This window comes from Neoarius graeffei, chromosome 7, assembly GCF_027579695.1.
Source record: "Neoarius graeffei isolate fNeoGra1 chromosome 7, fNeoGra1.pri, whole genome shotgun sequence".
Lineage (NCBI taxonomy): Eukaryota > Metazoa > Chordata > Actinopteri > Siluriformes > Ariidae > Neoarius > Neoarius graeffei.
This window is the reverse complement of record NC_083575.1, coordinates 43089152-43161240: the sequence shown is the minus strand read 5'-3', so window position 1 is coordinate 43161240 and position 72089 is coordinate 43089152. Positions and strand designations below refer to the sequence as shown.

Here is a 72089-nt window from a genome sequence, read left to right as displayed (position 1 = left end):
CTCATTTTGTCTTCTTTTCTTATATCTAAATCCAAGGATGAAAGTCTCTGAGGAAAACTCCTCATTAAAACAATTAAACAAGCATCTCAAAATTGTAAACAAAGGCAAGAGCCTTGTACAGTGCAAAAAAGCATGAAAAACAGTTTCCCTCTGAAGACAGAAAGGACAATCTTGACTAACAGCTGGATTTAAGACAGTGACAAAGGCATTAACAGCAACCGCCCCATGAAGGAGCCTCCACTGTAGATCTCCCACTCTTTTAGGCAATGGTGGTTTGTAAAGTGCTCTCCATTCTGGTTTTACCCTTACACTTAACTTTAAAACAGTACGCCAAGGTGTGTCAGCCCTGCACAGTAACATTTCTTATTAAATACTTTTACACAAGCATGATAAAACTGTTTCCCAGTAGAAACACTCAACCCAACTGTGGTTATGCCTGATAAAAGTAGGTTGGCACCCTCATCCAAGATGGGTGAGAGCTCCAGTCCAGGGAAGTCATTATACATATCTGGATGCACCACTCCTGAACAATAGCACCCAAGCAGCATGGATTCATCTACAGTGCAGGTGGTGCGCCACTTATCCAGCAGCTGTTTGGCCACACGAAGAGACTTTAGCCCCATGGAGACAGCAAACTTATTTGCGTTTTGAAAGTCTGACCCTGCCAGGTCTACTACATCCTTCAGTGTGATAATCCTTGACTCAAGACACCTCCTCTGGAGCGAAGGGAAATCAGGTAAGGAAATGTCCATTCTTGCACCACCAATAACAGGTTCTTATAGGAGCCAGTGTAAGGAAGTATGTGCCCCCTGCCTTTGCACATTAAACATGCTCCAAACTTTTAGAAGAGAATGATAAAAAGGAGGTAACCTTGAGCCATCGATCCTATGCGGTGCTGTCAAAAAAAGTGACTCATCAATCCCCAAACTCCCACAAGTTCTTAAAATCGTGCAGCTCAGAAGCTTCCAGGGCACAACTGTGGGCCCAGTAAGAAGTCTTTTCACAAACTGCAACCTAAAGGCAGCAGTTCTGCTTTGGAAATGTATAAGGCCATGCCCCCCCTCATCTTTAGGCAAGAACAAAACAGACTGTGATACCCAATGTAATTTATCCCAAAAAAAGTTCCCAACAACAGATTGCAGTTTATTCAAAAGGTCTGGTGGGGGATCCACACAAGCCAGGCAATGCCAAAAAGATGAGGCCACCAAATTATTTATAATAAGCACACGCCCCCTGTAAGACATTTTCGGTAGCAGCCACTTCCACCTTTCAAGCCGCCCATGAACACTTTCCACTGCACCCTCCCAATTTTTCTTCAGGACTGTGTCATTCCCCAGAAAAACACCCAAATACTTGAAACCATCTTTTTTCCACCCCAGACCATCAGGGAGTCTTGGCACCCCTTCTTCCCACTGGCCAAGCAATAGAGCCTCACTTTTAGACCAGTTAACCCTGGCTGATGAAACTGACCCAAAATCACCAAGTATATTAACAATTACCTCTATATCCCTTTTCCCTCTAACTAGCAGGACTATGTCATCAGCGTAGGCTGATAGACGAACAGGAAGGAAAAAGCCAGGTAATGACACACCACTCAAGGCCCCTCTTAACCTATGTAGGAGAGGCTCTATTGCTAGAGAATACAGCATTCCAGACAAAGAGCAACCCTGTCTTACACCCCTCCCAACTTTGAAGGGAGCACTTAAACCACCATTGACTTTGAGGATGCTCTCCACATCACTCAGTACGTTTACATGCACATCCAAATCGAGCTGCTGTCGGTAATCGAGCAAAGGGTCCCAGCAGGGGTGCCAGAGAAATCCAATCCTACATGCATACTGTGAAATCGAGCTTATTGAGTGAGGTGCATTGTGCACCCGAGCCACAGGTGGCGCTACATGCCCCATCGTGTTGGTACACATCCAGTTGTCGTCATGAAGAAGAGCTATTCAAGAGTATAAACAAAGGGACTACAGGCGGAAATTAGCATGTACTGCTATAACCTGGTACAGACATCTGTCCTTACCACAAGGATAATGTTTAATTTGTACAGTGTCCCTTTTAAAAATAAAATAAACTCTAAGAAGAGTGTTTGTAGTTTGTATGTACGAACAGAAGTGTTCCTAATAAAGTGGGCGGCTAAGGTGAAGTGTCATGCCGACCGAGGCTGTTTTTTTTTTTTTTTTTTCCGACCGAGGCTGTTGTGTTTCCCGCTTGTGGTCTCGTCACTCGTCACTTCCGGAAGGGGCAGTGCTGAAGTAAGTAGCTCGACTCCGTAGCTCGATAGGGTATACATGCACTAAGTAGCTCGGCAAAAATCGCATAATCTAGGTCGTGTAGCTCGATTACGAGAAATCAAGTTCGGTTCAATTTCAGCCTAGCTAAGGTGTTTACATGCCATTTAGAACTTCGATTTCAGACGAGCAACGGCAGAAATTCGATTTTCTCTATGTGCATGTAAACGCACTGACTGTACAAAACCCTGATCTTTTTTACAAAGCCTTCACTAAAACCGAAGGCAAGTAGAACGTCCCATAGATACCTATGCTCCACCCTGTCAAAAGCTTTTTCTTGATCTAGTGAAACCAGCCCCACATCAATTCCAAGAAGTTTGGAAACATGAATAACATCACGAATCAAAGATACAATTATTGAAAATGGATCTACTGGGAACACAATATGTTTGGTCCGGATGGATGACCTGGTCCATTACCTTGGACAGCCTATTGGCCAAGACCTTAGACAGTACCTTATAGTCACTACACAGGAGCAACACAGGTCTCCAATGCCTAATATCAGTAAGATCGCCTTTTTTAGGGAGAAGGGTGAGGACTGCCCTGCGACAGCTCACCGGCAGGTGTCCTCCAGCAAGACTATCGTTGAGCACGGCAAGCAAGTCGTCACCTATCTCCGACCAGAAACACTTATAAAAATCCACAGGAATCAGGGTTTTTTCTAGAAAAATTTAGTATGAGGGCGCTCACCATGGCGAGGGAGCGAAGCGGGGGGGGGGGGGGGAGATGGTGCCGGTTGTCCCCCCCCCCGCCGTGCAAAGCCTTTGAAAAATGCTCCAATGGGACATTCTGAGGCTATCTGAGAGGGAAATTGTAACAAATTGTCTGTCAACATTGAAAAAGAAAGAAGTAAGGCCAAAAAAAAAAAAAATAGTGTTTCCGGTAACATGAAATACTAAAATAAGGTCGGTAGGTAGGAAAGTTTTTTTTTTTCTTAATTTTTTTTTATTTTGTTCGAAAAAATTAACACAAGTAAACATCTTACAAAATAGTATTTTGGCACAGAATCCTTTATACCACACATCATAATAAAATAAGTGTTTTAAATCTTTAAACAAATAAAAAAAAATATCGCGAGAGTTCGAGTTATGATCTACGGAAGCGATATTTCATGATATTTTCATGTAATAACGTGAAAACACCTTATCAAGAAATAACGTGAAAATAACGTCCTAGGCTAGGCTACTTCCATTAAAAGCAGACGGCCTAGCCTAGCCTACTGTAGAACTTGGGTCGAGCAAAAACATGGCTGAATCCTGAATGACTCCTATTTGTATAAATAGGGGACTACATAGGCGGCAAAACGTAGTGTTTTTCCCTGCCATGGAAGTGCACTTGTATACTGAAAAGGAAGCAATTTGCATTACAGCCTTGAATGAGGATTCAAAATGACGGCTCGGCTCAGTTTATGGAGGAGGGCTGATAGAAGTGGCGAAACATTTTACTTTTTATCGTTTCTTTCACAACTTGAATGCGTTGAAACAAAAAATTATGACTAACGCCGCTTACACTAAAATATCGAGGGAAACTTGTAATAGGGCAATTCCATGTAAATGTCAACCTCACCATGCAAAAATAAAGCAACATGTAATACATCAAAACCACTCCCAGAGATATCACCTAGGCCTGTATTTTACAGATGTGAATAAGTTGAACCAATTTGTAACCAACCTAATATGTCACTGTCAGTCTTTCTTTCTTATAATGCAAACCCCAAGCTAAAATCAACTTTGATCATGTACAATTCTATATTATTGCCACAAGCCACAGAAATGTATGCTAAAATCCACAAAACAGCAAAACAATAGCCATCCTAAATATTATTTAAGAACTTTGATAGTTTTAGCTGATATTTAGAGAGTTTTTCAAAGGGTTATGGTGGTTAAATTGCTGACTTTCTAAACATATGCCATGTCTATTTCAGACGCGTCACATCCATAACGGAATTTCGTCACATCCGTAACGCTGACTTTTCCTTCCGAAACTCTGCATGAAATACAAAATATTTTAAACAAAGATTTTTTAATATTCACCTTGGACCCCTCTATCAAATGGATATCTCCATTTCGACATTAGGTTTACAATTTCACAGAGTTTGATAAAAATGTACAGTCACCCAAGAAAAGTGATACTTTTTCTGTCACATCCATAACGCATCTTTTATTGGCATTTTCTGGCATGCCCTAGATGTACTATGGGAATTGTTCTTGTTCTATCACTTCTCCAGTATGGTACAGCCTTAAAATATGCAACACCTGTTTAAATACTGGGAGACAATAAAACATGCACTGGGTCATTTGTTGCCATTTTGAGTTCAAGTGTCACGTCCATAACGCTGGAATTGCTCAATAAAAACTTTACGGTCGGCAATTTCGACGCGGAAATTCTCGATCGGTCGGGTTACCGGAAACACACTTTTTTTTTTATTTGGCCTAATCTTCTTCTGCCCCGGACAGTCTTTGGCTTTCTTCCGTTTCGTGCCGTGGGATGACATCTTTAAATGCCCAAGTGTCAACAAAAACAACTCGCGAACTACTTCTGTCAAAAGCTCCCGCGCCGGTGGGTGAAAGGTCATTCAGTCTCGAGAAATCTCGCGCTACAAGTCAGCTGACCTTGTATGTAACCCATGTCAAATCTCGCGAGAGCAGCCGCGACAAGTAAACAACTAAACAACATGGCGCCTCAGTCTGGAAAACGCCAATTCGGATTGTTTTTGCACCGTCTGGCGGTGTATCTACTATGATTGGAATATTTTTGGAGCAATTATAACGTATTTGATGATCAGACACATTGTCACGTAGTGTTGCTGGGATGTTTTCACGGAGTCGGTAAGGGGGCGCACGCCAAGAGTAAGAGGGCGCACGCCGAGAGTAAGAGGGTGCAGCGCCCCTGTTCCCCCGTTTAGACGAAAGCCTGGGAATGCATCTAGGCCTGGAGCTTTGCCACATTCCATACCCTGAAGGGCTCTCTCCAGTTCCTCCAGCGTCAGAGCAGCGTCAAGCTCGGCATAAGATTCAATTGAAATTTGAGGCAGATCACTCAGAAAAGATTTATCAGACCCTCCCTCCTTGAGTTCGCTCCTGTATAGATCCTGATAAAAATGAGTAGCTCTGTTCCGAATCTCCCAATCATCAGTCAATAAAGTTCCAGACTCAGATTTTAAAGAATGAATCAATCTTTTCTGGCCATTTTTCTTCTCTAGACTAAAAAAGAACTTTGAAGGAACATCCATCTGCTCCACGCTCCGAAAACGTGAACGGACCAAAGCACCCTTAGCATTAATCCCTAGCAACTCCGCTAATGCATTCCTTTTTACTTCCATATTTTCAATTTCAATATGACTCCCAGTAGAGTAAGCCAAATTTTGAATTTCTTTTAGCTCCTCTTCCAAAATTTCAATAGACCGGGTTCTGTCTCTTCTGATGTTTTGAGTATATTGCTTACACAACTGCTGAATTTGTATTTTACCAAAATCCCACCATTGTTGAAATAAAGCAAAAGATGCTTTGCTTCCCCTGAAACCAGCCCAAAAAGTCTTAAAAACATCACTAAAGTATTTGTCCTGAGTAAGAGCTACATTGAAGTGCCAGTAAGCACTTTTTGGCTTCACAGAGCTCAAAACAACCCCACAGATAACCAGCCCATGATCAGAGAAAGCCACAGGGGAAATTTCACAATTTCTAAAAATATTTAAATGGTGTTTGAAAGTATAAAACCTATCAAGCCTGGCCAAGGAGATCATGTTATCATAAACATGAGTCCAAGTATAGTGCCTGTGCTCCTTATGAAAAGTCCTCCACACATCACTCAGATCATGCATGTGTATACACTAAGTTTTCTACGTGAAAGCATGTGTGGCTCTATATGGTTCCTGTCTAGGTCATGTTCTGTGCAATTAAAGTCTCCACCCACAAACAAATAATCATTATTGCTACACCCAGCTATGGTAGTAGATAAAGTATCCAGGAAAGACACTCTATCCGCTGCTTTTGTGGGGGCATATATACAAATGAAAATGAAAACATGGATTTTCAAAAAGTGCCCTGACTTTAAGTAGTCTGCCTTGCACAACCTCCTCAACCTCATGGGAAATCGGAATGAAATTCTTTGCAAATAAAATTGCAACACCACCACTGACAGAAGTGTTGTGACTTAAAAGAGAGAGCCCACTCCACTCTAAAGCCCAGTCCGCTGCATTCACAGTATCGCTATGCATCTCCTGCAAGAGAACGACATCTAAGCGCTTTACACTGAACAGTTCATAAAGCTCCGCCCTCTTCAAGGGGTCTCTTGCCCCATTTATGTTCAGGGAAGCAATGCGAACCATACTCATAAATAAAAGCAAAAAAGAACACCAGGTATATTCATGGATATCGCAAATACAAAAGGCTCAATTACTGTTTTTATCTGTGTCTTCCAACAGAGCGTTTAACTTCGTAACAAACTTTTTCAGTCAGTAACCCTCTTGCTTCGTGACAAGACCTTCAGACATGAACAATTTTGCTTTAGTTATAAATTGCTCTACGTCAGGAAAATATGTATCGATCTGAAGCTTTTTAACATGCTTAGTTTGTTTCAGAAAGTTCTTAATATCTTCCACCGTATATGACTGAGCGGCAACACCACTCAAACGCAAACTGCAGCGGATACTGCAGTCAGAGTCGAACTCGCTTTCTGATTCATTTATCGTTTTACTTTGAGCTTTGCTATGGACCCTAGCAGATTTAGTTTTGTTAAAATCATGAGCCTGACTTCGTCTTCTCTTTTGTCTGGATCGAGGAACTTTAAAGGTTGGGCCTACTTCCTCTGCCTCCATTTGGGAACTTTCATCTTCGGCATCATTATCATCAGTCTGATCAGCGTCTAATGCGCTGTTTTGAGAGGTATTAGTGCTAGGTGTAACAGTGGGCTCAGTTTGAGCATCTTCCCCAGGACTATTATGAGGCAAGGTGGTCTCTGGCTGAGGCACCTTTCCCTCTCCCTCTGCTTGATCCCCTTCTGCACCCTCCCCTACACTAGTGGGATTATTACAATCAGTGGGTTGCCCAGCTTCACTATTCTGCTCGCTAACGTCACCCAACACATTAAGTCTAGCGGTAGCTGGCTCATCCCTTTTATCAGGACAGGCCCACGCCAGATGTCCAATTTGCCCACAACTAAAACATTTCATTAAGCGAGAGGAAACATTGATAGGGTAGCTAAACCCTTCCACCGTCACATTTAGAGTCAGATCCAAGTCACTATTGTTGTCCAAAACCATGTAAACAAAACGTCTAAATGACACATGTCTGAGCAGTGGGGAATTGGTAGATATAGCTATCTTCCTAATAGGTGACACCAGTTTGCCATAGCGGGACAGAGTTTCTCTGAATACCTCATCCTTAATGAACGGGGGAACATTAGAAATGATCACTTTCTTGGCAGGGGAAGATAGAGGAAAAACCTGTGGTGAAAGTCCCACAAACTACAATACCACTTTCAACAATGGCGTTTACCAGGGCCCTGTACTACGAAGCGGGTTTTCTGGCTTACCAGGGTAACTTCGAGAGTAACTTGATCACGTGCAGCGTAACTTCCCGATTAACCCATACTACGAAAGTTGGCTATGTTCAAACCGAGGTATGCTGCCATGGCAATTTACGCTGCATCTCAAACCTGCTCGTCTCAGATTATGTTCTTGGTTAACCCGAGGTTTCCGATTAACCACACCCTTTTTAAACACCACCTCTCCACCGACATTTCCTCTAGAGACAATGCCAGCGTACCTGGATGACCCGTGCGATATCGGAGCGCAGATTAGAAATGGGATTTATGGCTCTTTGATGGGATCCGCATCTTTGTGATCCGTTCTTTGAAAAGAGCCGTTCAAAAGACTGGCTCATTTGGCTCTTTTTAAATATTTATTCAGTTTTAAGAAGACAGCGTCTAAAAAATCCAGATCCCTCTGCTTAGACAGTGACATCAATATTTCTGGACATACCTTTTATATAAAGCAACCTAGACTTACATTATTGTAACCCCTAAACGCTCATAAATAACCATTAAAAAACAATGAGGGCTTCAATGAATGTCCATGCAGAACGGCTTTTCTGTTAAAAAAAAAAAAAAAAAAAAAAAAACACTCAAGAACATAGTTATCAAGAACGCAAGAATATTTTATAGAAAAACACTTGTTTTACAAAAATATTTAAGTCTGAGATACAAAATAGATACAACTACAATAAATAACAAGAACTAGTTATCACACAAGAACATTTTAATAAAAAAACACTTTCTATATTAAAAATATTGAAATTGTAACAAAAATAGATACAACTAAACAGTCAGATAAATAGATAAAGTTATAACAAGAACACGATTATTTTAATAGGAAAAAACTATTAATGCAAAAAATATATTAGAAAAAGGGGCGGCACGGTGGTGTAGTGGTTAGCGCTGTCGCCTCACAGCAAGAAGGTCCTGGGTTCGAGCCCCGGGGCCGGCGAGGGCCTTTCTGTGTGGAGTTTGCATGTTCTCCCCGTGTCCGCGTGGGTTTCCTCCGGGTGCTCCGGTTTCCCCCACAGTCCAAAGACATGCAGGTTAGGTTAACTGGTGACTCTAAATTGACCGTAGGTGTGAATGTGAGTGTGAATGGTTGTCTGTGTCTATGTGTCAGCCCTGTGATGACCTGGCGACTTGTCCAGGGTGTACCCCGCCTTTCGCCCGTAGTCAGCTGGGATAGGCTCCAGCTTGCCTGCGACCCTGTAGAAGGATAAAGCGGCTAGAGATAATGAGATGAGATGAGATATTAGAAAAATATAGAAAAATAGATACAACTAGGCAAACAGATAAATAAATAAAATACACAAAAATAGAACAAACAAAATGACGATAGAATAAATTAAATGAACGTCCGTGCAAAGTAGTTTTCCCACAATATTATCATTAATATCACACAACAACATTATAAACTATATACAAAACAATTTGAACTATTAGGCAAACAGATAAAACTTGAATAAATAAAAGGCAAATGAATGCTTGCTTGCACGCGCACACCATTATGAATGATGTTTTTATATTTCATTTTCACCTGTTGCCAGGTGCGTTTGGCACTGCTGTTGCCTCTGAAATGTTCACAGGACATACACCAACTTAGTCAAAGGGACTGAACAGTCAGTCATCCTAATTCATGTGAATCTGTGCACATATCAGCTCAAGTAGGTGCGGGGGCGTGGTCAAGCGCCGGTCTGTGACAGGAGGGCGGAGTCAGGGAAGGTAAGTGGCAGAATCACTACACCTGACTGCAATTAACTTGTTTGTGTGTGTCTTCCCAGTGACCGTGCCCTATTTAGGGAGGGAGAGCAGAGGATCTCTCCCGAACCAGACACCTGATGTGTGTGCGCGCGTGTGTCTGGCTGTGTGTGTGTTTGAGAGACCACTGAAAAGTGTAAAAATAAAACGATTGTTGAACCTGATCTCTGTCCTGCCGTCCTCTGTGCTCCACCCCTTCATAAGAACTGTTACAGTAGGCTACTCCATGAATTTACCATACCAAATTTTATTCAGGATTTTTCGGACATTAAACAAGCTATATATGACTGGGGCCACGTCGAAGGACCATTTTCTGTGACTTGTGATTGATCATGAAGCTTTCTCTCATCCTATACTTCTGTTCTGGAAGATGTAGAAGGGAGAATGTACTTACGCCATTTACCCGATCGGCAATTCGTTGCCAACATGCTTGCCGCTCCTAATAGAGATCTTGCATGTGACGTCACAGCCGATCCAGATTGTGACAGACGCCATCGTGTCGGTCAAACGCCATATTCCGCCTTCTACTTCTGCTTTTACTTCTACCTTTTCTTCTGGAAAACCCTACTATATACAATTCTACTACAACGGCTGCGGCTACAAGCTCTCCCTACCTGTGCACGGTTTTTATGTTTGTGTGCATTTTTGCGTGTTGTTCGTCTGTACCGGACTTCAATATCCACTACAACCGTATGGACTTACTGGACATTGGTTTCCAGCAGAAAATGACGGTTTGTAGCGATTTCCATCGCATGCACAACATTCCGGACGAGAAAAAAAAAAAAAAAAAAACACAACATTCCGGACGAGACGAGATTGCGAGACCAGCGGGGTCTCCGTGGATTGTTATCGGAAGCAAAGCGAAGGAGGCAGCGCCGGGAGCCGAAGCAAAAGCGAGGCTGCAGGCAGAGCCGGCCTGTTGACTAAGCTCAGAAAACAGCCACTCAAACCTCCACTGCCAAGCCTCTACCTCTCCAACGCCAGATCCATGTAAACAACACAGACGATTTGGAATTACCTTATTCTATAATCGGCTGGTCAGTGCTATACTCAATACTTAAGTGACTTACCCATCCAGTGAGGATCATTTTCTTGCTTACAAGATGCCACATCTGAGTCACTGACAAATCCTGAATTTCTGTAAAGAAAACTGTCCAGAGATTTATAAGCACGCAGTGCTTCACCACTGAACAGCGAGAGAAAGTGAATGAGGTAACCATACAAGTCCGGGTATTCCGCTGGCAGTTCAAAATCCGGTCGTGAAAACTCCGTCCGGAAAGCCATAAGGGTCACAAATCTGTAGATCGTTTATTTTAGACATATATCTAGTTATCTGTTCATTAGAAAAATGAGCCGTGTAGTCCGTCGGTTGAAATTAATCCATTCTGTACACGAGTGCAGCAGTATTCAGCGGTGTTTTTTACCGACACGATGGCGGTTGTGTACTTTCCGGTCACGTGACTGCAAGATCTCTATTGGCAGCCGCTGTGTTAGATTTTGCTCTTAATGTTGTTTTGAACTCCTCGTAGCTTTGCATTATGACAGCGCATTCTTCCTCCGTGAAGTATGGCGACCGTGCCATTGTGAACAGTGGTGATTTGCGCTGGTAACCTCCCCTTTAACGTGAACGCGCATTAACCCTGATTAGGTTAACACAGGTTCAACAAATCAACTTCATAACTGGCGTCGTAGTACCGTTTAACCCCAAACAAGATAACCAGGTTTTGTCAACCCCGGTTTAGCGGGGGAACCCTGGGTTACTTCTGGGTAGGTTGACCTCCGTTCGTAGTACAGGGCCCAGGTCAACTGAATCCAAAACCAAAACAACTGCGCTGTTCATTCGAGCAGCAGAAATAATTCTATCGTGCCCTATGACTTCACCTACAGCTAAGCTGCAGTCTTCGACACTAGCACCAGAAGTTATTTTAATGCCATGTCGCCGCGTTAAGGATTCAAACCTCTCTGTACCTGAGGCTGCCATACTACCAGCACGGCAGTGCCTCGGTAAGAGAAAAAACTAAACAAAGCACACCAAAAGTAAACCTAAACTAGCTTACACACAATAAACAATAATCCAACAACAAATCAAACATAAAAAGAGAAAGAGCAAAGGATCAGAGACGCCGGCACAGCGGCCGCACTCACTCACACGCTCAGGCCCCGCCCACTCACTCCGCATACGCACGGAGAGAAGGAGAGAGTGTAATGGCAGGCTCTGAAGGTTTGTGTTGATGCAGGACTTGGCATTTTCAAAGATGTTATCACCATGTGACAAATTGATTACTGAGGGGTATAAACATTAACACCCACCCACCCACACCAACAATTGTGACTCACTAATGATGAGACCATCCAGAAAATGCAGACAAACCCACAAACAGAAAACACAAAAAGACATCCGGTAAGTGGGTTATAAATAGTTTAATTGATTTAATCTCATAAATACAACATACAGATTATAAAAAGCATAAGTCACAGGACAAAACAGGAGTTTCAGTAGTTTTGTGCAAATACAACTCAATTATTTGAAATTTCACACACATTAGTGTATCTCTTTAACATTTTGGCAGTTTTCAAGTACAATCATTTTCACCACAAATAACAGTATGAACTCCAAACATTGCATACTCTGATGTAAAGTCATAGAAAGCCATTACTTCTGTTCCTTTATGTTCATATCCACAGTCTGGACGGAATGGGAATGTGTTCATCTTTGTGCAGGCAATAACATACTGACTGTTCCTATTTTAGACCTGGAATTCCTTACTTTAGGCTTGTTCCCTACCAAACATCTTGAGCAGCAATGTTAGCCCTTAAGTTTCTGTTTTCCTAATAAGCTCCTCTCACCACCAACTATAACCTGATTAGCATAACAAGCACAATCAAGGCTCGGTCATCTGTGATGGGAAATTCTTACATGTTGGTACAGCCAATGTAGTCCAATACCTGATAACATAAGAAAAAACTCTTAAGCAGTAACAGTCTCTCATAGCCCCTGCTGATTTTAGGAATGAACAGATTTCAAAGAGTGGTTAACAGATGGGTGTGAGATGCTTTGATCAGGAACAAGCCCTTATTACCGATAGTAAGTTTAAGATATTGCTGAATAATATTATTGTTCCAGTAAAGGCTAAACCCAAGACAACTGCCATTATAGTTTTTTTTTTTTTTTAAAGTGCTTCATTTTAAGGAATGGCCTTTTAGAACATTGATGTGACCCTTCAGCTTAAAATATATATATTTCCCTTTAACCCCTTTGGACACACGGAAAAAATGCAATGGAACTTCATGTGCACAATTGTACACATTATGTCCAAACGGGATAATCCGAACAAGTTCTCATAAATAAGCTCATTTTTCTTTTGACACCAAACTCTGTTTTAGTCCTCTAACCTCAGCTCTACAGGTATAGTGGTCAAGGAAGACCTGGCAGGCAGTTATAGGGACATTCTGGAGTGCCTCACTGGGGTCTGTCTCCAAGAGCAAACTAAAGACTGGCCCCATTGCCAAACTCGCAATCATTCATCCAACAGTTAAATATGAGGTCTTTAAAAGAACAACCAATTCACTTAATCCAGGCTTAAGCTTTGCCCTGACACTGATGTGTCTTTGTTTAAAGTTTTGTTTTGCTGCCCTCCAGTGCCCTCTTTTCAGCCAGCATCCGATCCTTCACAAATAAGACAAACACTCTACTTATCCTTTCACCAATACTGGTGCTCAACTCTGCCTGGCAATGTGCCTGTTCCTCTTGGCCAAGGCACTTCAGTCAGCCTAATACAAAGCCTCGGAAATAAGTCACAGGAGTGAAACCTACCCCTAATTTAATCAGGTTTTTTTTTCCCCCCTTGCATTTTAAATTCACAGCCTTATAAAAATACACTTTTTCATCTCTGGATAATTCAATTCTCTTTAGGTTTGCAAAATAGAGTTTTTTTCTCTCTCTCTTTGTAGTACCAGTTTAGTGAAAGGCATTTGTGTTATAAATATACCTCAGTAAGATATTAACACATGAAGAAAGTATGTGCTAAAAATGACTGCTACGCTGAACTACAGATTACAGAAGTGTTATGGAGCCCCATAGCCCCAGGACAGCTGCTCTGTGTGTCTGAGGCTACATCCACACGACAACGTCAACGAGATTTTTTTTTTTAGCGGGTAAAAAAAATATCGCGTCCACATGGGCAACGGATATCAGGTACATATGGCAACGCAACACTTGCTGAAAACGATGCAATACACATGCCACACCTCTACGTGCGCTGTAAGACGGTCCCATCGGAGACACCAGAACAATAGAAGTAGGACGCATGCGCATAAACCCCTTCTTCTACCCGGCGTGAAGCACTCACAGGAACAAACACACAACAAGAAGAAGATGGCTGCGACTACGCGAGGAAATCGTGCCTTCTGTGTGTACAAATTAGTTTTATTAGTGTGCATAGTTTTATATAACTTAATTTTCTTATTGTGTGTGAACATTTTGAAAAGCATTTTTATATAATTTATATAACTTTTTATATTGTGTGTGAACATTTTGAAAAGCAGTCTTATCCAATAAAAAAAAGAAATTCAAGAAATGGTTCAGTTACTTGTTTATTTAAAAGAAAAGCTGTATACAAAAGTGAATGCAATGCAGTGGTTCATACAAAACAGTCTGTTGAAGGGTCTTCTGACCCTTTTCCCCTCTGCCTCCATTATAGTCAGGTAACTGTTGCTTTGTGTGGAAGGCTGTACTTTCTGTTCATCAAAGCAGGTGTAAACTGTCTGTCTGGCAGGTCAGTCAGGTTAATGTGTAAACAAATCCGTTCTACTCATCCAGACGACTTCACAATGGCGCCGTTGCCAGATTTTTCCACTCTGGAACCCGTTCTCAAAAAATATCGTTTTGGGGCACCCAAAACACCGGTGCCGTGTGGACGCCAGGCCGGAACGATAATTTTTTTTTTATCAGATTCACCTGAATCCGTTGCCGTGTGGACAGGGCCTGAGATGCAACAGAAATGGTCTAAATCTCAGAGCAACTGCTCAGTGAAAAAGCTCCATCAGTCAACTTGGTGTGAGCTGGTCTGACTTCACCTTTTACAACGCAGTGGGCACACATCCACATAATAACCTGTACTTACAGAGTTTATGCTTAGACAACTGTGCTATCTTGAAGCAAACGGTGTTTGATTGCTAAAAAGGTACGAAGTGGTAAGTCTCCATGGTGACAGTGGCAAATGTGCCATATTGTAAATCTCCATGGCAACAGCAACCCACCTCTCTAGCATATTAATGACCACAGCAACTGTTATATACTCTTATACTGGATATGGTGAGAGATATGCTAGCGCGCACAGAGTGCTAATACACAAAGAATTACACTACCATACCTTTTATTCTTGCAGCACAGAGAGGAGAAGCAGTGTCTAAATTTCTTTGGAAGTGCATCCCCACCCCCTTTCACAGCAAACATTTCTTTTATATATTCACTTTAGAAGCATTATACTTTTGACTTCTTTAATACTTGTCTTACAGACACAAGGTCAAATATCGGAATGTATGTTGTATACTGCTTCTTCCCTGCTGTGTGTATTTAGTTTGAGTAAACATGCATAGAGGAGTGAGACCAGAGGTGAAGAGCTAAATCTGCCTGCAAACATGACACATTAGATTCACCGCTACAGGCTCTAACACACACACACATTAACCACACTTTAGTCAAAGAAAGTTAATAGATGACTCTCCTCAACCCCTACACGCATTAACTGGAAAATAGGCTTGACGAGAAAGCTTTCATCCCACATTAAGAGAAGGCTTTTCCTTGTTGTGACACATTACAAATTAATTCTACAGCCCAACCTCCCACTCAACTGAAAACTCCGATTCCCATCAAACTCTGTGTGACCATTGCCCCTTCCCTAACCATCCTGCTCCGACTGCATATCCCACCCCCACCCCGGTGGAATTTTCTAATTTGGCTACTTCAGTCTGATGCCACTGGTTGTCTGAACTCTGCCATAGATGAGAGATGATCACCACAGTTCCACAGCTGGAATTTACAGACTAATGGAACATCACATCTGTCTCCCCATCTGCACTCCCCTGGATGCAGACTTCTGAGGCTTCTCCTATGATTATAAGTTTGCCCCTGCTGACAAACACCATTAGCATTTAGCTATGATCCTAGCACTTACTTTTTTTGAAAATGGTACTGAGGTTACAGTGGAACTAGAACTAACCATTGTTATCTCTAGCTATAGCACTATCGACAGGAACTTCTTACTAGCAGGGTTTTTTCTAGAAAAATCTAGTATGAGGGCGCTCACCATGGCGAGGGAGCGAAGCGGGGGGGGGGGGGGGGGATGGTGCAGGTTGTCCCCCCCCGCCGTGCAAAGCCTTTGAAAAATGCTACAATGGGACATTCTGAGGCTGAGAGGGAAATTGTAACAAATTGTCTGTCAACATTGAAAAAGAAAGAAGTAATCTTCTTCTGCCCCGGACAGTCTTTGGCTTTCTTCCGCTTCGTGCCGCGGGATGACATCTTTAAATGCCCAAGTGTCAACAAAAACAACTCGCGAACTACTTCTGTCAAAAGCTCCCACGTCAGTGGATGAAAGGTCATTCAGTCTCGAGAAATCTCGCTCTACAAGTCAGCTGACCTTGTATGTAACCCATGTCAAATCTCGCGAGAGCAGCCGCGACAAGTAAACAACTAAACAACATGGCACCTCAGTCCGGAAAACGCCAATTCGGATTGTTTTTGCACCGTCTGGCGGTGTATCTACTATGATTGTAATATTTTTGGAGCAATTATAACGTATTTGATGATCAGACACATTGTCACGTGGTGTTGCTGGGATGTTTTCACGGAGTCGGTAAGGGGGCGCACGCCAAGAGTAAGAGGGCGCAGCGCCCCTGTTCCCCCGTTTAGACAAAAGCCTGTTACTAGTATATTCACATTATATACATTTTAATGACATTTACTAGAAAGAGAGAATTGAAGAGTACCTACACCTGTTATGCTTGTTATGTCCCAGCAATACTAAACCTACCTACAGAATTATAAGTATATGTGAGAACAGATTTATACATTAGTGGAGCTTGATTTAAAGAGATCATCGCAAGATGGTGAAGATGATCCTAGGAATATACTACCACCATTATGAATCTAGCTTAAGGCTTACTTTTTTTTTCTTTTCTATTTTAATATACATATGAGCTCATGCCAGTGGCATGGTAGTGTAGTGGTTAGCACTGTCGCCTCACAGCAAGAAAGTTCTGGGTTCGAGCCCAGCGGCCGATGGGGGCCTTTCTGTGTGGCGTTTGCACGTTCTCGCCGTGTCTGCATGGGTTTCCTCCAGGTGCTCTGGTTTCGCCCAAAGACATGCAGGTTAGGCTAGTTGGTGGCTCTAAATTGACCGTAGGTGTGAATGTGAGTGGTTGTGTGTCTATATGTGTCAGCCCTGCAATGACCTGAAGACTTGTCCAGGGTGTAGTCAAGTCAAGTTTATTTGTACAGCGCTTTTAACAATAAACATTGTCACAAAGCAGCTTTACAGAATTTGAACAACTTAAAACATGAGCTAATTTTATCCCTAATCTATCCCCAATGAGCAAGCCTGTGGCGATGGTGGCAAGGAAAAACTCCCTCAGACGACATAAGGAAGAAACCTCGAGAGGAACCAGACTCAAAAGGGAACCCATCCTCATTTGGGCAACAACAGACAGCATGACTATAACATTAACAATTTTAACATGAAGACAGTTTCGTTGATGTTATAACTCTTCATTGATGGAAACTTGAGTGCAAAACTGTTCATGATAACTGCAGTCCTAAAGTTAGCAAGTCAACTGTAGTCCTCAGCCATAAAATCATTACTGTAAGAGTCCAGAGCATCCTCCAGGTATAACCCTCAACTGTCCTCATGGGGCCGTCCTTCACAGGAGCGATGCGATAAAACTCCAACCAGACACAGGGCACCACCAGGATGGATCAAGCAGGTCCGAGGGGCAGAAGAGGCCAGCATCTCAATCCCAGGACCAACATGTAACTCAGAGGCACGGGCGCAGATAGAGGGGGGGACTGGGGGGATTCGTCCCACCCAGATTTAAATTCACCTCGTTCGGTCCCCCCCACTTATAGGGAGGAAAAAATGTCTATTCTGTCTTTCTTTGCATAAGGCAAACCTCACGGAAAAATCAAAAGACTAATTACCATTCGGTTTATTGAGGTGCACAGCAGTATAGTTGCAACTGCGCAGACTGCACAGGTTGCGAGCTCGAGCTTGGTTGCTATGGTTACCCACAATGACTTTGACAGGCATATCGGGGACAGCGCCTCCTAGTTCAGGACCCCAACACGGCATGATGAAGGATGCCAAAAGGCAGAAAACGATTGCATCGTTTAAAAAAAAAAAAACACGACTAAGTAAACTGTGCCTTACTTTATCATATCACCTTGCAATTTTTTGATAGTCTGTTCAAAGTAATGTCGTAGTGAAAGTAAAATCGTACGGAGTAGAGATGCCTTTCTGGTAGCCTCCTTCTTTCGGTGGTAGCCTGTAGATACAGTGCTCAGAAGGCAGTTTTAATGTTTAATCTGGCGTTCCCTGCCATAATTTCAGCGAGCATATTGTTTCATAAGGAAACTTTGCGAAGAGTTGTTGACTGATTGCCGCTCACGCAACACACAGGCATAGTTAGAAAGTCAGGATGCACTGGTTTACACTTTACACACACACACACACACACACACACACACGTAGCCCAGCCTCTCGCTATGTTTAACAGTTGGAACTTAGCGGTTTTAAAACTAGTTTTGCAGTTTTGCAATTTCTGTGCGTGATGATAATGTGTAAACTTTGGATTTCCATAGGCTATGTTAAAATGTTATCATTGTCCTGGCCTGCAGGTAGTTCCTGGTGATGGCAGTGAGGGAGGTGAAATAACATGTATACACACTACCGTTCAAAAGTTTGGGGTCACCCAGACAATTTTGTGGTTTCTATGAAAAGTCACACTTTTATTTCCCACCATAAGTTGTAAAATGAATAGAAAATATAGTCAAGGCATTTTTCTGGCCATTTTGAGCATTTAATCGACCCCACAAATGTGATGCTTCAGAAACTCAATCTCCTCAAAGGAAGGTCAGTTTTATAGCTTCTCTAAAGAGCTAAACTGTTTTCAGCTGTGCTAACATGATTGTACAAGGGTTTTCTAATCATCCATTAGCCTTCTGAGGCAATGAGCAAACACATTGTACCATTAGAACACTGGAGTGACAGTTGCTGGAAATGGGCCTCTGTACACCTATGGAGATATTGCACCAAAAACCAGACATTTGCAGCTAGAATAGTCATTTACCACATTAGCAATGTATAGAGTGCATTTCTGATTAGTTTAAAGTGATCTTCATTGAAAAGAACAGTGCTTTTCTTTCAAAAATAAGGACATTTCAAAGTGACCCCAAACTTTTGAACAGTAGTGTATGTGTGTATATATGCACACACACACATATATACACAAAATGGAATCATTTGCTGACAGCTCAGTCCCCCCCAGTTCAAAAATCCTATCTGCGCCCCTGCTCAGAGGGACAGATTGGGGGGAAGAGAGAGAGAAAGAAAACACATTTTGTTAGGTATGCCCTAAAAATGACAAGTACTAAATCTGTGTGGTAAGCTCGCAGAGACGAGAGTCTTGACATCAGGCATAACACACAAGAATGGCATGTTAATATGGTTAAAAAAAAAAAAAATTATATATATATATATATATATATATATATATATATATATATATATATATATATATATATATATATATCTCATGACCTGCTCTGGCTGGATGCTTGATTGGGTGATGGGAGCACACTCCTCAGCAATGATGAGATGCAGATGGGACCCTTAGGGCTGGCCAAGACAATTCAGCTACATTTCACCGGGTCTGGGACATGCGACAGAACGTCCGACGGCCGATTCCCTGCAGGCTACGATAGCCAGTCGAGGTCTCCACCCTCTCCACCAAAAGATTTCCTGTTGACTCCATGTAACTCAGAGGGACAGATTTGGGGGGGGGGAGAAAACGCAGGTTGTTAGGTATGCCCAATGTCACCTGAATAAGTAGGAACAGTATACATATTGCACTGAGTACAAGCAGGGACTCCGGCAAATAACTACGACAGCATAACTAAAAGGGGAGAGCCAGAAGGTAACACAGGCATGAGGGAGCCCCGGGACATAAAGCAGCCAGCCACTACACCGTCAACAAACTCGAGTGAGCAAGCGAGTGGGGACTGACAGCATCCATACATCCCAGTTTACTGAAACACTATGTCTGAGGACCTTCCAGATCTACACCTTTACCTCATAAACACCATTAACAAAAGGCTTGACTAAACAGATATGTTTTCAGCCTAGACTTAAATGCTGAGACTGTGTCTGATTCCCGAACATTACTTGGAAGGCTGTTCCATAACTGTGGGGCTTTGTAAGAAAAGGCTCTGCCCCCTGATGTAGCCTTCACTATACGAGGTACCAGCAGATAGCCTGCACCTTTTGATCCAAGTAGGCATGGCGGGTCATAGAGGAGCAGAAGTTCACTCAGGTACTGTGGTGCGAGACCATTTAGTGCTTTAAAGGTCAATAGTAGTATTTTATAATCAATACGAATTTTGATTGGGAGCCAATGCAGTGTGGATAAGACAGGGGTGATGTGGTCATATTTTCTAGTTCTAGTAAGGACTCTTGTTGCTGCATTTTGAACTAACTGGAGCTTATTTATGCACTTATTGGAACATCCAGACAGTAAGGCATTACAATAATCCAACCTGGAGGTAACGAAAGCATGGATTAGTTTTTCCGCGTCACGTAGTGACATTAAATTTCTTATCTTTGCAATATTTCTGAGATGAAAGAAAGCTATCCGGGTGATGTTATCAATGTGAGTTTCGAATGAAAGACTGGGGTCAATAATCACTCCGAGGTCTTTTACTGCTGTACATGAAGAAACAGAAAGGCCATCCAGAGTCACTGTGTAATCAGAAAACTTACTTCTAGCTGTATGTGGTCCTAGCACAAGTACTTCAGTCTTGTCAGAGTTAAGCAGAAGGAAATTAATAAGCATCCAGTGTCTAATGTCCTTAACACATTCCTCAATTCTATTAAGCTGGTGTCTCTCATCAGGTTTTGCAGAGACATACAACTGTGTGTCATCAGCATAACAGTGGAAACTAATACAATGTTTACGAATAATATCACCCAGAGGTAACATATATAGAGAAAATAGCAGTGGACCCAAGACAGAACCTTGTGGAACACCAAACTTTACCTCGGTACGTCTAGAAATATCACCATTTATATCAACATACTGATAACGATCAGTTAGATAAGACCTGAGCCAGGAGAGGGCCGTTCCCTTAACTCCCACAACATTTCCTAGTCTATCCAGAAGAATGGAACGATCAGTGGTATCAAATGCTGCACTAAGGTCAAGCAACACAAGTAGCGAGACACAGCCCTGATCAGACGCCAACAGTAGGTTGTTTACTACTTTAACCAGTGCTGTCTCTGTGCTATGATGAGGTCTAAATCCTGACTGATACATTTCATGGATGTTATTCCTATGTAAATATGAGCATAACTGTTGTGCCACAGCTTTTTCAAGGATCTTGGAGATAAAGGGGAGGTTTGATATTGGCCGATAATTGGACAGCTGACAGGGATCAAGGTCAGGTTTTTTAATCAGGGGTTTGATAACTGCTAGTTTAAAGGATTTGGGTACATAGCCAATCGTAAGAGAAGAATTTATTATTTTTAGAAGCGGTTCAATTACTTCAGGTATTATCTATTTGAATAGACGTGTAGGTAAGGGATCTAGTACGCAAGTTGAGGCTTTTGATGTAGAGATTAATGAAAGTAATTCAGTTTCTTTAAGGGGAGTAAAACATTCTAACTGATGATCTGATACAGTTATATAGTTAACTACAAGGTCACTATCATTGTCTGACCTTAAATTAGTAGTTTGAATTTTTTGTCGGATATTCTCAATTTTGTCATTAAAAAAATTCATGAAATCGTTACTATTACATACTGCAGGTGTGCATGTGTCAATAGTGGACTTATTCCTGGTTAATTTTGCTACAGTATTAAATAGGAATCTAGGATTATTTTTGTTATCTTCTATTAGGGAGGAGAAATATGTTGATCTCGCAGCACTAAGAGCTTTTCTATACTTCAGGAAGCTCTCCTTCCACGCTAATTTGAACACTACCAATTTTGTTTGACGCCATTTACATTCCAATTTTTGAGTGGTCTGTTTTAATGTGCGAGTGTCATCATTATACCAGGGTGCTAATTTTTTGTCTCTGACCATTTTCCTTTTTAGAGGGGCTACATTATCTAAAGTATGGCGGAATGTTGACTCTAAGCATTCAGTTGCCTGATCAAGTTCTGCAGGGGCTGACAGTGACCCAATCAAAGTTGACAACTCTGGGAGAACATTTATAAAGCTCTGTGCGGTAGTTGACGTGAAAGTACGTTTAATACAGTAGCGTGGTGAGGTGCATATATTATTACTCAGACATAGTTTGAATGAGATGAGATAATGATCTGAGATAACTTCAGACTGTGGAAGTATGACTATATTGTCTACCTTTAATCTGAATGTTAGTATTACAGTAGATCAAGGGTGTGACCACCATTATGGGTCAGTCCTATGACATTCTGCTTAATCCCTACTGAATCTAAGATGGACACAAACACTGTTTTTAAAGGGTCTTCTGGGTTATCGAAGTGAATATTAAAATCTGACAACTAAAGCTTTGTCTAAGGAAATAACCAGATCTGAGATAAAATCTGCAAATTCAGAAAGAAACTCAGAATATGGCCCCGGGGGCCTGTAAATAATAAGCAATGGAATTAACTGGGTAGACTTATTTTTCGAGGCTACATACATTATATGAGTATGAAGAACTTCAAATGTATTAAATTTATAACCAGGTTTGTGTGTTAAACCTAGATAATCGTTATAAATAACCGCAACACCTCCTCCTCTGCCAGTTAGACGAGGCTGGTGTATATAACTGTATCCAGGAGGACTCGCTTCATTTAATGTTATATATTCATTTGGCTTAATCCATGTTTCAGTTAAACAAAGTACATTAAACTCCTGATCAGTAATGAGTTCATTAACCATTAGCGCTTTAGATGTAAGAGATCTAATATTTTGTACCCCGCCTCTCACCCACAGTCAGCTGGGATAGGCTCCAGCTTGCCTGCGACCCTGTACAGGATAAGCAGCTACAGATAATGGATGGATGGATGGATGGATGAGCTCATGCCACATCTTAATATGCACTCTGCTTCTTCCCATTGTATGCTAAATGTGCTATTTACAGAAGGAATGTCCCACAGGGAATAGTACAGAGTGGTAGTGAGCTGGGTGAAGATCTCTCATCATTTTCACTTGCAGTGGTTCCCTGAAATTATAGTGTGGCTTTATGAAGTGGCCAACCCCTCCCTCCCATCTTACTATTCCCTTAACATCACGTGGACAGTAGAGTGAACAGCTGATTGGAGACATCATTTATCTTGAAGTGAAACCCCATCCTGGTGTGAACAGGACCAGAGGAAGAACTCTAGTCAAAGAGATCCCTGGGAGCATACAGGTCCACTTCACTGTTAAAGCGCTCAATCTCCTTATTGGCCTCCTGCAGATATTCCTCTACAAATTGGTCCATTACTGAATGCACACATATAAGGAAGCACAACGCACAGAGTGACAAATCAGTATATATGTGAAAACAAAGAAAGGCTCTACAGAGAGTAGTGTTTTCATTGAAGGATACAAGGATGGAAGTTCTGCTTGTCTCCAAAGAAACTGACAAACTGATGGCCGTTATAGAAGTAACCAGAAGGGAGTGGCTCCAGGTGCCTCTTCATCTATAAACAGATCAATATGTACAATACCAGTCAAAAGTTTGGGCAGACCTTCTAATTCAGTGGTTTTTCTTTATTTTTATTAATTATAGAACACTTTGTGTCTTAAAGTAATGATGGATGTAATTTCTCTTTACTTAGTTGAGCAGTTCTTGACAATATGGATTACTACAGCTGTGGAATAGGGCTATTTACTGTATTTATTATTTACTGTTTGATCTCAAATGCATGAAGGCAAGAAATTGCACTAATTAACTTTTGATGAGGCACCGGTTAATTGAAAAGCGTTCCAGGTGACTACCTCATGAAGCTGGTTAAGATAATGCCAATAGTGTACAAAGCGTCAAGGTAAATGGTGGCTACTTTGAAGAATCTAAAATATGAAACATATTTAGTTTAACAGTTTTTGTTTACCACATAATTCCATATATGTTCCATATGTTATTTCATAGTTTTGATGTCTTCAGTGTTGTTCTACAATGTAGAAATTAGTCACAATACATAAAAACCTATAAATGAGTAGGTGTGTCCAAACTTTTGACTGGTACTGTGTGTGTGTGTGTGTGTGTGTGATCATATATCATAGTATGTGTCTACTTCATCAACCTTGTGTTAGGTGCATTACTCACATGGATATTTCTGATCTCATGTGGCGTAAGATTACGCCTGGTCTTCATTGCTTTCTTTGGTACTTTCTGGAAGGCAATACAAGTGTGAGCTGACAAATCTAGACAATTCCAAATCTAAGTGAATGGACAGTGACCATTTTTGTATTGTCAATCTGTCAACTTTGGATCACCATTATTATGTTGCTTACAGATACATATCACCAGCAGAACACAACACCAGCAGGGTTCTAACTAGACCAAAATATCAGCGTAGTGGCACCAGTCATAACAGACAGGGGTTTGGAGGCCACCTTAAGCTCCTAAAAGTTCACAGGTTCTACGTAAATGCTCGGAGATGCATTCTAGTGCACTTCCTGGCACTTGCAGGCCTTCCTGAAAGTCACTCTTTTTTGGTAATATTAATGAAATTTGTTTTTGCCAAAATTTGCTGTGATTGTTTTTGATTGAAGACTTATTATAATTAACATTCAACTATATAAGTGACATATTTATGGAATAAGAATGGAATAAGAATAAAACAACTGTCAGGGCGCAGGCACTTACGGATGCAAATGCAGTGGAGAGCGTGTGCGTCGCAAACTGTAAACAAAGCCAAATTGGGAAATTGGAGACGTAGTCAGGGATGGGCAAGGGTCAGTTGATCGGCGAACAGAATATCAGAGATCAGGCGAGAGAACGAAGTCAGAAATAAACGTAAACAGAGTTCAATAATGGGAAGTCAGGCAGATAGTCAAACGGCTCAGTAAAGTTCAGGCACAGGGACACAGAACAATACTTCACAAAGTCAGAGCATGAGAGTTGAGCTTATATAGGGAAGGTGATTGCCAGTAAATTAGAGACAGGTGTTGAGGTTAGAACTCTGGTGACGAGGAGCACTGTGGTACTTGGGAAGTGTAGTCTGGAGTGGCCATGTTTGAAGGCTGCGCCGAACTCAGGTTTTCAGCACTCTTACTGACAACCAGTTGATGTTCACCAAGTGTCAGCTTTATTTTCAGCTTCAGCCATTCAATTGTAATACAGGGTTAGTCAAAATTATGTTAACACTTAAATGGCATAAACCATTTATTCACAAAACATAAATTATATGTGCAAGATGATTTACAGGACGGTCTCAACCTGTTCAAGCAACAGCGCCATTTAAAGCTTGGACACACTTTTCATGGTCACGGTGCACCATACATTCAGGAGAAAAATAATCCATTTGTGTTAACATAATTTTGACTAACCCTGTATATGACTATCCAGGGCTAACTCATATTATACCTTCCCCTACTGACTGTTACTTCTATGGTTTCAATGCACCGTGTTGCGTCATAAAAAAATTGCTGGGGACTGACACGTAAAATGTGCATGGCGCGTAAGCGCCTCTTAACGTGGATGGCACTTTACCATGAACACAGCATAAGGAAGGAGGTAAACCAGACTTGCATAATCAGTGACAATCTCCACACGGAACTACTCAGGCAGCTATGCACTGAACGCTTACGTGGATGGGGAGTGGAATATGTCCAACAGTTGAACATTCACATGGCAAAGTGCCATCACCACAGCGTGGGGATAACAAGAGAAAATTAAACAAAAGACCACATTTTCAAGATTGACAAGTCTTTTTATTAGTATAGCAGCAACTTTTACAGGCGTGTCGGCAATACTGTGGGCGTAGCGGTCAGAAAACATTGCGTATCGATCCAATACGCTGAAAAGACCTAGTCAGAACCCTGCACGAGGTCAGAAGCACTTAACAATATGACAGCTCATTAAAAATACACCTAATATTTTACTCGCTAATGTTTTTATCTATTATTTTTTCTTGGCAGATTTATTCTAGATGTTTGGCCTTTTAATTGGTTGGCTTGGCAGAGCTGACACTGACAAGACAAGAAACAAGTGGTTTAGCTAACTGTACAGTTCCTTTTGTTCCCCAAAATCAGGAGGATTATGTATAAAAGAGCTGAGAATAGTTTATATTCTTATATGTTGCTGGCATTTGACATTCAAATAAATACAAAACCAAAACTGGCCAAAAGAGTACCTGTTTAGCACACTGTCTGAGCCAGTCCTTCAGGCTGTTCTGGGTGAGTCCTACCCCATGGATCACCAGGTAACTAGTTTGTGCGATTTGGGGTCTATGGGTTGAGACCTGATCAAGAGCCACAGTCACACTCTCACTGATGGAGTTACAGCTCACATCCCACAACCTGTCACTGTCTGTTTGCAACCAAATGCATGGGCAAACGTTCACACACACACACACACACACACACACACACACACACACACACACACACACACACACACACACACAATTAAAATCACACACTTTGCAGAGATTAAAGTCAGTGTCAATGTGTAACAAAAACATAATTAGCCAAAAGCAAACTAGAAAATATGAAAAAAGCAACAAAGTAATACAAACTGTACTTTTATTAAACATACCATTAGTGAAAAGGTTGTAAGAAACAACCAAACAGACAACTGCTACCCATCTATTGCCAAAGCAGCAATAGAGAATTGGTAGAGTATCACGCAAAACCTTTCCATGCCTGCCACGTGCATCTATTTTGAATTGTGTCTATGAAAGCAAAGCAGTGAGGGTTTATGCGAAAGCCACTAATTAATAAATAAATAAATAAACAAACACACACCCTGGTTGGACCTGTGGTGACTTATCCCCTAGCCCCATCCTTGTTTATACAACATTTTGGATCTAAAACTGCTCTAGACAAGTAGGATGGAAATCTGTTGTGGTTGAAGAATTTTAGTCTATGAATTTGCATGCCTAATACAGTGACATGCTTTGCAAAAATGACATAAAATGTCTAACACAGCATGCTAATAATCACTCATCTGACTTCAACACAATATAAAATTATATTTAAAATATTTCAAATAACTGAATATAATGCATTTGAATTCAAATTAAATGTGTTCCATGTGTTTGGAAAACAATGTACTAAATTAAAAACAACATTAAAGACCAGCAAAGAATAAAGAAGTATTTAATACAAAGCACAGATGATTTATGGTGAAAACAGAGCATCGCAGAGGGCAGGACCTTATGACATCTTGCCAAGTGAATAAAAATACACTATGCTTCCCAGGGTGCTTTTTATGTTGTGAAAACAAGCTCCTAAATCAACTCTTACCAACCATTCAAAACTCTGCATTCTACTCACTCTCTCCATGCAACTACACCTCAGAAAAGGTACAGGAATGGATAGACCCTTGCAAATAAACAGCGGAGAAAAGGAAGTAAAGGAGATGAGTGGAGCAGGCCACACTACTCTGAGGATTTGAGGCAAAAGTCCTACCGTCTAGAAGTAGCCCAGAGGGCCCCTGTCTATCACTTCCCAAAGGCAAGTCACACATTTATTTCAAACACACACACACACACACACACACACTCAAAACAGAGAAAGCCACAGCAAGAGACATCCTGGGGTTGAATAAGATGAAGAAATGTGCAACACTGGGCATTAGGAATATTATTTATAAGTTGAACGAGATATTTTAGTCAGTAAAGAAACTGTAAAACATTAACAACCTACCAGAGAAAAACACTTTCCCACTAATGTGATAGATGTTTCCTGTGGGCTGCCGCTGAGGGCTGACTTTAATCCTGAGATATAGACGTGTGTGTGTGTGTGTGAGTGAGTGAAAGAGAGGGAGAGAGAGTTACACCACAGAGGCATGTCAGCTTTCATCACTAGACTTGGTATCTTAACACACTGATAGCACCTTCAGATTACATCATTTTCATTGTCTGTTCCCAAACCTGGATGAAAGAATTGCTTTTGTTCTTTCACAAACACAAGCGTACATGCGTGCGTGCGCACACACACACACACACACACACACACACACACACACACTTACCTTTGCAGTAATGCAGAAATAAGGATCTTTCGAGAGGACGGCTGAACTGTACACAGTGTTGAGACATTGATATAGATCCGCAACTAGACACTAACCTGCCCTCCCACCTACAGCACAACAAAATACAGGCATGTTTATATGCTCCGTACATTCACATGGCAAACACACACACACACACACACACACACACGTTTGTCTCACTATCCTTGTGAGGACCTTCCATTGACATAATTGTTACTGCAGTTAATTAATGCTGTGCCTGCACCTCAACCTAAACTTACCCTCAGTCGTGAAAAGGAAACTTTTTGGCTCTTTTTTTTAATGTCTGTTAAAAACACACACACACACACACACACACACACACACACACACACACACACACACACCAGCAATTTCTTTGTGGGGACCATCCAAATGTCCCCACAATTTGAAATTGTCAGATTAAGTAGACTGTCAGGAAAATTAAGTAGGATGTTCACCAGCCAGGGTAGAGCAGGTATCTGGCTCTGATAATCTGAGACTGATAAAAACTGCTGTCGCTCAGAATCAGCCGCATATCCTCTGTTCTGTAATGCAAACAATACAAGTGTACAAAAGCATGCATTTCTACAGCATCTTTAATCTCTAATGCTACTTTAATTTCCAAGCTATAACACAAAGATTAATGCTTGTGCTTGCCAACCTGGTCACAGCTCCTCTCTCGGCCAGGATAAATGATGCATTGGGATTCGCTGAACGGATGAGCTGCTGCACGTATTTCAAGAGAGGGGGCTTCTGCTCAGCAGTCAAACCCGTAAACACCACATTATTCACTAAACCTGTATTAGACACACAAAACAAACAGATCTTATTGCATCAAACAAACAAGGACATGCATGGATGTGTACACACACACACACACACACACACACACACACACACACACACACACACAGAGTTGCTTAGATAAACAAAAAAATATTCCCATGGGTCTTACCCTGACTGCACTGCTCCAGGAGTTTGGGGAAGAAAAGCCTGGGGAAATAAAGCAGGCTAGGTTGAGTTAAAATACACTTCAATACTGTATGAATTCTTTAAGGAGGTGACAGTGGTATATTACGCTTTAATAACATTATTTTTCTCTTGCGATACAGCACTGGGGGCGGGTAAAGGATGTGCACTGTTTGTTCTGTCTTAACATTGTTGTTCTGTGCAGTGTGTGCTTGAGTGTGATGGCTGTACTTCTGCAGATAAATGTAATGACAGGAAACCTTTAGGAAGAAGGTACAAGACCTGTGTTCCATGAAGGATAGAGGGTTGACACAGGCTGTTGCAGCACCCACACACACACTGCTCTGAATCAGTGGGTCTGGATGACATATGACAGCTTGAACCATATCCAACACATCTGTCTACCTGTAACACATAACATCTTAACAAAATGATGGGGTGCTTTTCATACATGCAGTATTTCTTTTTGACCCAAACTCTATTGTGTTTACCTCCTTACTAGGGCTGTAACGATACACCCAACTCACGATTCGCATCGCGATTTTTGACTCACGATTCGATACGCCCACGATTTTTTTAAAAATGTTTTTTTAAGTAGTAAATTTGACTTATTAACATTTACTTACTTACATTAACTATTTAATAACAAATAATTCAGACCACTGCAGAGAATGAGTAATATGTATGCAAAAATGAACAAATGTATATCCAAAGATTGTTTTATTTCTCAAAATAATACTGTTGAGCCGGAAGCTCTGTTTTTTTCGGTTCTGAAAAAGTCATTTTTCCAAATCGTGTAAATCCGTTAAGATTTTTTTTTTTTTTTTTTGGGGGGGGGCCTCTCTCACTGTCTCACTCTCATAGGGCCAATGATTTTCTGTGATCGCGGAAAACAGATGGAAATTACGGAATTTTTATGGTGAAACATTGCTCGCGTGTCAAAATGCAACTGCCGCAGAAGGCTTCCGCCCAAGCAGACTTGGCTTGCTTGCTTATTTAGGCGGAGTAATGAAACCTTACATGCGTCGGTTCGCCCCCTAATGGTTTGGCGGAGTATTGGTCAAAAAGTGCTTGATCAGATATACAGCAGAGCTCGCATTTTAAATGGAAATAAATCGCGATTTTCATTTAATTTAATCGTGGCAGCCAAAATCGCGATTTTCGATTAAATTCGATTAATTGTGCATCCCTACTCGGGATAACAAGGTGAATAAAAAAAAAAGGATTATATGAAGGGCCTCTCTCAGCTTCCGTAGTATATATTCTCAAATCACTTGTCTCTTTTTTGTTTCTGTTTAACGTACCATTCTGACAGCAATATGACAACTGTGTTGAACAGCTTGTTGCACCTTCCATTAAAGTGTTCACTTTTGTACACATCTTGCTTTATTCATTCAGTTGTGGGGAATGGTTAGTAAGGTTGATTCTGACCTAGGCTATGCTGAGGTCACATATCTACTTTTAAGTTCATGCTATAGTATAGTGCATACAATTTTAGAGATATAGCCTACATGTGCATATGCGTTCTTCTTGGTGTTCTCACAAACAGGTGAAATAAATCAGTTTAAATTTGGCCTATGGACATAGCCTGGCCTATTCTCAGCCATTACAAAATCTGTTGTCTGACCATAATTTAACTGATCTGTATACCACTATGCTACTAGATAACAAAATGCCTGTTTGTTTTATTTCATGTGAGATGTTGATAAATGTGAGCTTCAACAAAATGATAAGAGCACCTCTCTGAGTGTCACGTTTACGTAAAAAAAAAGGTGTGCGTGCACGAGCATGGTCGCGTGCAAAAGTGTCCCGGTTTCAGACTAGGGAAATCTGGTCACCCTAGCCCTTCACCAAGGCTGCAGCCATAGCTGGCCTTAACCTGCACATTAATATTAGCTTCAGCATTTCAAGCAATGCAGTACACACACAACTGATTTTCACACAGTACAGTAATAGCCCACAAATGCCCAATTCAAATAATGTGCCGCACACATACTGATTTTCACACATACAGTAATAACCCACAAATGCCCAGGAGCAGGGCCGTAACTACCATTGAGGACACTGAGGTCATGTCCTCGGCATTTTTTTCCCACGGTATTTTTTTTTTTCACTCAGAAATGTGAAATTAATATATGATGAAAATCGTTCTGACTTTGATCAGTGGAAAATTCTAAATTCAGCTTGCATCCCCCTGTTCTCATTTGTTTGTCTAAAAATAAAGTCCACATAATCATTTTTAAACGAAGCTGAAATATCCGACATTGGAAACATTTCATATTAGGCAGCCTCGCGATAGTCAGCTAAGCACCACGGGATATACCGTATTGGCCCGAATATAAGACGACCCCGAATATAAGATGACCCCCCCTTTCCAGGCTCATGTTTTGGGAAAAAAAATGACACCAAATTTCATATAGAAAACTTATTTATTTGAAAATCAATCAGTTTTGTCTGTTTATAATTCATTGAGGTAGAGGATTTATTTTTCACATTTACCACAAGATATTGCACAGTAGCCATAGTATGAACACTTTGCTTAAATGCCAAAAAACACTTTGAGGCTGAACTACAGCAAGCTTTAATTAAAACAGAATATTGCTACCATCTCCTATTCAATTCATCAGATTTAGGCCTAAATGGATCCCATGCCAATGGAGCAAAACATTGCCCAAGAAAGCAGCAAAAAATACAAAGAAGAATGAACTATTGCTTAAAACAGCAAAACATGAAAACAAACAGCCACTAAGCACAAAGATCTTCTGCATCACTATCACTCTCACTATCGTCGTCACTTTGATGTTGCTGCACCAGTCCCTCCCACAGGATGTCGTCATCGGATCCATCTAATGCATTCGATATGCAGCACTTCTTGAACCCATGAGCGATGCTCTCTGGCGAAATGGCATGCCATGCCTGCAGGATCCACTCACAAAGCAGGCGCACCGCAGGCTTCTGAATTTTCCCCGTTGGTGTGAGTGCATGGTTACCTGACAGGAGCCACTCCGTGTACTTCTTGCGTAGATTATCTTTAAAGGGCTTGTTGACGACAACATCCAGCACCTGCAGTTGGCTCGTCATTCCGCCTGGGATGATCACAAGATCCCCGTTCATTTTCTGCACTTGCGCTTTCACTTTAGGTGGCCACGGAAAGCATCCAGAACGAGCATGTTCCGCTTTTTTGAAAGCGCACCAGGTCGCCTACCCCACACAACTTTCAGCCAGTCTACCACCAGCTCAGTGTCCATCCAGCCCCTCTCCTGTGCACGCACAATAATGCCAGCTGGCATGGCCTCCTTAGGGATAGTCTTTCGCTTCAAAATCAGGTAGGGAGGAAGTTTAGTGCCGTCCGCAAGACATGTCAACATGACAGTGACCCTGCTTTTTTCATTTCCCGTCGAGCGCACAAGGACTGATTTGTCACCTCGCTTTGCCACGGTCACCGAAGATGGCATATAAAAAAAACCAGGGGTCTGATCGGCATTGCCGATTTGGTCGAGGGGATAGGAGTGCGTTTTCCTTAATTTAATGATATGCCGCTGAAAACTCAGCAGCTTGTCCTCGAAGTCTGAGGGCAGGCGCTGGGCCAGGCTTGTTCGGCGCCTCAGTGATAGTCCGTTGCGCCTCATCATTCTTTTGACCCACCCCAGGCTCGCCTTGAACTCAGCTGGGGGGATATTCAGCTCCTTGGCTATCTCCAAAGCCTTAAGCTGTATTATTGCTCGGGTTACGGGCATTCCGTCTTGACGTTTTTCCGTCACATATTGACAGACTCGTCTGTCAATTTCCTCGAAACAACCGCTTTGAGGTCCACGGAAAGCTTTTCTTTGACTGTTAGCATTCTGAAGACGGTCTTTTTGTGCTCGCCACCGACGAACATTGCACTCCGTGACCCCAAATTTTCTGGCAGCCTGACAATTATTGGACGATTCCGCCACATTCACTACCATCATTTTAAAATTGGTGTCATAATTCCGTCTAAGCATTTGATTAATTTGTCCTGACTTTGAACCACTTTGTTCAAGACAGTCTCGTGTCTTCTCCATTTTTATTTTTTGTTGTGATAATGCGTGAGGGACGGTGGTCGATTCATTGTGTGTTGTTATTACAAGTCAAAACACTCGTTGTAAAATGTTGTTTTCGATGGCATTTTGTCTAGTCCGCGAATGTAAGACGACCCCCCCCCCCCCTTTTTAGATCTATTTTTAGAGCAAAAAACCTCGTCTTATATTCGGGCCAATACGGTACAAGAGTTGAGAAGTGTTCTCATCAAGGTCCGACTCCGCAGCCAGTCAGTTTGTCAATTAGTCATGGAATCTGAAAATTGACATAAGATGAAGTCTACTACACTGAAACAAACCAAACTCAGCTTTGGAAAGTCAACAAGTGAGAGAAAAAGAAAGAGGGAAGAAGGTGAGTTAATTTTGCCAGTCCGGAATGCTTATGATCATTAACAGTGCAATTTTAATTAGCATTTCAAGCAACAATAGTCGAAGCCACTTAGCTAGATAGGATTTTCGTTTTCCAGGCGGCACAAACTCTTTTATTCTGTCTCTCTCGATTTGATTTGGTGCGTTTCAGATCAGAAAAGGCTGGACAGTCGTGACCTGTTGTTTATGAAGTTATTGGGTACTGACGAGACTTGAGCTATTTTGCTAACTTACCAGACTATTGAGGTATTTCACCCACGTGACCAAGTCATGTGATGCTGCCATTTTGGACGGCATGGCTCGAATCAGTTTGAATGCGAGGAAGGCGACAAACGAAAAACATAAAAGAAAAAGGAGCGAGATGCAGAAAACACCTTCACTATCCAGCGACGTAGGGCATTTACAGGGTGAGCAGAGGGAGAGGTATTTGCAAAAATTGAGGTTAGCAGGCTTAGAGAACGACGTTTACCTGCTTCCACCAGGATTGTTCACTGACGTACGGAAGTACACGAAGCCCTCGTCTTTACCTGACTTCGGCCCACATGATCTGTATACCTATGTCGTTAAAAACCCATCGCCATACACAGGTATTGATCTGAAAGCGTACAAGAGTTTGGATACCTACAAATATTTTGTGTCAGGCTGGGTAACATGCCTACATCAGCGGGTCGTCCCTGGAGCCGGTGGTCGCCATCTTATTACAGCTAAGGTTTGTTCACATTTTCATTTACTTTCGGTCCTCAGGATAAACAAAATGTTATTAAATGTCATTGAAATAACTTCTTAGTCTGTTTAGACATGGCCCGTTATAAATTTGCTGTTACCAGGCAATGACTAAGAACTGTATTATTAGGGTCGGTGTAGTTGTAGCAGTGTATTAGCAACTAGCTGTTAGCACTAACTAATGTCAACAACAGTAGCTGGTATGTTACTGTAGCAATGTTTACGTTCAGTCATTTGGATGACTGTTCAAACCTTTCAGTCTCAAGTTTTTCCTTTACTGGATTTACTAGTTTACTGAGCTAGCGCGCTCGGGCAAGCTGGGAGCCGGCGCGCGCTAGCCTGTCGCTGGGAGCCGGCGCGCGCTAGCCTGCCGGCAGCCGGCGCGCGCTAGCTCAGTAAACTAGTAAATCCAGTAAAGGAAAAACTTGAGACTGAAAGGTTTTAACAGTCATCCAAATGACTGAACGTAAACATTGCTACAGTAACATACCAGCTACTGTTGTTGACATTAGCTAGCTTGACGTTCAAAATGGCGGACACCGGGGCGTCACGTGACCCTGTGACGTCAGGTGAAATACCTCACACTATTGTTTTGATTATTGGTTTTATTTTCGAACGGAAATGAAAACGGGTAGCAAACTTATTATGTTCACATTTTATTTACAACATGATGTACCACCTGGGTAGCACGGTGGTGTAGTGGTTAGCGCTGTCGCCTCACAGCAAGAAAGTCCGGGGTCGAGCCCCGGGGCCGGCGAAGGCTTTTCTGTGCGGAGTTTGCATGTTCTCCCCGTGTCCGCGTCGGTTTCCTCCGGGTGCTCCGGTTTCCTCCACAGTCCAAAGACATGCAGGTTAGGTTAACTGGTGACTCTAAATTGACCGTAGGTGTGAATGTGAGTGTGAATGGTTGTCTGTGTCTATGTGTCAGCCCTGTGATGACCTGGCGACTTGTCCAGGGTGTACCCCGCCTTTTGCCCGTAGTCAGCTGGGATAGGCTCCAGCTTGCCTGCGACCCTGTAGAACAGGATAAAGCGGCTACAGATAATGAGATGAGATGTACCACCTCTGACTGCTTTCTGTCAATCATGAACAGCCCAGCCGCGTTCACAGCTCCTCCTCCGATCACCAGCTGGAGATGAGCCTCCTCTCGGGAAGTCTTGTCCCGCCCCTCTTATTGACTCCCATCTCCAGTGAGGCTCAGTCTCCGAATGTAGCGTTTTAGTCGGTTTTGTCCAATAACCATCTAGAACTTGGGTGGCCAACCCGCGGCTCGCGAGCAGCATGCAGCTCTTTGCCCAGTGTCATGCGGCTCTGACGTTCATATCGATGTTTGTGTATGTGTTGTTTTTTTTTTTTTTAATGTGCGTGTGCGCTTTGCTTGAGTTCAGTATGGTATTTTCGTCAAATGCATCTTCGCTTTGCTTGGGTATATTACGGTATTTTCAGGTAATGTCAAATGCGCATGTGCGTGAGATAATCGCTAAGTTTTTGGGCAAGGTGTATCTTGTGTCAAGTAGCCTCTCAAAATGGCAATGAAAAAATGCACAGCAAAACGAAAATATGAAGACGAACATAAGACATTTTTAACAGAGTGGGAGAGTTTATACTTTTTTGTTGAACGTAATGGCAAGCCATTCTGCCTTATATGTCAGTCGTCATAAGCTCATTTCAAAGCTTCCAATCTTCAGCACCAGATATGCCACACTAATTGAAAACCTGCACGAAAGCTTTGTAACCCGGTTCCGTGATATACAACTGAAAAGGCCACAGGTTACGTTCCTCGTCGACCCATTCAATGCGGAGATGGACTGTTTGAAAGCCCCGCTTGTCACAGATGAGGCTGCGGCTGAGTTGGAGACGATCGATCTTCGTGAGGAAGACCAACTGAAACCTGTTTTGAGGGAAGGCACCATTGAGTTTTGGAAAAGTGTGCCATTGGAAAAATACCCGAACGTGAAACGGGCTGCGCTTAAGATACTGTCAATGTTTGGGTCAACATACGTCTGCAAGTCTGTGTTCTCTACCATGAAACACGTGAAGTCAAAGCATCGTTCTGTTCTGACTGACACCCATGTGAAAGAACTGTTTCGAGTGGCAACGACGGAATACAAGGCAGATTTGAAGAGGATTGTTCAAGGCAAGGAATGTCAGAAGTCCCACTAAGCAACATGCATAGTAAGTGCACACAATATTGATTGCTGTACCGTAAATGACTGGCCTGTGATATTAGTACTGACTGAAGGAGTAAATTTCTCTCATGTTGGCGTGTGACATTTACTATTAATCTGGCTGAGCAGAGGTGCGTGCTTGAGCGTGAGCGTGTGTGTCTGTGAGGGAGAGAGAGAGCGAGGGGGGGGGCGATGTTCATGTGCGGTCATGTGTATGGTGTGGCTTTTTTTTGGTAATGCCATGAGTCCCACTAAGCAGCATGCATAGTAAGTGCACACAATGTTCATTGTTAAAAATGACTGGCCTCAGCCTGTGGTCTTAGTACTGTAGGAGTAAATATGTTGGTGTGTGACATTTACTATTAATCTGGCTGAGCAGAGGTGTGTGTGTGAGAGAGAGAGAGGAAGGGATGGATGATGTTAAGGCCCGGTCCCACTGGCCGATGGACACAAAACGTATGCAAAAAGGACACAGCGGACGAGCAAAATTTCGGGGGTGGCACTATCCGTTTTCATCCGCTCCAGAAATGGACAAAATTGGTGAAAATTTGCAAAAACAGAACAGAAAAGAACGGACGTGGGTAGTATATAGCGGGGACGTTAAACGCATGTTCATAGGAAGCCTAGCGGATGAAAGCGGATGGAAGTGGATGACAGCTCCGAAGGGGTTACCGGTGATAACTGAGAAGCGGACGCATAGCAGAAAGAGCGGATGCATAGCGGATGAAGGAGATGCATCACGTACGCCTAACGGAAACAAAGGGGATGTTGCGCGGATGTATATCGGATGCAGACCGTTCACTGCGCATGCGGGGGGTATGAATTGCGTCTGCTCCGCGAATATAAAGGGATGCAGCACGCACGCCGTCAGCATAAAGCGGAAAGACGTGCTGGCGGCTACATCGATACATCTCTACTACTAGATGATTTTCTCCCCCTTTTTATACAAAATATCGATTGTCCGCTAGGTGTCCTTCTACATACTCTAGACATACTCCAGACATCCTAAATATACGAGATACATCCCAGATATAAACGCTTTGTCCGTTTTGAATACTTTATATACGAGATGCATACGCTTACATCCTTTCTATTTCCGTGCTACTAACGATGAATAGACGTTTCATGTACCTTATCTTTCCTCCCTCTTTCCGTTTTCAGCTGCAGCGGATGTGAGTTGCGAGGATGCCCAGAGGATGCAGAGAGGATACAGCAGACGTTTAACGGATGATGATGGACATAGAACGTTTGTTGCTCGTATATGTCACGGATTTACATCGTACACGGCGGAAAGTTCATCCGTTCTAAAAGTTTTGTGCAGCTCAAAACTTTTTGCGCGGATGAAATCACAGTGGACGGATGCTCGATGGATAGAGCGTATGAAGCACGTATGCAATGAGTACACAACGGATGCATAGCGTTTTCCAACGGATGGCAAAGATTTTTTTTACGTTTTACATCCTCTTTGCATCCGTAAGTGCAGTGGGACCGGGCCTTTAGTGTGCCCATGTGTATGATGTGGCTCTTTGCGGTAACACAGTAAAAAATGTGGCTCTTGGTCTGCAACTGGTTGGCCACCCCTGATCTAGAATTTTGCTATTGAAAAGGGCATATATTTTTTAAAAAGCAATTGAAGTCCATTCAGGCTCGGCTAGATTGCGTTGTCACTCTCACTCACTCATTCTCACTCACTCACTCACTCACACTATCTCTCTCACTCACTCATTCTGCCTCACTCACACTAACTCACTCACTCACACTCTCTCACTCATTCACACTCTCTCACTCACTCACCCACACACAAAATACTTTTGTGATCGTGCAGTTTTGAAATTGTTAAAATAAACATGTTCACCTACATGTTCATCTTGTTGGGCTTGTGATTTTGACTCGTTTCCAAAATGTATGAAAAGTCACCATATTAGAACATTTTTTTGGCAAATAAGATGTATCGCAATGTTTGACCTCGGTATTTGAAAAATCCTGGTTACGGCCCTGCCCAGGAGCCAAAAGAAAGAAACAAACGAAAGTAAACATTCGGCTACAGTGTCGGACGCCATTTCCCCCACTACAATAACACGTACCGTGACACTTTACTTTATTTACACACTTAACAAGCTTTTAGCTTATAGACCACACATCACCGGGGATTCATATTAGCTTATAAACATCTGAAGTCACAGAAAAAGTGAGTAATTAACCTGGAAATATAAGACAGAAATCAGCGAAGCATTACAACTGTTGCTCATTCTCCATTCATCTGGATTATGAGCCCCACTTTCACGATGCATTGCAAAGAGCCCCAGTGACGCCGCCGGTAAGTGCTGCCACCCAGTGTCCATTTCATGCAACAGCATGTCATTGTATGTTTCTCTGTGTGACTTGTTATTCTGAATTAGACAGACTACAATAAAATAATACAATAGCGATAAACCAAAAAGTGACTATCAGAGGAAATGAAAATAATAATAATCTCAACAAAACACATATTTTGTGAGTATCACACATGCTTGCTGTGGCCGAGGCGGTGTGTCCCGACAAGAAGGATGCGCTCAACGTGGTGAGTCTCTCCGTACCTACTATGACCAGGCGAACCGAAGATTTGGGGGACAACGTGTATGACCAGCTGAATGAGAGAGCGTCAGAATTCGAGTTTTTTGCTTTGGCCATGGATGAGAGAAATGACGTGCAGGACACAGCACAACTGCTGTGATCTATTGCTCATATTATAATTTCACTGTTTTTTTTTAATGTATTTATTTTATAGGCCTATTTATTTGACCTTTATTAAGTGCTGCACATTATTATTATTATTATTATTATTATTATTATTATGGGGTGGCACGGTGGTGTAGTGGTTAGCGCTGTCGCCTCACAGCAAGAAGGTCCTGGGTTCGAGCCCCGGGGCCGGCGAGGGCCTTTCTGTGTGGAGTTTGCATGTTCTCCCTGTGTCCGCGTGGGTTTCCTCCGGGTGCTCCAGTTTCTCCCACAGTCCAAAGACATGCAGGTTAGGTTAACTGGTGACTCTAAATTGACCATAGGTGTGAATGTGAGTGTGAATGGTTGTCTGTGTCTATGTGTCAGCCCTGTGATGACCTGGCGACTTGTCCAGGGTGTACCCCGCCTTTCGCCCATAGTCAGCTGGGATAGGCTCCAGCTTGCCTGCGACCCTGTAGAAGGATAAAGCGGCTAGAGATAATGAGATGAGATGAGATTATTATTATCAACAAGCCTACCTACAATTTACAATTTTCCACTCACCTTTGCCAGTGTCAATCACCTCAACTAGGCAGATGTTTCTTACCTTGACAGCTTTGATGTTATTTTTATTAGAAAATAAATAAATGAAATACCTGTGGTATTTCAAATTAAAACAAAGTGTGAAGACTCGATTACTACTTTTGCAAACCACTAGTAAAGATAAACAAATATGTGCCAGGAATCAAGTGTTGATATAGTAGTGTGGATATAGTAGTGCGGATGGCTGTGCCAGGCTAGTAATCTCTACTACACAATGAGGCCTGCTGGTGGTCATACAGAATTGCATGACCCAGACAAATACTATGTTATATAGCTGACCCGACCCCAGCCCCCATCACAGTCAGGAATGACAATGTGGCCCCCAGAGAAAAAAAGTTTGGTGACCCCTGGACTAGAGGCTAAAACAAACAAACAAACAAACAAAAAACCCACATTTGGATATTTCTCTTTCATGCAGTCTTAAAGCATACAATTCTAACTCTAGTCCTCTTTCCTGCTTTGCTTTTTCTCATGTGTGTGAAACACCACATTCCTGATCTCTCTTTGGTCATATGCCATTCCTAGTCATCAAATTTAGTAAGTAAGTAAATTTAATTTATAAAGCACATTTAAAATAGTTTACACTGACCAAAGTACTGTACATAGGGTAGCTAGGAAATCAGAAGCAAAATGGACAAACAAACGCAACACAAAAGAAAAGATACATTAATAGCTGCAACAAAAATACACATTATAAACAGAAGATTGACAGATAGACAAAGAGGCCAGAATTACACAAACAACAAATGAACAACACCCACTACAAAAAGTACTAGGGAATGGACAGCTAAGAGGTTGCAAAAGCCAGTGAGTAGAGGTGAGTTTTGAGTCTGGATTTAAAAGAGGAGATAGAGGGGGCGAATCTAATGTCTGGGGGCAAACAGTTCCACAGACTTGGAGCCGCTACTGCAAATGCCCCATCACCTTTTTATCTAAGGTGAGTCCGGGCCACATGGAGGAGACCTTTATCAGCAGATCTAAGGGACCTAGGTGCAGGGGGTGGTTTCAGGAGATCTGAGATGTAAGTAGGGGCTTGACCATCCAGCGCCTTGTAAATTATTAGTAGGACTTTAAATTGGATCCTAAAACTAATGGGAAGCCAGTTTAAAGAAACCAGGACAGGGGTAATGTGCTCTCTCTTCTTGGTACGGTACCTGTCAGCAGTCTAGCAGCTGCATTTTGCACCAACTGTAAACGCATTGAGACTGGGGGAGACCAAGATAGAGGGAATTGCAATAATCTAGCCAGGATGTAATAAAGGCATGAATGACTTTTTCTAGGTCTTCAAAGGATAAAAAAAAGTTTGAGACGGGAAATCATTCTCAACTGGAAGAAGCTATTCTTAATAACAGTACTAATCTGCTTTTTAAAGCACAGTTCTGAATCAAGAGTGACACCTAGGTTTTTAGTATATGACTTAACGTATGGAGAGAGATGGGCAAGCTTGTCAGCCATTAAGGATCTAGATTTGGGAGGACCAAAAATGATAACCTCAGTTTTATCGTTATTTAGCTGGAGGAAGTTGTTGGTCATCCAGCACTTAATGTCCTCAAGACAATCCAATAGTGGCTGTATGGAATCCCTAGATTTAAAGGGAAGGTACAGTTGTGTATCATCTGCATAGAAGTGAAAGGAGATATCATACTTTCTAATAATGTTACCTAGGGGGAGCATATACAAACAGAAAAGTAATGGACCCAAAATAGAGCCCTGCGGGACCCCATAGGAGCCTGGGGCTGAGGAAGAGGAGAAATGTCCAAGAGATACAGAAAAGGTCCTGTGTTTTAGATAAGATCTGAACCAAAGCAGTGCTGTCCCATTAATGCCTACCCACTCCTCAAGATGAGAGAGGAGGATGTCATGGTCCACAGTATCAAAGGCCACACTAAGGTCCAATAGTCACTTTGAGCAGAGCTGTTTCAGTACTGTGGAGTGCTCTAAAAATTATATATATATATATATATATATATATATATATATATATATATATATAAAACCCCGATTCCAAAAAAGTTGGGACAAAGTACAAATTGTAAATAAAAACAGAATGCAATAATTTACAAATCTCAAAAACTGATATTGTATTCACAATAGAACATAGACAACATATCAAATGTCGAAAGTGAGACATTTTGAAATTTCATGCCAAATATTGGCTCATTTGAAATTTCATGACAGCAACACATCTCAAAAAAGTTGGGACAGGGGCAATAAGAGGCTGGAAAAGTTAAAGGTACAAAAAAGGAACAGCTGGAGGACCAAATTGCAACTCATTAGGTCAATCAGCAATAGGTCATTAACATGACTGGGTATAAAAAGAGCATCTTGGAGTGGCAGCGGCTCTCAGAAGTAAAGATGGGAAGAGGATCACCAATCCCCCTAATTCTGCGCCGACAAATAGTGGAGCAATATCAGAAAGGAGTTCGACAGTGTAAAATTGCAAAGAGTTTGAACATATCATCTACAGTGCATAATATAATCAAAAGATTCAGAGAATCTGGAAGAATCTCTGTGCGTAAGGGTCAAGGCCGGAAAACCATACTGGGTGCCCATGATCTTCGGGCCCTTAGACGGCACTGCATCACATACAGGCATGCTTCTGTATTGGAAATCACAAAATGGGCTCAGGAATATTTCCAGAGAACATTATCTGTGAACACAATTGACCGTGCCATCTGCCGTTGCCAGCTAAAACTCTATAGTTCAAAGAAGAAGCCGTATCTAAACATGATCCAGAAGCGCAGACGTCTTCTCTGGGCCAAGGCTCATTTAAAATGGACTGTGGCAAAGTGGAAAACTGTTCTGTGGTCAGACGAATCAAAATTTGAAGTTCTTTATGGAAATCAGGGATGCCGTGTCATTCGGACTAAAGAGGAGAAGGACGACCCAAGTTGTTATCAGCGCTCAGTTCAGAAGCTTGCATCTCTGATGGTATGGGGTTGCATTAGTGCGTGTGGCATGGGCAGCTTACACATCTGGAAAGACACCATCAATGCTGAAAGGTATATCCAGGTTCTAGAGCAACATATGCTCCCATCCAGACGATGTCTCTTTCAGGGAAGACCTTGCATTTTCCAACATGACAATGCCAAACCACATACTGCATCAATTACAGCATCATGGCTACGTAGAAGAAGGGTCCGGGTACTGAACTGGCCAGCCTGCAGTCCAGATCTTTCACCCATAGAAAACATTTGGCGCATCATAAAACGGAAGATACGACAAAAAAGACCTAAGACAGTTGAGCAACTAGAATCCTACATTAGACAAGAATGGGTTAACATTCCTATCCCTAAACTTGAGCAACTTGTCTCCTCAGTCCCCAGACGTTTACAGACTGTTGTAAAGAGAAAAGGGGATGTCTCACAGTGGAAAACATGGCCTTGTCCCAACTTTTTTGAGATGTGTTGTTGTCATGAAATTTAAAATCACCTAATTTTTCTCTTTAAATGATACATTTTCTCAGTTTAAACATTTGATATGTCATCTATGTTCTATTCTGAATAAAATATGGAATTTTGAAACTTCCACATCACTGCATTCCGTTTTTATTTACAATTTGTACTTTGTCCCAACTTTTTTGGAATTGGGGTTGTGTATATATATATATATATATATATATATATAGCCACTATTCACAATGTTCTCTTTTTCATTTTTATTTTCAGCACTGTGGGGTGGAGTGCTGTCCCTGCTCTGATCCAATTCAAAAACATATCCTCTCCATAGTATATCCAAGTGCTTTGATCCTTCTCTCTCTCAGTAGTATTAGAAACATTGATTCTGACATTTATATTTGGAAATTTAGAAAAAAATGTTTGAACTGAAAAGGAGTGCATTGATAAATCCTAAGGTGTATATAACAGATTCTTCTAGAGAAAAACAGTGAGTGATTGAATATTTGTAAGCTATTGAATATGGATTGAAAATGGTTATATTGCTATAACAAATCAAAAGATATAATTTTAGTCTTCTATGAAATGCTTCATAAGGTACATAAGAATTAACCAAAGAGAGAAGCTTTGGCATGAGAAAACAGTGAGAGAAGCATTGACCTTTCAAACTACATTTTCTCTCTCTCTCTCACTTTTTTCTGTTACAGTGCTTCACAAGAATGTCTGCTGTAAAACACTAGAATCAGTCTGTTTTTCCTCCCAGAGTTTCGTATTTCAGAAATACAATTCCCAGAGTCCTTTTTCTGAAGGTGCACATGTTTACATGCACTGTGCGTCCATGATATCCAGGTATTTGGCCTCAATGTTTCTGGGCAGCAGACAAATCCTAAGACATTTACAGCACAGTTAGTAACAGCGACAGAAAAAGAATTAACAAACAGGCACAAAAGAATTCAAAGGTTCTAGAAGATGGGTAATAGTTCTTCAAAAGGGTTCTACTACTAACCAGTTTTCAGAGAAATAATGGTTCTACTGTTAAAGGGGAACTGAAGGCAATTTTTTTATTATCAAAATTCTATTAATCTCATTTTATTAAATATAGGAATGCATTTTTGAAAAGCTATTTTGTCACTGCTATAGCAAGTTATGAGTGTTTGAAATATGCTATGTAATATATCAGTCCTTTTCCAAACTAACTGTGTAAGTTGAGTAATGCTGTTGAATGTAGATAATGTTTAGCTAAAAGATGACAAATAGATGTCAATTCAAGCTAGCTAGCTAACTTGGAGGCGGTAGTAACTAGTTACATTTACTCCGTTACATTTACTTGAGTAACTTTTTGGATAAATTGTACTCTTAAGAGTCGTTTTGTTGCAAAATACGTTTTACTTTTACTTGAGTAATATTATTCTAAAGTAACAATACTCTTACTTGAGTAACGGTACTATTTTGGCTACTCTAAGATTACTCATTTCTGGGTAGAAAATAAGAATATAAATGTTTGTGTTCCTTTGACTGTTATTTTTGTAAAGATTTAATTTATTTTTGTGGTAGTTAAAGTTTAAAGTACATGAATTTGCTGATTATTATTATTACTGTATTCCTAATTCTATTTCAAAATGTTGCTTTCCACATATTTTTTAAATCTTTATTGCCACAATAGAAAGAGCAGGGTGAGAGAGGAGACAGTGGACCAGAGGCCAACAGGGATGATTATGCAGGGTCACAGGTGAGAAGAGAATATAACGAGCTATGTCACTACTATTCTTAATTCTATTTATAAATTTTACTTTATAGATTTTGACAGTATATCATTTTAAAGAACTAAAGTCGGTTCCCTGGTGCTGTGCTGTTTGTGGTTATGTGGTTCTTTAGCTGCTAAGGAGAGGTGCAATTGAATGCAAGAGGATGATAAATCACTCAATAGACCTCTGAACAATTTGTCCCCCTCACTTCTAAAATGATGGCTACACCCCTGGGTCATTATATTAAAAATCTACCTTGCTAGCACTGGAGTTGATGGAAAAGCATTTTATTCCTGCTAGTACTGACTGAACAGCAGCTGTGTAGATCTGTGTAAGCAGCCTGCAAAAGATCAAATCTAGTTTTTACCCCACTGGAGGCAGTCTAACTTTTAATCAAAGACCAACACTGTCTGGACCCTTACATGAGTTCTGGTGACTTCTGCATGGTGCTATTATCATTCCCTGCACAAACAAGATAAAAATCTAGATAATATGGAACGTCACTCAGAACAATGGCATTATAAGAAGCTTTATTGATGACACAATCCTACCCAGATACGGGACATGAGTTCTGCCAAAGAAATATGTTCTTGCACAGGTCAGTGGGCCTTTAGGAGCCACACACTGAAGCAGCTGAAAACAAAAAGATAGTAAAATGCTGTTTTTTCTGTGACATGCTCCCATACAGTGTTTGGTTATTGACTACTTTCACATTACCCATAATGCTTTGTGCCTTGGGGGGTGGGGGAGAGAACCAAAATATAAACAAACTAAAACAACACTGTGTCGCACACTGACAGTAATCTTTCAAATTTAAATCTCCCTAAAACCTTCAAAGAAGTGTCAAAACTAACTAAACCAAAGCTTAAAATAACCTGTAAAGCCTTTTCTGTGGACTTTGAGAAATCAATTGGTCACAAAGTGCTTGTAAATACTGTATCGAATGCTTTGAGCGTCTCTGTCAGTCCTGCGCAATGTGGAGCGTGCACCTGAAGGTGCGCCTCGGGTTGTGCGCCGAGTAGACTCCAGCATGCGCGCCGTGAACAAGGCGCACCTGAGCTCAGTTAAAGAACTATGTGTTTGCCTATTTAAGGACTGTGTTGATACATTTGCATCGTGAAATATTACAATACGCAAGTACGTATTGATTGATTTCAATTTTGACGTATTGATTTCCTGTTTCTCGAGTCGTGTGCCTGTTTCTCGTTCCCGTTCGAGATTTGCCTCTGATATACTGTTTGTGCCTCGACCAACCTTTTTGCCTGTCGTTTTTGGATTGTTTGCCTGTGTGTGTATTGCTTCACGTTGTGTAGATATATATTCAGCACTTTATTAAACTGAAACTTCTGCATATACATCCACCTCTCTTACGTACCCAACACTCTACTCTGGGTGACAGTCAGCAGCCTTCTTTGTCTGTCAACATGGGTGTTCCGACAATAACTGACCTGCAGAAGTTAAGACTGGCAGAAGAGCTTTGAAAGATCGACACTGATCATAGAAGAATCCACAGTGAAATGGTTTTTGCTGGGTGCTGGTTACGATGAGAAAGTCGTAAGAAAATACAAAACGCTTCGTGCATGGGAACACAAGCAAGGAATTCACTCAGTCAAGTAAATACTGTAAACACAGCAGAACTGTCAAATTTATTTTTTAAGTTTATGGTGATTTTGATTTCCTTCACTCTGATTTTCCTAGAGCTCGTATGCTACCAGATTACGACAATCTTTGGGCTGTTAGAGGAAGCTGTTAGGACTACAGGGTCAAACACTATATTTGATCTACCTACATAAACACATAACGTACATGTTTTTCAGTTTTCGTACTTTTTATGACTAAACACAGAGGGGTTATAGGCTTTGTGACTTGGATCATCAGACTTTACTCCACCACTGACGTGTGCAGAGCAGTCGCGTGTTGTCCGTCGGTGTAAAATTTTGACGGTGAATTCTGCCTAACCACGCTTTGACGCTTAGCCTCTTTAGGTATTCCATAAAACTTTAAATCAGGAAAAGTAGTTTTTCCCCATGTGAATTCGAATAAATGACTGAGGTTATCTGACTTAGTAAACAAATATAGCGCCTCGTTACCCCCCAAAGGCGCAAAGCATTATGGGTATGTGAAAGTAGTTAATTATCATTACCTGTGCAGGTGTGGTGTTCTCTTACCATGTGTTTTGCAGAACTCCCACAAGGCCCAGTGTTACGGACCTGGTGGCCCTCAGAGGGGAAGGTGAAGCAGTAGCTTTCCAAGTCATCTTTGGAGGAGTGACTCCCAAACAGCACATATGGCTGGTGACTTTTACTTATAAACAGGCAAAAAAAAACACATTTTCTTCAGACTGACTCAGTATAAAATAATAAGTCCAAGACAAAGAAGTATATTATCAAATACCTTTTATCTGTGATATTACTTGAAATGAGACCATGGGAGTAATATGTTCTGAATGACTTCATTAAAGAAAGAAAAGAAAAAAGTGAGAATGTTATATTTATAACCATTTAAAATACAAATAGGTAAAGGCAAATAAGACAAAGGGCATGGTTCTAACTTGAAACAATTAAAATTTTATCCCACTAGCATTTGATCTTTCACTTTGACAGACATTTGTAAGCTTCTGCTCTTTCTTTATATTTGATACTTAGTTTATAGTCTTACTGTATTCGTTTACATGACTGGGATGTTTAAGTATCAAACTACAGATATAGTCTTTTAATTAGCCTACCGATCTATCACATCTCAGAAAATATTCTGGGAATTGTATTCAGTAATGATAGCATCTTAAAAAAAAATCTGAAATCTGCATTTGTAACTCTGCAGTCTGAGCCTCTGACATCTCTTGCATGGACAGCGGGCTCTCTGTGTTCACACTGGTAAACAAGCAGCTCCACTGCTTCTCAAACAACAGCAAATCCTGTAAAAGAACACTTCATTCACATCACCTCTCTGTGTTTGCATTTGTTTCCATTGTGTAATTAGGTAATGATATTGTGTTTGTACCTCACTGAGCAGATAGTCCAAAGACACCGGGTCTAGTCTTGTATAAATCTCCCAAAGACTCTCACTCATATCAGTCAGCTAGAAAAATATTACACATAGGTCACATACGTAAACACTCTGTAGGAGACCTCTGTGTGATGTTTGTACAGATAACTATTAAGTCTTTGCAGCAATGCTCTACCTTGTATTTCATGGTGAAAAAACCACCAGCTCCAATTCCTTCCAGAGCAAATGCCTGAATAATGGGCCACTTCTCCAACATGAACATATCAAACTTCTGCACATGACCTACAGACAACATTTAAACTTGGATCATCAGCAGCATTGGTATAATGATTATTATATCCACATACACTGTATATGAACAATCGTGTGCTCTGATTGGCTACTCTACTACTAGGCTATCAGATCATATACCGTGAGTAGAGAAAAATAAAATGGTGGAGCGTTTTGCTGAACCAACTGAGGACGAAATAAAAAACTCTACTCGAAAACAAAACACCCCAAAACACAAAAAAGCAACAAAATATGGAATGAAAGTATTTGATGGTAAGAACGTCTCATCTCATCTCATTATCTCTAGCCGCTTTATCCTGTTCTACAGGGTCGCAGGCAAGCTGGAACCTATCCCAGCTGACTACGGGCGAAAGGCAGGGTACACCCTGGACAAGTCGCCAGGTCATCACAGGGCTGACACATAGACACAGACAACCATTCACACTCACATTCACACCTACAGTCAATTTTAGAGTCACCAGTTAACCTAACCTGCATGTCTTTGGACTGTGGGGGAAACCGGAGCACCCGGAGGAAACCCACGCGGACACGGGGAGAACATGCAAATGGTAAGAACGTATCTTTTTTTCAAGAATTATTATTATTATTATTATTACTATTATATACTTCGGCACAACAGCAAGACGGCACTTTCTCTAAAAAACAACACTAAAGTCAATTCATGCAGCCATTGATAAGTTTTTAATAATTCTGCCTAGGCAGAAATGATTTTGTCAGACATTTTGTATAAAGTTTTTATTTACTGAATTTGCAAAAAATAAAAATAAAAATGCTCCGTTTCTCAAAATCCAGTGAATGTGGATAGAATAAAACAGTTATTCCACTCAATCTTGTCATGCATGTCTTATATCTCATGTACAACTCAATTTCGTGGAATAATTGTTAAATATCCATGTGTAAATTTAATACACAGTTGTCTTACTTTGAGAGCTGTAGGGTAATTCCAATGCAACTGCAGTCTTCAACCATAGACACAAAACTGGAGATTTTAAACTCTTCTGCGGCTTCCTCATCCTCGTACTAAGAGCCAGAGAGAATGCCAGACATAAATTCTTTGTAAATGTCAGCCCAATTCAATCTCATAATTCAAAAAAAATTACATCAACAAAAGTCTTGAAACGAACGTATCAGTTGTAAAAACCCACATTCACTAACCAATTTAATTCTCATTGCATAAGTGGTAAAAATTTGAGTCAATAGTGTAACTGAGTCTTAAGCGACAGTACCAGTCAAAAATTTCAATACAGCTACTCATTCATGGGTTTTTCTGTACCTTGACTATTTTTTGCATTGTGGACAGTGTTCCAGCTAGTTTATTTTACCAGGGTGCCACATCCTGCCCTCAAGAACATGCGCCCTGCCCTCAAGAACGTGTGCCCTACCCTCAAATACCAGTGCCACACCCAAATTTATATGCGACCTACTCATAATTTTTCAGAACTTTCCAAGTGCCCGGCACATACCTTCTATCACAGTAAGAAAGTGTGCCCTAACGAGTGTTGCTGATGTGCAATGAAGGTAACACATGTTGATCAATCGCAACACACTATTAGCATAGGCTCACAGACATCCATTCTGAGAACCACTGAATGGGCGGGTGGCACGGTGGTGTAGTGGTTAGCACGGTCGCCTCACAGCAAGAAGGTTCCGGGCTCGAACCCGGCGAGGGCCTTTCTGTGTGGAATTTGCATGTTCTTCCCGTGTCTGCGTGGGTTTCCTCGGGGGGCTCTGTTTTCCCCCACAATCCAAAGACATGCAGTTAGGTTGATGTGGGGCAGCCTTGGGCTGAGGTGCCCTTGAGCAAGGTACCTGACCCCTGACTGCTCCCTGGGCGCTCTGGTGTGGCTGCCCACTGCTCTGAGTATGTGTGCGTGTGTTCACTGCTTCAGCTAGGTTAAATGCAGAGGATGAATTTCACTGTGCTTGAAAGTGTGCATGTGATAAATAAATAAAGGTTTATTCTGTCGATCATTTTGTCTTATTACAATAATGAGTCAGTGAAGCAAGGTATGTTTGAAAAACAGCAATGCCTACAAAGGTGTGAAAAAAAAAGAATTGGTAAAAGCAGCAAGGGGCTCACAAAAACTAGCATCTCTGTTTACCAGAACGTAAGTAGATCAAGAAGCTGAGGACTAAACAAATTCAATCAAAAGTTAGGACCAGTAGATTGAGACTTTATCTATACAGGGTGTTTCAAAAAATTTGATATTATTTGAGATGTAAATATCCCAGAAACTACATAGTCTAAGCAAATGAAACTGAACAGGCTTAATGTTGAGCAATATAAGATTTATTCCTCAAAATTTGAATGAGAAATTCAAAAGGTATGTGGATTCCATGAACGATTTCAGAAATTTTCAATATATGCGCCACCTGGTCATCCAGATCCTTTTGCCCTGCACAAACAGCCTTCCTCTTTGAACTTTTTGTGCCATGTCCAAATCTGCATTGCACTTGGTGCCTTTTTATAGAATTCTCTCATAAATGCACACTGCACAGTCTTGTTCGACTGTGTTCGAGCATACTCTCACACACAAAATGCCTTTTCTTTTCCAGTGAATGGCATTTCTATACCTAAAAAGATAAAAACAAAAAACAATAAACAAACATTTTTGACCTGTTTCCGTACATGCTGTTAAAATTTGAGGTGAACTGAATGAGAATTGGCAAAGTTATTAGATTGTGAAATCATATCAAATGTTTTGAAACACCCTGTAGATTTACAGAAAATCTAGTCACTAACGTTAACATTAATGTGTTAGACTAGAGCTAATATAACATTAATATCCCAGAATAATATTAATGATCAATTAATGCTATTAGTATTACCATTATTAGTAGCATTAACTAACTGTCATGATAATGGGCAGTAGATGGATGGAAGTGTTGAAACAATTTATTGAAATGCATGCTGGCAAACTGTTCCAAAATATCCTTGCGGCATGTGCTACTCGCTCAGAGCAAAAATGCGCGTGGACGAGAGTGACAGTAAGGCGTGCCAAGCACGAACATGCGTGGATGTGACATTATGAAGCGTTATATTAAACAGGTTAACTAAGAAGCTTCAGATTTGCTTACTTTATTTTACAAAAGTAATCTACCCTGCATAGCTGCCCAGTATGGCTAATTTTGCATGATAGATTAATGTCTTAATGTGTTTAAGACCATTAAACAGTAAATACTTTAACGATGGCGGGCCAGAAGCCGTATTCTCCTTCTCTGCAGGCACACTGCGGTGCTGAAAGGACAGCGCTCCACTCACTGCGCTCAGCAGCGGCAGTTCAGCACCACCGGCAGAAGACTGTGTCTAGTGCGCACATGAGGGGAGGAGTGGTTTAATGCAGTGTGGCTGGCAGGCACTAATGACGGCACACACATTCACCCTCTAAGAGCCTCCAGGAAAGTATATAAGGGCAGTGTGCCATGTATGGAGTGTGGTATATCCGTCTAAATGCCTAATCTCACCCACTGTGTAATTCTCTCGTCAGATACCAACTCGGATGATGCATTGTTTCACTGGAAGGACTACAAAGTAGATCTCCTGCACCTCTAAAAGAAGTATCTCACGCCTCACATCCCGGAAACCTCCAGCACACCAGCCTTCACTGGATTTTCACACACTGATCAGCTCAACTCACCTGGCAATTGAGACAGTAAAAAGCACCTTTTTGCACCTCACCCATTGTCCACATGCCTGTGTCACACCCTGCCGGTAGGGGGTGCTACACTGGTGGAGAATGCTGGAAGGAGACATAGACCCAAGCACTCCAGCCATGGACCCAGTGGTGAGATACCGCCTCAATGTCAGCATGTAGCAAGGCCAACTATTTCAGGAGCTGACCCATGGTTTACATACTGTTGCCCAGGAGTTCATGAGCTTAAGGCACACACTGCCCACAGCCATGGTCCCCCTCCCCGACCCAGCCCAAGACGCTCAAGTGGACCTACCATGCCCTCCCCCAGCCAAAGCCTAGGATTACAGCACCCTCAAGAAAGAGATCCTGGCCCACTGCGGGCTCTCCCCTACCCGAGCTACCTCCGATTTCCACCACTGGAGCTGCAGGCTGACCTAAGAGCCCAGGACCAGATGGATGGCCTCCTAAGAATTGCTCAGAGGTGTCTCCAGCCCAACCAGCTAACCTCTGCAGAAATCATAGAGCAGGTTGCCCTCAACTGCTTCCTGTGGGGCCTCCTGGGTGAAGAGAGAAGACCTGTGAAGAGAGGGGATGACCCTAGCCACCCTGGAGATGGGGAAGGGGTAAAATAGAACCACAGTCCAGCATGAGCCCCACCACTTCAACCTTAGGAGTTGGAGAGGGCTCCTTGCAGGGCTGTGTGGAGATCACAGGAGGAACCCCCACCACAGCCCTCACCTCAGGACGAGCGATGCCCACGGAGCTAGAGCATTGCGCAGCAGCTAGACCCTTCAAGCCCTAGTTGGTGGGATGTGCCCTTCATACCGCCCCCCTAGACACTGGCTCCCACCACCACCCTTAGGCTGAATGGTGTCCCAGTGCCTGTGCTGTTGGACTCAGGGACCACCATTACCCTGGCTTGGACCTCCCCACCCTGTGGAAGTCTGGCCATCACCTGTGTGCACAGGGATGTGAGAGAGGTCCCTGCTGCAGATGTCCAGACTGGAGGCCGAAGAGGTGAGTGGCCGGTAATGATGGGTATGATCCCTGATCTCCCTGTGCCCCTCCATGTAGGCAGAAGCTGGCTGTGGTTTCAGGCCTCCTGGCCCAGAGCAGAGAAAAAAAGAGGAGCTCCAGAAGGTTGTGGCAGCAGCAACAGCACACCCTGCCAGGCACCACTAGAACTGCACTCCTGGCTGAAGGAGAGACAGCAGCTGCGGAAGTCAGAGGCAAAGTGAGCCCTCCCTACCCATCCCTCTATCTTCCTTGTCTCAGCAAGCTGCAAAGGAGGGGAACTTTGGAAAGGAGCAAAAGAAGGATAACCACCTGAAGCACTGCTGGGGCCAGGTGCTACAGGTCAATGGGGAGAGCCTGTATCCCAACCAGGGGCTGCCCCCGGCCTACTTCCTGGTAAAGAGAAAACTGGTATATTATTACTGCAACTGCCGGGGTGAGCCCTGTAACCTCCTTGTTAGCCCCTGGTCCAAAATCAACACCATCATGCACCTGGCCCCCACCCACTTGCTTGGCACCCACCTGGGACCCCAGAACATGCTGGAAAAGATCTGGGACCAGTTCCACTGGCCAGGAATGATAGCTGAGGTCCGCAACTTCTGCCAGAAGTGCCCAGGGTGCCAGCAGACTTCCCTGTACAGGCCAGCACCAACCCCACTAATCCCTCTGCCCATTATCAGGGTCCCCTTTGAGCAGGTGGGCATGGATCTCATAGGGCTGCTGCCTAAGTCTGCCCAGGGCCATGAGTAAATCTTGGTCATTGTCAACTATGTCACCTGGTACCCAGAGGCTGTACTTCTTTGCAAAGCTACCTCTAAAAATATCACCAGGGAACTGATGCTCCTCTTCAGCTGGGTCTAACTCCCGAAGGACCCGTTTACTGACCATGAACCCCCATTATCTCCAAGTTCATGGCAGACCTGTGTTGGCTGCTGCAGTTCAAACACCTCAGGACCTTGGTCTGACACCCTGAGACCAATGGCCTTGTGAAGAGTTTCAACCAAATTCTCAAGCGCATGCTGAAGAAGGTGGTAGATGAAGATGGGTGAAACTAGGACCTACTCCTCCCTTATGTCCTCTTCACCATATGGGAGACTCCTCAGGACTCTACAGGGTTCATGCCATTCGAGCTCCTGTTCAGTTGACGGCACAGGAGCCTATTGAACAAGGTCACAAAAGCCTGGGCAGAACAACCATTCCCTTTCTGCTCCCTCATAGACTACATCCAGGAGATGCAAGAGTGTATTGAACGGGTGACCCCCATCATCTGGGAGCACATGCAGGCAGCCCAGAACGAACAACAGTGGGTCTACCACTGGCCAGCCCAACCCCGAGAGTTTTAGACAGGTGATCATGTGCTCCTGCTTCCTCAAAAATGAAAGCTGCAAGTTCCTCGCTTGCTGACAGGATGTTCCAGAGGACGATGAACATCATCATGAGGCCCCATCGCCCCTATGCTGCAGCCTATCTGGACGATGTGATCATCCACTCTAACAACAGGCATGATCACCTCTACCATGTCAGGGAGGTCCTGAGCAGACTCCATAATGCAGGAATGATGGCGAACACCCCCCCCCCCCCCCCCCAAAAAAAAAGCCATCTGGGGCTGACCAAGGCACAGTACCTGGGGTACTGCATTGGCCAGGGCCTCCTGAAACCCCCAAAAAAGAAGAGGGAAGCTGTCCGAAAGTACCCCAGGCTGACCACCAAGAAACAGGTATGTGCCTTTCTGGGGCTGGCCAGCAACTACTGGCACTTTGTGTCTAATTTTGCCTGTATAACTTCCCCTCTCTCAGATCTCACCAAAAAGGGGGAACTGGAGAAAGTCCACTGAACTCCCCACCTGAGGAAGTATTCCAGACCCTCAAAACTGACCTCACCAGCTCTCTGGTCCTGAGGAACCCTGACTTCCAGTGCCCCTTCCTGGTACACACAGATGCATCAGAGACAAGCCTAGGAGCTCTGCTGTTGCAAGAATTTGAGGAAGAGCACAACCCACTGGTTTCTCTTTCTTCTGGGCTTCTTGTTCCAGGTACAACACCGAGCAGGATCCCACAATGGCAATGCTGATGTCCTCTCCTGATGACATGCACTCTGGGTGCAATCTTTTCCGATGGCCAACTCAGAGCTGGGGGGAGGGGGGGGCAATGTAATGACAGTGGGCCAGCAGCTGTCTTCTCCCTCTCTGCAGGCACTCCTCATGGTGCTGCCACCATAGTGCTGAAAAGACAGCGCCCCACTTGTCGCACTCAGCAGTGGCAGTTCAGCACCACTGGCGGAAAACAGTGTCTCACGCACACATGAAGGGAGGAGCAGGTTAATACTGTGTGGCTGGCAGGTGCTAATCACAGTGCATGCATTCACCCTCTACGAGCCTCCAGAAGAGTATATAAGGGCAGCACACCATGTATGGAATGTGGTTAGGTCCATTTAAATGCCTAATCTGACCCACTGTGTAATTCTTTTGTCAGATACCAACTCAGATGATGCATTGCCTCACTAGAAGGACTACAAAGTGGATCACTACTTTGGTCAACTTTATTTAATTTGTTAATATACATCCATTCCTGCACTTCAGGCCTGCAACACATTCCCAAAAATGTTTTGGACAGGGGCAATTTAGGGCTAGTAATGAGGTAACACAAATAATAATGTGATTTGAAACAGTTGCTGTCAACAGATGACTGTAATCATGATTTGGTATAAAATCAGTATCCAGGAAAGGCCTTGACTTTGAGGAGCAACGATGAGCCAAGCAGCTGCACTTTGTCAACAAATGTTTCAAAATGATGCTCCTCAAAGAAGAATATGAATCTACATTGCATAATATCATTAAACGATTCAAGGAATCTGGAGGCATTTTGGTGCATAAAGGGCAAGAGCACAAGCCTAAGCTGAACACCCGTGATCTCCGATCCCTCAGATGGCACTGCATCAAGAACCCTCATTCATCTATAGCTGATATAATCACAAGGGCTTGGGATTACTTTGGGAAACCTTTTTCAAGCACTACAATATAGAATTACATCCACAAAATACCAGTTAAAACTTTACTGTGCAAAAAAGGAAGCCTTATGTTAACTGTGTCCAGAAGTGCTGTCAACTTCTCTGCACTCTGAGGTATCTGGGATGGACCATCACACAGTGAAAATTAGAGCTGGGCGATATGGCCTAAAAAAAAAAAATCTTCAATTTTTTCACAAAAAATCTGATTTTCGATTTTAATCGATTTTTTTCCCCCGTACTAAAAATCAAACTACAGATGACAAAGAAATGGTTCAAAACAAGTTTTACCTTTATTTTGTTTTCACTTAAATTTCCCCTTTGGGGTTAAAGTGCAACCAGAAACCAAAAAGAAGCCAAAAAACAAGCTTGTAGATGAGATGGCAGACCATGCCATTGTAAACAGTGAGAACATACAGTAACTTTTAGAAAGCTTTCTCCAACATAGCTTAGTTTCAAACTGGCACTGACACAATGCACCCTCAAACTTAAAAAAAATAATAAATGCCCCCTCAAAAAAATATAAATAAATAATAATAAATAAAATTGTGTCCTTTTTGATAAAACTGGCAAAATAGGAAAAAAAAAATCCCGACTTTTCCACCGTATGTATGGGCACCATGTCTTTTGCAATAAACATCATGATAGCATCTGTGATTGCCTTCCACCATGCCCCATTCTTATCATAAGGCACACAGTTCGAAAATGTGTTAGGGATGGTTGCTTGCTTTACTTTGGATGGTGTGCTAGTGCTGCGGCTGTTTTCATTCCGCTGGGAGCAGCACTTCTCTCACTTTGCTGCATACTTCTGTTTAAGGTGTTGGAATAAATTCATCGTGCTGCTTCCTTTGGAAGCAACCGTTTTCAAACACACCTTACAACGAGGACTTGTTTGGTCTGCATCCGACACCGCAAAACCGAACCAATTCCAGATCAAGGAGGAAGTTATTCCTTTCTTGGGCACATGTTGCGGCTTTCCCCCAATCGCTGCCATCTTGTTTGTGTGTGTCTATGGCAAGCGCGTGGGAGGAGGGCTATAGTGTCAGTGCCTGATCCGTCCCTGCTGCCCGATCCGTTCTGCACATGCACAGAGGGGAGCGTCGGTGGCGGAAGTTAAAACTGAGAGAAAACCAATTTTCATAAAATACACATTGTCCTTAACTGTAAATTCAAATTAATTGATAAAATCGATTTATCGCCCAGCTCTAGTGAAAATGTGTATTGTGGCCAGATGAATCAGCATTCCAGGTCTTTTCTGGAAGAAATGGATGCCATGTACTCCAGACCAAAGGCTAAAAGGACCATCCAAACTGTTACCGGCAACAAAAGCCAGGGTCTGTCATGGTATGGGGTTGTGTCAGTGTCCCTGCCAAAGGTAACTTACACTTATGTGATGGCTGCATTAATGCAGAAAAGTACATTTGAGATTATAGCCAACTATCAGCTCATGTATGACTCGATTTCGTGGAATAACTGTTAAATGTACAGTGAATAAACTATTAATAACAAAACTACTAATCTTGGAAACATGTTCAATGTACTGATTTCTAGTTACATAAGTAGGTAAATGTTTTCTTATTTTATTTTGGATATTTACAGAGGCGCTTTTAAGTCTCTAAAGGTGATTTTTTTTTAATCTTGTGCTCATAAGTTATTACCTTGTGGGAGCAAGTTATCTTGTGTGCACAAGATAATAACTTTAACTTGTATGCACAATTTATTATCAATTATGCAACAATGGCTTGTGGGCAGTGGCTAGACTTTGCTTGGAGCTGGTCTAGAATGGAGCAGTGAGGCGACTCCTTCCCTCCAATTGCCTTGGGAGAGCACCTTCGGCAAGTGCTAGTACACCCGGAGCCTCCCGTGCCAGGGATACGGTATCGTGGCTCTGTCGCCACACTCGGGCAGATGAGCCTCAAGTAGGCCAACGGCCAACACCGGCGGATCTGACTGTCAAGTCGGCATCAGTTTCCGGCAAGTAGCAACGAGTTGTTCCTGCGGCCATCCCAGCTATGCTGGGTCGTCAACAAACAGGACCTCTCGCCAAGGGATACTACCCTCGTGCCAGATAGTATCGTCATCAATGGTGCAGCCTCACAGTTTTATGGATAGTCAGTCTAGAATTGGAGCTATGGCTACCGCATTCAGGGGAACCAATGCGCCACCTAGTGCAGCAGTGGTGAAAAATGGACGAAGACCGCATATGGCTACTGCTTCCAGTGCAACCGACAAGCGACAGTTTCAACCTTCTAGAAAGCAAGTTCTGACCCTTGGAGCTTGGAATGTCCGTAGTACCAATGACGGCGATGGCTCTCTAAGACCAGAGTGAGCAACAGCACTCATTTGCCATGAGTTAGAGCAGGCTAACATTGATATCTGTGCTCTGAGTGAAGTTCGACGTCCCGGTACTGGTAATGTTGTAGAAAGGAGTCACACTATTTTCTGGAGTGGAGGAAGTGAGAGAACAGCTGGAGTTGGTTTTCCAATCTCCAACAGACTTGCAGCTCAAGGGATTTGCCCAACACCAGTCAATGACAGGCTCATGCGAGTGCGTATTCCATTCGCAAACGGTAACTATCTCACCCTGGTTAGCGTATATGCTCCTACCATGCAAAGAACATCTGAGGAAAAAGAGTTTTTCTACGAAAAGCTCTGTTGCTGCCTTGCTCCAGCTCAGAATGACCTCCTTATTATTCTGGGCGATTTCAATGCTCGCGTGGGACGAGACTATAAATCCTGGCCTGATGTTATCGGCAAACACGGTGTTGGAAAGATGAACTCCAACGGTCTCATGCTCCTTGAGTTTTGCACCCGATTTCAGCTAAGTATCATGGGCACAATGTTTCAATTAAGGGATAGCTTGAAGAATACATGGCAACATCTGCGTTCCAAGTACTGGCACCAACTCGACCATGTGCTAGCTAATCAAGCTGCCAAGCCTTTTATCAAAGTAACGAAAGTCAATCAAGCTGCAGATTGCTTCACTGACCACAAACTGCTAGTGTCTAAATGCGTCTTCTCTGCGAAGTGGAAGAAGAATAGTACAAGACCCCTGAAAAAGTTAGAGACACGTCTAAATGACGATAAGAAGGCGAAGCTTGTTCAGTTTTTAGATGAGAAGATCTCTGCTTGTAACACTGACTTTGCAGAACTGAAAGACATTCTTCAACAAGCTGCAACCCATGTGTTTGAAAAGAAGAAAAGGATCCAGAATGACTGGTTCAATGATCAAGATGATGAAATTCGAAATCTACTTCAAGACAAAGGCCTAGACAGGCACTCATTAAGAACATGTATCAGAGAACTCAAGAATGCATGGTTTCAAAAGAAAGCTGAAGAAGCTGTGCAGTACTCTCAAGCAAAGAACCCAAGAGAGTTCTATGCCACCTTGAATGCAGTCTATGGCCCTAGATCTAGAAGTTCACATCCTGTGTGCTCAAAAGACGGCATTCTCTTGTCTGATCCCGCAAAAGTCAAGGGCAGATGGGTGGAACACTTCGGTGATTTGCTAAACCTTCCCAGTGATGTTGACTTTACAGTTGTGGATGAACTAGATCAATTACCAATTATGCAATCTATGGATCATCCTATTGCAGATCAGGAGCTGGATAAAGCTATCTCAAATACCAAACTAGGGAAGAGCCCTGGCTCGGATGGTGTCCTTCCAGAAGTTATTGTTTATGGTGGCTGCTGCCTGAGAGCTTTTCTTCTTACCCTCTTTAATATCATCTGGGTGACTGAAATGATTCCTCAAGAGTGGAAAGATGCAATCATCACCATCTTATTTAAGAAGGGCGACAGAAGCGAGTGTGGAAATTACAGAGGGATATCTCTACTAAGCATTGTGGGAAAAATATTTGCAGATATCATCTTGCAAAGACTACAATTGCTTGCTGAATTTATATATCCTCAGTCTCAGTCAGGGTACCAAGCTGGTAGGGGCACTATTGACGGAATATTCACCCTTCGTCAGCTTATGGAAAAGACCAGAGAGCAATGCAAAAACTTGTATATAGTCTTTGTAGACTTCGTAAAAGCTTTTGACACCATCAGTTGTGAACTTCTCTTTATGATCCTAAGTAAATTGGGCTGCCCACCCAAGTTCATAAGAATAATACAGATGATGTATTCTGATGTTCATGCCAGACTAACTGTAGACGGAGAACTAACCCAGGCATTCAAATACAACTGTGGTGTCAAGCAGGGATGCAAATTATCACCAACTCTTTTTGGCATCTATGCAGCTGTACTGCTCTGGCTAGCCTTTAAGAAAATCGAACATACCTGCAATATTCAGATAAGATTCCAGTTTGATGGTGATCTCTTTGATCTTCGCAGACTTAAAGCAAAAACCAAAGTCCTTACGGAATTTATCAGAGAAGCACAGTATGCCGATGATATTGCTATATTCAGCGATACCCCAGAAGGCCTGCAGTCACTACTTACATCCTTTAATCAACTTGCTAAAAGAATGGGGATACGCATTAACACGACAAAGACGGAGACCATGTGTATTGGTAATACTGCTGACTTCTTTGTTGATGGCAAAAAGCTGGCCAATGTCACTCGCTTCAAGTACCTTGGTAGTTACCTGTCAAGTGACTGTTCACTGAGAGCGGGGCTCACATCTTGCATCCAAGTGGTATCATGTGCTTATGGTCGGCTCCGGAAAAGAGTCTTCGACTCACGAGATCTCACTGTACCAACCAAGATTGCTGTTTACAACCAATGCCTAATGCCACTCTTATTGTACGGTTGCGAGGCATGGACTATCTATCAGCATGAAGTTAGGGAGCTTCGTTCTCTGCAACAACGCCATCTATGTCTCATTCTCAAGATCAAGTGGGATGATTTTATAAGCAATGAGGAAGTCCTCCGACGCGCAAATGTCGAAGACATCGAAATCAAGTTAGTTAGGCGTCGTCTCCGCTGGCTGGGACACCTCTGCCTCATGGATGATAACAGAGTCCCAAAACAACTATTATTCTCCGAACTAGCAAGTGGATCACGACCTGTCGGCCGTCCCAAACTGAGGTTTAAGGACATTTTGAAAAAAGACCTGAAAAGTGGAAGCGTGTTGGGTACGTGGAATCACTCTGCACTCAATAGAGAGAAATGGAGAGCGGTTACAAAGATCATCTGCAAGTCGTACTGCGATAGAAGAGTTGCAACATACCACAAGCAAAGGGAAGCCCGCCGGAAGACAGAGAAGAAATGAACTGTGAATTGCCCGTTTTGCGGGTCTTGGCATGTGAAAATGCAACAATGGATTTGTAGCAGTCCATGTAGGTGGGTGGAGCACAGAAGGACGGCAGGACAGAACTGATTTCACAAACTCTCTTTTATTCAGCTTTTCAGCGTTAAATATATGTTCCCACACACTCAGACACACGCACACACATCAGCCGTCTGGTTGTGGAGAGAGAGCTCCCTCTGCTCTTGCTCTCTCTCCTTAAATAGGGCGGGGTCACTGGGAAGACACACAAATGCATTAATTAACAACAGGTGTAGTGATTCTGCCACTTAACTTCCCCGACTCCGCCCTCCTGTCACAGACCGATGCTAGACCACGCCCCCGCTGCCACATACCCCCACCGCCCGACTCAGGCCGGGCAGCCGTCCGGCCCGCAGCCGACTCCCCCCCGCCTTGACGGGTGAGCAAGTCCGCCATGACCATCTGCGCCCCTGGCCTGTGGATCACCTTGAAGTTAAAGGGTTGGAGTGCCAGATACCAACGGGTGATCCGCGCATTGGCATCCTTCATGTGGTGGAGCCACTGGAGGGGCGCGTGGTCCGAACAGAGGGTGAAAGGGCGTCCCAGCAGGTAGTACCGGAGGGTGAGGACCGCCCACTTGATCGCCAGGCACTCCTTCTCGATGGTACTGTAGCGCCCCTCACGCACCGACAGCTTGCGACTAATGTACAAGATGGGGCGATCCTCCCCCTCCACCTGCTGGAACAAAACGGCCCCCAGCCCTCTGTCCGACGCATCCGTCTGCAACATAAAGGGGAGAGAAAAGCCAGGGGAGTGTAAAAGTGGCCCCCCACACAGTGCAGCCTTAACCTTAGAAAAAGCCCACTGGCATTGCTCCGTCCACTGGACCGGATCTGGTGCCCCCTTTTTAGTCAGATCAGTCAGCGGGCTGGTGACGTCCGAATAATTAGGTATAAACCTACGATAATAGCCAGCCAGCCCCAGGAACTGTCTCACCCCTTTTTTGGTCTTGGGCCTCGGGCAGGCCGCAATCACTGCAGTCTTGTTAATTTGGGGACGCACCTGCCCGTTGCCCAAGTGGAAGCCCAGATACCGTACTTCCACCCGCCCAATCACACACTTCTTCGGGTTGGCCGTGAGACCCGCCCGCCTCACCGACCTAAGGATGGCCCTCAGGTGTTGTAGGTGCCGCGGCCAGTCATTACTATAAATAATGATATCGTCTAAGTACGTGGCCGCATAGGTGGCGTGGGGGGCGGAGGACCCTATCCATCAGCCGCTGAAACATAGCGGGCGCCCCAAACAGCCCAAAAGGAAGTGTGACGAATTGGTGTAAGCCGAACGGTGTGGAAAAGGCCGTTTTTTCACCGGATAATGGAGTCAAGGGGATCTGCCAATAACCCTTTGTTAAATCCAGTGTCGAGTAAAAATGAGCCGTGCCTAGCCGATTGAGCAACTCATCAATACGAGGCATTGGGTACGCATCGAATTTAGACACCGTGTTGACTTTTCTATAGTCCACACAGAACCGGACCGACCCGTCGGTCTTGGGTACCAAGACCACCGGGCTGCTCCAGTCACTGTGGGACTCCTCGACGATGCCCATTTCGAGCATGGCCTCGAGTTCTTCCCGAACCACCTTTTTCTTGTGTTCGGGTAACCTGTAAGGGCGGCTACGCACTACCACCCCCAGGGGCATCTCAATGTGGTGCTCTATGAGGTTAGTGCGGCCGGGCAGGGGTGAGAACACATCCGAAAACTCGGTCTGCAACTGGGCAACCTCCGCAAGTTGGGTCGGGGAGAGGTGGTCTCCACAGGGGACCGGAGAGGGACATGATGCTAATATTCCTTTTTGAACCTCCGGCCCCAGCTCCGCCTTCTCCGGAACCACCGACACCAAAGCCACGGGGACCTCCTCGTTCCAGAGTTTGAGTAGGTTGAGGTGGTAAATCAGTAGTGCCCCACCCCTGTCCGTTCGCTTCACCTCATAGTCAACGTCCCCGACTCGCCGTGTGACCTCAAAGGGTCCTTGCCACTTGGCGACTAATTTAGAGCTCGATGTGGGCAACAGTACGAGTACTTTCTCTCCCGGTGCAAACTCTCTAAGGCATGTACCCTTGTCGTACAGGCGGGTTTGCCGTTCTTGGGCCTGCCGCAAATTCTCCTGGGTTAGGTGTGTGAGTGTGTGGAGTTTTGCGCGCAGGTCAATAACCTATTGAATTTCATTTTTGCTTGGTGAAGGTCCCTCCTCCCAATTTTCTCGCAGCACGTCTAAAATGCCGCTCGGCTTACGCCCATATAATAATTCAAATGGGGAGAACCCCGTGGAGGCTTGGGGGACCTCTCACACTGCAAAGAGCAAGGGTTCGAGCCATTTATCCCAGTTACGCGTGTCCTCACTTACAAGTTTTTTAATTATGTTTTTAAGGGTGCGATTAAACCGTTCCACTAAACCGTCCATTTGTGGGTGATACACGCTGGTGCGGATCAGCTTAATACCTAATAACCCATACAGTTCGTTCAGTGTTCGTGACATAAACGAGGTGCCTTGATCAGTCAGAATCTCTTTCGGGATTCCAACTCGGGAGATGACGCGGAAGAGCGCCTCCGCAATACTGCGTGCTGAGATATTGCGAAGAGGCACGGCTTCCGGGTATCGCGTTGCATAGTCCACCAGAACTAATATAAAGCGGTACCCTTGTGCTGACCGATCTAATGGCCCGACGAGATCCATCCCAATTCTTTCGAACGGGGTTTCGATTAATGGTAGAGGGTGCAAAGGCGCTTTTGGAATGGCCGCTGGATTTACTAACTGGCATTCGCGGCACGCCGTACACCACCTACGGACATCGCCGCGAATCCCCGGCCAATAGAATCGGGCCATTGTTCGGGCTAGTGTTTTATCTTGCCCTAAGTGTCCAGCCATGGGATTAAAGTGAGCCGCCTGGAATACCAATTCCCAGCGGCTCTTCGGAATTAAAAGCTGCGTGACTCGCTCTTTAGTTTGAGTGTCCTGCATCACTCGGTATAATCTATCCTTCATAATCGCGAAGTAGGGGAAGGACGGGGTGGCGTTCAGCTGGAGCGTTTGACCATCGATTACTCTTGCTTGGTCAAACGCATGCCACAGAGTCTCGTCTCACGACTGCTCTAACAGGAAATCCGCGAGGGATTCCCCAATAGAGAGAGGAGGAGCCGGCGGCTCCTCACTCTGACGCGGAGATGACGTAGACAACTCTGTGACAGCTGCTCCCTCTAAAGCGACACCGGGGCCTCCCCCTGTCAAATGGCAGGACCCACTCTTTACTAGGCGTGTCATTAAACCCCGAAATCCCGGCCAATCAGTCCCCAAAATTAAAGAGTGGGTAAGGCGAGGATTAACCGCTGCCTTCACTATAAATTTCTCCCCTCTGAAAATAATGTGGACCGACACCAAAGGGTACCGGTGAACATCCCCGTGCACACACAACACCTTCACCCCTTGTGCTCCCCCCAATGCCTCATCTTGAACCAGGCTTTGGCGAATTGAGGTCTGATTACAACCAGAATCCACCAACGCCTGATATGTAGCCCCTTGGATACTCACCGGTATGCGATACGCTCCGGCCCGATCGAGGGCGGCTCCTGGCACATCGGGGATCCGAACCACCGCGCCCACCTCCATTACCGAGCATTGCTGTTGGAGGTGGCCCGGCTCCCCGCAGCGCCAGCAAACCGGCCCGGGCTTCCTCTCTGCACTGGTGCTCTGGGGCTCACTCACCTGAGGGGGGGAGAGACAGACACAGAAGGGAGAAATGGGAGGGCACCACGGGTGCGGCGAGCTGGCTGGGGGGGGCCGGCCTCCGCGGTGGGGGAACGGAGCGAGGAGGAGACATGGGAGGGGAGGGAGAGAGAGAGGAGAGAGGAGAAGAGGTTGTCTGCTGTCCTGCTGTTGGGACAGCCGCCAAATGGTCCTCCGCCAGCTCGATTGCCTGATCCAGTGACGCCGGTCGGTGGCACTGGACCCACTCTGCAGCTCCGGCTGGTAGACGCACGATGAACTGCTCCAGCGCCACCTGGTTGATGATCCCCTCAGCGTCACGGTTGTCGGCCCTCAACCACTGCCCGCAAGCGTCCCGAGTTGCTGGCCAAACGTGAACGGCCGGCCGACTTCCTCCAAGTGCAAAGCGCGGAAGCGCTGCCATTGTTGCTTGGGGTTGAGCCCCACACGCTGGAGGACGGCCCGGCGAAGGTCCGCGTAGGCCAGGGAGCTGTAGCGCGGCCAGCTGCGCCTCTCCCTTTAGCAAGGGGAGGAGGTGCGCCGCGCACTGTTCCATCAACCACCCTGAGGTCTCTGCCACCTGCTCAAAGAACGTGAGGAAGGCCTTGGGGTCGTCCTGTGGGCCCATCTTCGTCAGGGTGAAGGGGGATGGCCCCGCGGCGGTGGACCCCGCCGACGCAAGGAGGTGCTGTAAGCCTGTTGCTCTTCCTGCTGAGCCAGCATCAGGGCCTCGAACCGCTGTTCCTGTTCCTTCCGGAGGGCGACTAGTGCCTGGTGCTGGCTTTGCTGGGCCGTGGCAAGGGCGTGGACCAGCTCGGCAAAAGGGGAGGACTCCATGGGGCTGTTCTGCTTCGGCGCTCCAATCCCGGGTTTCGGCACCACTGTAGCAAGCGTTCTAGGTGGGTGGAGCACAGAGGCACGGCAGGCCAGTACTGAGTTCTCAATAACTCTTTTATTGTCAGCTTTTCAGCTTCTACACGTTTACTCATATACATATACACACACGCCACACACACACACGTGTTCTGGTCGGGAGAGAGCCCGCTCTGCTCTCACTCTCTTCCTTAAATAGGGCGCGGCTCCTGGGAAGACACACAAACACAGGTTAATTCACATCAGGTGTAGTGATTCTGCCACTTACCTTCCCTGACTCCGCCCTTCGGTCACAGACCGACGCTTGACCACGCCCCCACTGCCACAATGTTATATAACATATTTTGTTATAACACTCCGTATGCTTAATCTGTGTTCTCTGATTTTGTTTTCTCCTACTGTATGTGTGAGAAAAGGAGCAGAATGGGATATGCTTAGGGGTTCCTCTAACAACAAAACACTCAGCACAGGTGTTTTCTAACAGTTTACTTTCTACACCTGAAGAAGGTATAAGTCATTGTATCACATGTGTAGAGTGTTTGTTTGATGAGTTATAACATTTATGTTTGTTTGGAATTTTGTGTTCTAGGCAAGGTGGTGTTTTTCACAGAGGGTTTATTGATTGTCCATCCACATTATGGCATCTTCACTCTGTCCAAGAATCATATCAGAAACATCAAAGTTTATGATGGGGTCAGTATCTACTTTCAACATCTACCAAAAAATTACCTACTAGTTTACTAACCAGCTAAGGCTGTGTGTATATTAGGCATTTTTGCTCAGAAACAAGCATCTGATAAACTCTTACTAACAGCTGCTAGCATTCTACATCCATTTTAGTTGTTTTCATTTCCACGCACCTGCAACTTAATTGGTTTGGAGATTAAAAAAAGAGATGGGTGTCCATACATGGTCTTCTTAAGAATTGCATTCTAACATTTTTATGGTTGCCCATCTATTATCCATCCATCCATCATCTATACCACTTACTGTCAGGGCCATAGGGAATGTTGGAGCCAGTCCCAGCTGACTTTTCATAAGAGGTGGGGTTCACCCTGGGCAGGTAGCCAATCTATCACAGGTCTAACACAAAGACGAACAACCATTCACGCTCACATTCACTCCTATGGGCGATTTAGAGTTGCCAGTTGACCTAATCTGCATGTCTTTGGACTGTGGGATGAAACTGGAGCACCCAGATCTCGATGCCGTTCACAACCAGCCCCCCCCCAGTGACCCACACCAACAGGATGACTCAATGACACCTTAGATGAGCTTTTCATCCATGAGAGGATAAGTACCTGATGCTCTCTACCAGTCAGACAGAACTTAAGAAGCCTTTCGGATGAGAGGTGAAACGTCTTCAAGAATCTTCAAGCAAGTCCAGTTGCTCTCTTTTACCACCCACAGTACCCAGATGAAAGCCGCAGGCACGGGGAGAACATGCAAACTCCACACAGAAAGGCTCCAGTTGGTCACGAAGTTCAAACCCAGAACATTCTTGTTGTGAGGCAACAGTACTAACCACTGCACCACCGTGCCCGCTTCCCATACATTTTATAGTGTGTGTTTATTTATTTAAAAACCTTGTTTGAACCCAGCATAAATTATGCTTCAAAAAGAACATGTCAAACACCAGTATAACACTACTTGAATTGGACATTGTCAGAGGAATGACATTCTCCAGCTGAGGTAAAAATATAACTAAAAATGCTTTGTAAATATTGATGTTTTGCAGGACTTTTTCTCTGCGGTTACCATGCTATTTATTGAGTATGAGAACTCTCTGCTCCCACACCTTCCTTTTCCTCTACACAGCGCTAACTGCTGTCTGGCCATCTCTCTGATTCCCAAAACCAAGGGTTACAAAGACTTTTACTCACAGGTATCATTATCTTTCTGTGCACCAACTTTAGCTTAACCATTTAAGCACATGTATATAAATCAGTTGTTTCTCAGGTCCTGCATGTTTGGAATAAGCCTGATTCTAAGCTCCATGTGCAGCATGTTGCCCAAGACCAGCTGGGTTTGGACCAGATGAGCATGTGAGTGAGTCAGTATAGTGTAGTATTAGTTGTTTTATGGCACTATGTAACTGTTCTGTTTCGTTTTCTTTTCTTTCTTTTTTAATCTTCACATTTAAAGAAGTGAAGTTTAACACTTCTTTCTATATCTAATCCTGCTGACCCTGACAGGTACTCCAGATTGCTGAAGCTGCATAAGGCACATGGTTCATCAGCAGCAAATAGCAGAGCAACCCTGAAGACTATCCAGACCTGCCGGATATGGACAGGTAGCAGCACATTTCATTGAGTGATCAGTTACAGCTTATAGTGCTTCCATGATGGGTTTGTTTTATTTCACTGGCGTATTATCACCCTCAGGTATCTGAAGCACTTTGCTATCAGTAGTAGCATCTGTGAGGAGTCTGTGTACAGTGAACACCTAGCAGTGCTATTCCCAAACACACACTCCAAATCAGCTGCTCCTGACTCAGAGCAAAAGGTCAGTTAATTAAATTCAGCGCTTATAAAAAAGAATAAATTGAGTATGGCCCTCAAATTACGTATATGATTGCTAAAAATATTTTACTTTCTATCAGCTAGTTTTTACTATGAGTGACAATAGAGTTAGTCAGTTCAATTGAAGGTACTACCCACTCAGAACACTCAGAAAAGGGGAATTGTTGCACAGATTTTCACTCACTTTTTTATGTTATTTCTACCACTGTATGATTAAAGATAACTGTCTATTTGTGTGTGCGCCTTTCAGTGATCATTTCAATCATTACAGGCTTACCAGGCAGCTATAAAGAAAGCTTCTGTGATTTTTTTTTGGTAGATGTGAATCAGGAATGTGGCAGGTAAGCTCAAAAGCTTATATAAACCAGCAGTACACATTGGGTGATTATGCCCACATTTTTGTATCAAATGTTTGGTTGACAGGTGGGAGGTATACCGCCCTGACCTGGACTTAAAAGATCTATGTGTGCCACACCTCCAGCGGTTCCTGAGCAGCCTTGTGCCCAAAAGTGAGACGTATTTAAATGCCCCAAGAGTGCTGCTACTGACACCAGGGTAAGATACTGGCAGACAGATAGACACGCACTTACAAAAAAAAACTATAATGGTTTGAGTGCTTTCTTACTTAGACTTTACCTAGCCCAAATCAGAGTGTAATTGGTACATTTGGTTTGTTATCTGTTTGGACTTTTTGGCTTGCAGAAATGCACAGAAATAATAGAATTCTAGACGGTGCTAACTAATTAATCTGCAGTTAAGTAACAATATAAACAAGTGTTGCCAGGCAAAACAAACCGCACCTGGCAGCACTTATTTTATACCTGTATGTTGGTAATGGTAATATTTCTGAATCATCAGCTGACAGGTTATAGTAAAAAAACAAAAAAACTATTTTTATATACTGTTAGCAACACTGCTGCTGTGCCTGAACTCTGCACTGTTTATGTAGTTTGTTTATCTTCTTCCACTCAGGTAGTGTTTCCTGTTGTAGTAAACATCCGCCTGGGCGCGTGCACCCGGACTCCACATTCCAGAGTTAATGAATTCTCTAGTGTTCATTAGTTCTGTAACTCCGAGTTCAGCTCCAACATGATGATGAGTTTGGTCTTCAAACACCAACCTTTACGTTATTTATGCTTTCCAGAAGCAAGAATAATGTTCCATACAACTCTTAAGCCCCGTTTACACGTAGCCGGATATCTATGAAGACGCGTATTTATTTATGCGGTTGCACCTCTCATTTACACATAAACGGAGGTTTTAGTCACTGAAAACGGATATCTTTGAAAACTCCAGGCAAAGTGGAGATTTCTGAAAACTCCGTTTTCATGCCTGCGTGTAAATAGTGGAAAACGGAGTTTTAGGTTTTCCCGACGTCACGATATGCGTCACAGAACAATATTTACGTCAGGCGCTCAATATTTTGGTTTGATGGTCTCATGGATGCAACACGGGTGGTCGTCCTTTTTACATATTTGCAAACACCTTTGTTTTGTTTGCATTTGCAAATAGGACTACAACTGCTTTATGAGGAGCAGAGGAGAAGGACTGTGAGGAGGGTCGCAGTTTTTCAGGCACTTTTCCTCCCACCAAGACAAAGGCTTGCTGCTTAGCAACGCCGCCACCGCTGTCATGTCATTTGTATTTTCACGATTCTGATGGGCTAATATGGCTTTATACTTCTCCTTTTCTGCCACCTATATGTTTGGCATGCTCATAATGGCGCTTAGCCGTGTATCTATGCGGATCCGTGTAAATGCAGATATTTTGGAGAACAGTCTGGTGTAATCGTGGATATTTTTGAAAATGGAGAGGTGGGGTTATCCGTTTCTATACATACCCGGGTACGTGTAAACTAAGCATTAGATTCACACTTCTTCTTCTTAGTCATGAAACGTAACTGCACTGATCGCAGCCATGATAACTGTTATAGACCCCGCTAGCACAAGCAGCGTGGCTAACACTCGGTCACGCGTCGCTTCTGTCTGAAAAGATGCAGGTTTAGCAGTGTTGCCAACTCCTCAGTAAGGAAAGTCGCTATTGGCTGCCCTTAAAGTCGCTAAATGACGTCATCATCTAATTTGCATAATCAACAATTTGCAAGTAATTGTAATGGACGCTGTAGGAGAGAGGAATAACGTCATGGGAGAGACAAAAAAGTGAGTAACTAACACCCTAAATATGTTTAGAACTGCAAATGAACTTTCTTCTTTTTTTTTATTTTGCCATTGTAATAGGCCATCACTTCTCAAAATAACATAATGACTTTAGTCAGTTTTTTTTATTTATATAGCACCAAATCATAATACAATTATCTCAAGGCACTTTCCACGTTACATAAATCAATTTTGTCCTGTATTGTTAAATGTTAGAATATCAAATAGAATCAAAAGACTGTTCTGTGGGGTGGAATTGTTAGCTCTACATCCAACCCTCCTCCTTTATCTGGGCTTGGGACCGGCAAAGTGACCCAAAAGAGACACTCTGGCAGAGTTACTTAGGTTTTTTTTTTTTTTTTTTTTGGGGGGGGTTCTTAAGTTTATGCTCCACTTAGGAGCCTATAACAAGTCATAACATCTCATCTCATTATCTCTAGCCGCTTTATCCTTCTACAGGGTCGCAGGCAAGCTGGAGCCTATCCCAGCTGACTATGGGCAAAAGGCGGGGTACACCCTGGACAAGTCGCCAGGTCATCACAGGGCTGACACATAGACACAGACAACCATTCACACTCACATTCACACCTACGGTCAATTTAGAGTCACCAGTTAACCTAACCTGCATGTCTTTGGACTGTGGGGGAAACCGGCGCACCCAGAGGGGACCCACGCGGACACGGGGAGAACATGCAAACTCCGCACAGAAAGGCCCTCGCCGGCCACGGGGCTCGAACCCGGACCTTCTTGCTGTGAGGCGACAGCGCTAACCACTACACCACCGTGCCGCCCCCAAGTCATAACATAACATTAACATTTTTTTTTTCTATTTTAACATGATAACATTCACAATCTTAATGGACCAAAAAGAGACAATAGAAAAAACTGTCAATGGCAATGTAAGTAAGTGATGTTAACTCGTCTGGCCCTAATTCACATTCATTGTTTGTTTTTTTTCAGACCCTCCCTCCACACACACAAGCTGTGCTGGCTCACAGAAAGAGTAGGTCATCCTCATTATGGTCAAGGCTTCCTATGGCAGGTTCAGCAACTGAGGAAGCTGATTTAAATGAGTAAGCAGCTGATGTGCCGAAGAGCTGCAAAACATCATTAGGCAGCTTGTGCTCATGGCAAGCCTCACCAGACAGCTTCAGACCAAATCGGACATACAGGATGGAGTTAAGGGTCTGCAAGGACATCCAATTTCTACGTTTCCTTTTTACCACATTCATCTGGCTAAATAATCTCTCGACTTCAGCATTCGAGTGTGGCAAAGACAACACGGACACAGCAGCCATGGCAAGTTCCTGAAATGGGTTGATATCAGCTGCATCCCTGAATTTCCAAATCTCACTCCAGAAGCCCACTGTGTTTTTTGTTTCATTCCACTTACTAAGCTGGATGACACGCCATTGCTGGACAATCTTGTCCATCTGTTCAGGAGAGTAGCCAAGGAGCTTGGCTATTTTTTCTATTTCTCCCAGGCTCTTATTGTGCTTCAGAGTTTCCTCTACATTGAAAACTGACGTACTGCAATGCTTCGATGTTGTCCGGCAGTCTCACCCTCAACTCATTAGTGAGGGAGATGGTGAAGGCTACACACTGCTTTTGGACATTGTCCTTCTCCTCAGGTGCAAGATGGAGCTCAGCTGCCTTTGACTCAAAAAGCTAACCAAGGTACGGTTTAGGACTGATGTATCCATCAATTGTCTCTTTGAGTACATCAGTATTTGCCAGTGGATTCAGCACCCTGTTACTCACAGACTTTATCAGGCTAACCAAGCTGTCAAGAAGTTTAAGAGGATCTACCTGCTCTCCCTCAAAAGCCTTGATGGCCAACTGTACCTCACCC

At 43.3% G+C, this 72089-nt stretch overlaps 1 protein-coding gene and 2 long non-coding RNA genes across 3 annotated transcripts; 1 reads left to right on the top strand and 2 right to left on the bottom strand.

Moving 5' to 3' along the window:
* Window positions 1-23173: 23173 nt before the first annotated feature.
* Window positions 23174-28083, bottom strand: LOC132888624 (dynein axonemal assembly factor 9-like). Its single transcript, XM_060924682.1, has 5 exons — window positions 28012-28083; window positions 26168-26343; window positions 24136-24201; window positions 23416-23509; window positions 23174-23309 (listed from the first exon to the last, which is right to left on the bottom strand). Exons 1-5 carry the CDS (start codon window positions 28076-28078, stop codon window positions 23206-23208), a joined length of 507 nt encoding a protein of 168 aa, XP_060780665.1. The 5' UTR covers window positions 28079-28083; the 3' UTR covers window positions 23174-23205.
* A 19531-nt stretch (window positions 28084-47614) lies between these two features.
* Window positions 47615-48031, bottom strand: LOC132889331 (uncharacterized). Its single transcript, XR_009655053.1, has 3 exons — window positions 47944-48031; window positions 47763-47840; window positions 47615-47676 (listed from the first exon to the last, which is right to left on the bottom strand). It is a non-coding gene; the product is annotated as an uncharacterized LOC132889331 (long non-coding RNA).
* A 19339-nt stretch (window positions 48032-67370) lies between these two features.
* Window positions 67371-67822, top strand: LOC132888623 (uncharacterized). Its single transcript, XR_009654958.1, has 3 exons — window positions 67371-67444; window positions 67519-67604; window positions 67755-67822. It is a non-coding gene; the product is annotated as an uncharacterized LOC132888623 (long non-coding RNA).
* Window positions 67823-72089: the final 4267 nt, after the last annotated feature.

What these genes read in the sequence shown, in the direction of transcription:
- LOC132888624 (XM_060924682.1), bottom strand. Translation starts at nt 28,078, where the DNA reads ATGTCTCAACACTGTGTACAGTTCAGCCGTCCTCTCGAAAGATCCTTA. An exon ending in ATTTCTGCATTACTGCAAAG is followed by an intron (nt 26,344 to 28,011) that starts GTAAGTGTGTGT and finishes GGTTGCAAACAG; the next exon opens with ACAGTGACAGGTTGTGGGAT. An exon ending in TCAGACAGTGTGCTAAACAG is followed by an intron (nt 24,202 to 26,167) that starts GTACTCTTTTGG and finishes ATTGCCTTCCAG; the next exon opens with AAAGTACCAAAGAAAGCAAT.